Here is a 72,089-nt window from a genome sequence, read left to right on the forward strand (position 1 = left end):
TCAGCCCGCATGTACGGCGCTGGTCCTTAAGTGATGTACACTATCGCTGTACATGTAAGGTGGGGATACTTAAGGGGTTGATGAGTGAATTTCAACACTGCAATGGGTTGGCAATATGGAAAACAGTTTGCTGCTCACTGAGCAGACTCTCTGTGAGGTAGATGAAAGGAATGATGGTAGTATAGAACATCAGGAAAGTAAGGTAGCTAGCTGGGTAAGTTAGAAGGTAAGGTAGAGGGAAGAGTGCCAGGGAGGTGTCGAAATATTTATGTTGTCTCCGATTGACAGTCTATATTATTTATGTGAATAAATTAAAATCTGTAATGAAGGAGATTCTAATTTATTATCATAAATATCAAGCTAAAACAAGCTTGTGATCTGCGTTGAATTGAAGACAAAACCCAGTTATAGACAAAATATATATGTAATTTATTAATACAATTTTTAGTGCAAAATAATATAATATATATAAAAATTGGTGATAATTGAAATTCAATCAATGATATGCAAAATAGTGAGTCAAAAATAATTGAGAATATATATATATATATATACACACAATTATGCCTTCTTATAATGATACCCCTCAATTCTATTTAAAATCGATTTAATACTTAATTTCTCTCAGCCGACAAATGTCTGATTAAACCCAAATCTGGTTTATCTTTTATCTATACAGATATATATATATTTTCAACCATACTGGTCTAGAACTGAATTCAATTCCTTGGAGATAATACCGTATTGTCACCAGTATATTATCAGTCTCCCTGTATTGGATTAATTTTCAGAATGATACTGCAGGTACACCCCAATCTTATTCCAAAACAGATATTATGGTATGGTTAATTGAAGGTATGGTTAATTGAATATATATAGATATGTATGTATTATATTAATTATCCTATAAATATCCTATAAAAATATACCAAAATGTCAGCTAGCAGAAATCAGTTTCAATGGTTCTAAGATGGCTGCCTCCAATGACTGAAAAGGTGGTCAGGGCTGGATCTGGTCTTTTCCCTTGATGATCGTCCCTTCAGGATGGTCTTTTGAAAATGGAGAGAGAGCTAGAGAGCTCTAGAGATCGATCCCTTCTGTCAGCCCATACCATCTTTTTATCCTATCTTAGAAAGGGCTTGGCCAAGTTTTATCATTAACTAGTGACCTCAGTTTATAATTAATAGAACCTCCCTCTAGTATTTTCCCTGTAGGGGAAAATGCACCCTAGATCTTCATGTTACCCTAACACTAGATGGCACTAGTACTCCATACAAAAGTCGAAGCACTCACTTCTTTTATTTATTAATTCACTAGAAATACATTTTATCTAAGGTTTCAGACAAAACCTTGAGGAGATCTTGAATAGACCATGACTTTTGTATTTAGTCAAACAAGGTGTTTGACTAAATTAATCCTTAAATCTTTTGAACAGACCTTATTAAATCAAGATAGACATGACCATCCTTAAGTCATTGTTTTGTGGAAAAGACAGGGTTTGTTTATGATCACCTGTGTCCACATTTCTCCATTCAAGAAAACCTCAAGGAAATAAATAATTAACTTGTGTGTTACACTGAGAGAGATTCTAAAAATGACAGAGGAATTTGTACCTCGTTTCTAATCTTAAAACTGAATATAACTATAAGGACCATACTCTTATATATTCTATATATTCAGCACACATATTAAAATTGATGATATAAAATCAATCTACTCATACATTGATTAATATAAAAACCACAAAGAAAGATTAGAGTCTTTCTATTCACTGAAAATCATCAAAACTCAGCACATTTCTAATACATTGTCTTATCTATGCAATTACTTTTCATTAGACCTTGGGACATCTCCTTCTCGCAAAAACAGACTTGGGTAAACACTTTGGTACATATCGTAAACCTTATGTTATTAGTTCAGAGTTAAAACTCTGAACTCACCCTGCACTTTTAAAATAAGACAAAATGGTTGTCCCTTAGGCTCATGTCCATACATCTTATATAGGCCTTATACCTATGGACTTTATTCATACCCAATAGTTCTGACAAATCCCCCCCCCCCCCCCCCCCTTCTTCCCACGTTAGTCAAGGATTCCCTTAAGACCTAACTGGGAGAAGGTCGGAAGAATTTTCATGTTCATCAATATTTTATCCGAGTCTTTTGTCGCATCATAAAGTCAATCCTGGAAAAGTATATTATCACAGAGATCCTGTGTCCAATGGTTTTAGCATGTAAGAAAATGCAAAACTTGGCACCAATCATGCCATTATTGCTGTGATTTTGTTCCCATGCATAATGTACCAATTTGGTTCCTCTCCCAAGCTAAAATAGTGATATCCGGTATCTTCATCCAATGAATATCCTTGGATCCAATTTCGCAAAGATTCTTGAAGTACAATCTTCTTAGTTATTATTCACAATCCTGGGACATCTGAAACACGGCTGTAGATTCGGGTTGATGATTAGTTCCGTCTTCAATTGGACCTCTCGGATCAACACCATCTGCACGATATCTGTATCTTTGTTGTCATCATCATCGCCAGGAATCGCGGCTGGTTCCGCCCGTCCTTTTTCTATAAAAGAAAATTCAAGTATGAATACATATTCTTTCATCTTTTTTCAGATATACAGTTTCCCTAGCGTTGCTATGTAAAATGCTTTGCAAGTAAACGCCAAAATCTGAACATCTGTGAACTGAGAGAAATCAGATTAACACAATCCTTATTCATTCTCTTATTCAGCGTCATCATCTATGATTCTCATTTGTGATCTCGGATGACTTACTCGCAATTGATTTACATGGACCCATTTCTCGATGAAACCATCTTTGGTATAAATTTTTTAACCTTATAAACTACAGGTGATATTTTATCAATTACATCATACGGACCTTTCCATGATGGGAGGAATTTTCTTTCTTTTACCCGATCCCGGGCAAAGTTATAGAGATTCACTCTATCTCCTACCTCATATTCCTTTTTGGTAGTTTTCAAGTCATAATACGTTTTGTTACGGCGGCTTTCTCAAGATTCTTCTGCGCGAAAGCAAACGCGTGTTGAAGATACTTAAGAAGGTCCTCCACATACTGATGGATCGTGGCTGCATTGATCAGGTTATGATCTGATGTGCCATACAACAGATGTTGAGGAAGTACCATTCTTCTCCCCGTCATCAGCTGAAAAGGTGACATCTGGGTAGCCGTTCTTGGAGTAGCTCTAATGGCCATGAGTACTAATGGTAACCTTATATCCCAGTCTTTACCCGATTCCTTAACATATTTCTTAAGGATGTTGACAATAGACTGGTTATAGCGCTCAACGGATCCGCTAGATGCTGGACAATAAGCAATGTGTAATTTTCTTTTCACACCCAACATCTTCCACGTCTTTGCCATTACTTCACTTACAAAGTGTGATCCACGGTCTGAATCAATCCTTAATGGTAACCCAAATCTGGAAAATACATGGTGAATCAACAAAAATGCACAGGTCTCGGCTGTGTTATTTCGGGCCGGTAGACACTCTACCCATTTTGTAAACACACAAGTGACGGTTAACATGTATTTATTCCCTCGGGATGACCGGGTAACAGGACCAATAAAATCGATTTGGATGTCAGACCAGGGTAAAGAAAAACCTTTCTTCTGAAGTGGAGCACGATGTTTAGGACCTTGAGGTTGAAATTGCGCACATACCAAACAACCTTGACAAAAACTCTGGACATCCTTTAACATATGAGGCCAGTAGGCATAATCACGTAGTGACTCATATGTAATCTTTTCTCCACGATGACCAGCTGTATGTGCATCATGGACATGCTGTAACATTAAACCTCTAAATGTAGTAGGAACTACCCACTGCTGAATACCATTTTTAGAGGTTCTCATTAATAACCCATCCTGAATACTATAGTGGGATTTGGATTTCATAAGTAATCGGAGGTCTTCTTTTTGGGTATAATTATCCTTCAATATGGGATTATTATTAGGATCCTCAATATGTTTATAGAAGATTCCCAATATAAGATCTTCCTTCTGGCTTTTGATCAGATCCTCACTAGAAGATTCTTGGCTCCATTGAACTACACTATTTTTAGTTTGGGCCTCAGCCTGTTGTCTAGTGATAGCGTCAATGGGAATCATCTCTAGTAAATGATCTATATTCACATGATCACCATTTATGGCTCCTTGTTTGGCTAGTTTATCAGCTAGGTCATTACCCTCTTTATCTTTATTTGGGGTTTTGGAATGACCTTTAGTCTTTTTCCAATAAATGGTTAGATCATTATGTCGGACCAGCTCATCTATGGCACAAAACAACTTGGCGTGTTTCACTAATTAGTTTTTGGACCGTAACATGTGACTACTCTTCCATGTGGGCATATATTCTACAAAATGATCACCATTTATGGCTCCTTGTTTGGCTAGTTTATCAGCTAGGTCATTACCCTCTTTATCTTTATTTGGGGTTTTGGAATGACCTTTAGTCTTTTTCCAATAAATGGTTAGATCATTATGTCGGACCAGCTCATCTATGGCACAAAACAACTTGGCGTGTTTCACTAATTAGTTTTTGGACCGTAACATGTGACTCCTCTTCCATGTGGGCATATATTCTACAAAACTGTTCCGCACATAATTTGAATCAGTAACTCTGACGAATTCCTTTATATTGTGCTCTATAGCAATTTTAACGGTTTGGTAGACAGCTGCTAATTTCGGCTACCTGCCTACTCTTAGCACCAATACTGTAACCTATTGAAATACTCGGGCACTCATCTATCCACATAATACCAATTCCTGCCACTAGTTTTCTTTTGTCCCCTACAATGGTGTGGTAAGCACAACCATCTATGTATGCACAGGGGAGTAGAGAGCAATAGTCGTCTTCATACACTTTGTAAGGGGAAGATTTTTGTTCCTCTAGAAAATCATCTACCAGCTCTTCTGTATGAGAATGAGCGGCACATTCATGCAGTTCAGCAAGTCCTTGGGCTACTGGACACTTTTTATTTTGCTTATACTGAACTTCCAACGGCCATCCTTGTAAAGACAAGTTCCAAGCAGTGATCCTGCTGTTAAAGTTACCATCCCTAATTTTATCACTCTGTAGATATTGTAGGGGTTGATGGGCCATTTCAACAATGATTTTCTCACCCTGTACAAAACTTCTAAAGTTTTGAAGTGCCCAGACTGTGGCTAGTAAAGCTTTTTCACAGTCGCTAAACTTTATTTCTACTGGTGACAGGGATTTACTTGCATAAGCAATAACTTTATGCAATTTATCCTGTTTTTGGCATAGGACAGCACTAATACTAAGATTCGTAAAACCAGTTTCCAGATAAAAGGGTTTACCCCCCTCTGGATAAGCTAGACATGGGGCTTGGGTGAGTCTCTTTTTAAGCTCAGACATAGCTTGTTCCTGATCCTCCCCCCCATGTCCAGGGTACACCTTTCTTTAACAATGTCAGCAACGGTTTACTAATCTCAGCATAGTTATCAATGAATTTACGGGAGTAATTCATCATACCCAGAAATGATCTTAGTTCACTGATATTGGTGGGCGTTTTAGATTTCATAACAGCCTCCACCTTTTTCTTCTGGGGATTCAGGCCTTCACAGGTAACCTCATGTCCAAGGAAATTTACCTTAGTTCGACACCACTGGGCTTTCTGTAAAGAAATTTTCACACCTGCCTCTTTCAGCTGATTTAGTACATGCCTAATTTCTTGGATATGCTGGTCAAATGAAGTACTTTTTGTCAAAATGTCATCTACATAAGTTAAATTTCCCCTTTCTGTGGCATCAGGCATAGCCTTATATAAAAACACTGCAAATTCATGACCTGAATTTATGTACCCAAACGGTAGTCTAGTCCAGCCAAATTGTTCTTTACCAAAAGTAAAGGCCAATTTGTATTGGTCTTCAGGACTCGCTTCGATGGTCCCTGAGCGCAATCTAAGGTGGTAAAGATCCTAGCGCCTTGCATTTGTACCAAGCATTGGTCTATATATGGCACGGGCCAACCGGACATATATACTTGTTTATTTAACTGACGAAGATCAGCACATAAACGCCATTGACCATTCGGTTTAAGAATTCCAAGAATAGGATTATTATAAGAACTGTGCACTGGTCTTATAATACCTCTCTCTTTGAGATTACAAATTATTTCCGTTAGCGAGTCGTAACAAGCTAGTGGAAGACGATATTGCTTGATGTAAACGGGAGGTGCCTCAGGATCAGTCTGAATCCTGGCAATGTGTATGTCAGTCAGACCACAATCAAAGGAATCTTTAGCAAAGATATCCTTGAATTCTAAGAGAACTTCCTTTAGTTGTTGTCGCTCTGGGTCATTGGAGCATCCATCAGCTAATGAGATTTGTTGCTGGACCATTTCCATAAACCCTGGGAAAACTTCTGGTTGACCTATTTCATAGGTTTCCTCCAACCTGTCAGTGAGATCATGATTTGACTTACCTGCTTTTCAGCAAACTCATGATATTCCTGGGCTTCCTGCTCATTGATTGTATGATCAAAGGTAAGGGAGGATTCCTCTACCTTACAGGTACCTTCTTCAAGATTAAAAGGATATACTGAACTAATGGTGAACAATCCTTCAGGAGAAGAATAAAATGTTTGTTCAACCAATTGTTCTTCTGTTAGATACGATTCAGGTATTAGGCCAATAATTACATTCTGAAACCCAAAAGTATAATAATCTGAATCTAATTCCATACCAATGATAGTGTCTTTAGACAAATGGACTTCATTTGGCATACCATTATTCACAATTATTTGGGTTTTAAAGGTTTGTAAATTCACCATTAGGGGTATGATTTACTGAAATACCTAATTGTTGCATTCTGTTTGATAGGCATATCAATGCATCACAATTCTTTAATTTTTGGCCTTTTGACACCTGAATGGGTAACAGGAAATTACTAGTACCTGGAGGGATTATTATATCTCGTGGCACTAATACACTGACTGCATAAGGCAGTATCTGGGATGACTTGAGTGCTTCATGTTCATCCATAAAACCATCAGGATTCCCTTTTAATCTTGTCAACAGTGTGGAATTCACTATATCCACATGGATAACAAAACGATGTAAAATATCGTTGTCAATGTACATGGGATATCTGGGTTCATCAAGCACCAGGAATAAATGAGTGGCCGATTTTCCTGCAATAGAAATTAATATACATTTTGCAATTATATTATGATCATCAGAATCATTATCCAAGTCATGTATTCAATTATCCTGTGGATTTGGATATCGAATCACTTTAGAATTGGCCACTTGATTTAGTAGATCCCTACTAATATAACTATTTTCATGGCGCAAATCCAATTTAGCCCTCTTAGTTCTTCCTAAGTCATTCACCTGTACTGGGAAGAACATCTAATCATCCACCTTTTCCATTCCCACTAGGAATTATTCGTGACCATTAAACCCAATAGGGTCAGTAGTTTCTGGGTGTAGGTGTATTGTAAGAACATCCCCTTCCAAACAAACATCTTTTACTCGTTCAGGAGACACACATATGGTGTTATCTTCCTGTTCACCTATAGTGGAATTTGGAGTGATTTGCAGGAAAGAGACATCAGGGACTTGGCTGTTTCGGAAATGTACCTCAATGGAATCCGGCCTTTCCTCTATCACTTGGCAGTTACGCCTATTGTGATAGGATTGTGATTGTTCATAATTAATGGGCATCCTCACTTGAGACCATATCATCTTAATTACAAAATCAATAACTGGGCTTAATCTTTTCAGGAAATCGATGCCAATAATTAATCTATCAATGGGCATATCCACGATCAATGTAGGATGGCTAATTACTTTGTTTCCTACTTTAAAATCCAGCCAAGCTTTACCTAAAACCTTGAGGGCATTGCCTGAGACACTTACCAGGTTAACATTAAAACTTTTTAACTTATACCTGTTAGAAGATACATCCTGTAATTGTTGGAAGTACTTTTGGGATAATAAAGTTGCTTGACTACCTGTATCTATCAAGGCTATTATTGGTGGGAAATTATCAAATAATTCAACTTTCATATAATATCTATTTTCTATTTCCTGTATGGAACAAAGATATTTGGAATGATTATTGAAATTGTTTTCCTGCTTGGCAATTATACTTGTCCTCGCTTCCTCCTCCTTCCTTTTATTAGCAGGATTGTATGCCTTCTTCTGTGCAGCTGAAGACTTTGTGTGCTGTAAGACAGAACAAACAGGTTTCCCCTTGCCATGTGGCTTTGTAAGGGTTAAATTCCTTTTAAAGGGAAAGACAATTATATTCGATTGCTCCACTTTACATACATTTGTCATCAACCTCTGCAACATTTGACATACTTACCTGCTTCTCCCCCTTTATATTTGGGGAGGACTCTCTACAGGAGGGGTTACCCCTAAAAAAGGATTTTTAGGGTTAGCAGTGATGGTTTTAGACAATTCCTCCATCCGCTGCATCAACATACCAAACAGATTTTGGATTTGATCTATTTGATCATATAGGCTACTTCTCTTTCTCCCATAATCTTTAGGAGATTGATTTTGGGACCGATATGATTGTGACCTCCCAGAACCGTCTGACTCAGAGCCACTTTGAGCCCTTTCTGGCCTACGTTGATATCTCCTATAATAATTATTTTGATATCTTTGAAAAGGAGGGAACCGTCTATTTCTAAACTCCTTCTGGTGGTTTGGGTTCTTTTCAGCAACATTTGGACCCTTATTCCCCTCTGGCCTAGGCTGAATTTTATTTGGCTGGGAAGGTCTAGGAGTTTTCAACACTTCAGCATACAGGTCCTTCTCCAAAAATTAGCATATTGTGATAAAGTTCATTATTTTCTGTAATGTACTGATAAACATTAGACTTTCATATATTTTAGATTCATTACACACCAACTGAAGTAGTTCAAGCCTTCTATTGTTTTAATATTGATGATTTTGGCATACAGCTCATGAAAACCCAAATTTCCTATCTCAAAAAATTTGCATATTTCATCCGACCAATAGAAGAAAAGTGTTTTTAATACAAAAAAAAGCCAACCTTCAAATAATAATGTTCAGTTATGCACTCAATACTTGGTCGGGAATCCTTTTGCAGAAATGACTGCTTCAATGCGGCGTGGCATGGAGGCAATCAGCCTGTGGCACTGCTGAGGTGTTATGGAGGCCCAGGATGCTTCGATAGCGGCCTTAAGCTCATCCAGAGTGTTGGGTCTTGCGTCTCTCAACTTTCTCTTCCCAATATCCCACAGATTCTCTATGGGGTTCAGGTCAGGAGAGTTGGCAGCCCAATTGAGCACAGTAATACCATGGTCAGTAAACCATTTACCAGTGGTTTTGGCACTGTCAGCAGGTGCCAGGTCGTGCTGAAAAATGAAATCTTCATCTCCATAAAGCTTTTCAGCAGATGGAAGCATGAAGTGCTCCAAAATCTCCTGATAGCTAGCTGCATTGACCCTGCCCTTGATAAAACACAGTGGACCAACACCAGCAGCTGACATCACTGACTGTGGGTACTTGACACTGATTTCCCTCTCCCCAGTCTTCCTCCAGACTCTGGCACCTTGATTTCCGAATGACATGCAAAATTTGCTTTCATCCGAAAAAAGTACTTTGGACCACTGAGCAAAGGTCCAGTGCTGCTTCTCTGTAGCCCAGGTCAGGCGCTTCTGCCGCTGTTTCTGGTTCAAAAGTGTCTTGACCTGGGGAATGCGGCACCTGTAGCCCATTTCCTGCAAACGCCTGTACACGGTGGCTCTGGATGTTTCTACTCCAGACTCAGTCCACTGCTTCCGCAGGTCCCCCAAGGTCTGGAATCGGTCCTTCTCCACAATCTTCCTCAGGGTCCAGTCACCTCTTCTCGTTGTGCAGCGTTTTCTGCCACACTTTTTCCTTCCCACAGACTTCCCACTGAGGTGCCTTGATACAGCACTCTGGGAACAGCCTATTCGTTCTGAAATTTCTTTCTGTGTCTTACCCTCTTGCTTGAGGGTGTCAATGATGGCCTTCTGGACAGCAGTCAGGTCGACAGTCTTACCCATGATTGCGGTTTTCAGTAATGAACCAGGCTGGGAGTTTTTAAAAGCCTCAGGAATCTTTTGCAGGTGTTTAGAGTTAATTAGTTAATTCAGATGATTAGGTTAATAGCTCGTTTAGAGAACCTTTTCATGATATGCTAATTTTTTGAGATAGTAAATTGGGGTTTTCATGAGCTGTATGCCGAAATCATCAATATTGAACTACTTCAGTTGGTGTGTAATGAATCTAAAATATATGAAAGTCTAATGTTGATCAGTACATTACAGAAAATAATGAACTTTATCACAATATGCTAATTTTTTGAGAAGGACCTGTAACTCCTTTTTAGGGCTCTCAATTTTTCCCTGATCTCTTTTTATGTGAGTTTCTGCTATTTCCTCACTCGCTCTTTTAAATTTTGTATTGCAGCGTACAGAGTTGTACTCTCGATGAGTAACCAATCCAGAGTCTTTCTGGGATGGTAATCCCTGGGGCCAAAATAAATTTTATCTTTTCACTACTTTCAAAATTGGGATGTTTTTCGGATAAACTATAGGCATTTTTGAGGACTGACAGTAGTGTCTATCATGTAGTGTCTATCATGGGTTGGTAAAATCTCTGTACTGAACTTTTAGAGGACCTAGGAGGTGAAATCGGTTTTAATTTAGAAAGAGAATGTTCTCTCAGAGACATTAGCTCTTCTCCATTAAAGGGGTTGTCATATTTACTTTCTGCATCTGATTCCCCCCTGGAATATTTTACCTTCACTCTATTAGAATCCTTAGGCTGTCTGAATTGTAAAGGGTCAAGATCCCTGTTATCTAACTCTGTTTGTAAATTTCTATTGTCCTTATACAACTTTTTACATTCCTCATCTAGATCCACCATAGACAATTGACATTTAGATCATTAGTAGCCTGACTTAATTTCCATTCCAGAGTTCTTATTACCTCTTGCTGTTGATTGTCATTATATTCTGATAATTTAGCAGACCATTGTGCTAATTCACCAGAAACCATGGCCGCCTTAATTTCCATTTCAGATAGGTCTTTTTGAAATTTATCAATTTCATATGCCTGTTCAACATTTTTATATTTTGCTTTTTATAATTGCTTTGCTATTTCAACAACTAAATATACAATTTCAGGCCAAGTTTGAAGGATTAGGGAATCCTTATCTTTCTTATGTTTAGCTTGGGAAATGTAACAGAGATAATCAGCAAACCGGGATTTATCAGACCAGACATCATCTGCATATTCTACAGCTCTCTTTTCCAATTCAACCCTCCAATCCTTTAACTCTCTCTTAATGTCCAACCTGTCATGCATATGACACATCACAATATGTTCAATTAATTCTTGAGTCTTTCTATCATGCATATCAGTCTTTACCACTGCAGCAGCAGCCTCGCCATTGTTCTCAGACATATTTTTACTTGTTGCACTACAAGTACCACAATAACTATCAAATATATATTTTGCACCCCAAAATTTTGTTTCTATTACAAGCAGATCTCGGTGGGACCTCCAGATTAATGTCGAAATATTTATGCTGTCTCCGATTGACAGTCTGTCTATATTATTTATGTGAATAAATGAAAATCTGTAATGAAGGAGATTCTAATTTATTATCATAAATATCAAGCTAAAACAAGCTCATGATCTGCGTTGAATTGAAGACAAAACCCAGTTATAGACAAAATATATATGTAATTTATTAATACAATTTTTAGTGCAAAATAATATACCGGTATATAAAAATTGGTGATAATTGAAATTCAATCAATGATATTCAAAATAGTAAGAAAGTCAAAAAAAATTCTGTGTGTGTGTGTGTATATATATATATATATATATATATATATATATATACACAGATACATTTATGCCTTCTTATAATGATACCCCTCAATTATATTTAAAATCAATTTAATACTTGATTTCTCTCAGCCGACAAATGTCTGATTAAACCCAAATTTGGTTTATCTTTTATCTATACAGATATATATATATTTTCAACCATACTGGTCTAGAACTGAATTCAATTCCTTGGAGATAATACCGTATTGTCACCAGTATATTATCAGTCTCCCTGTATTGGATTAATTTTCAGAATGATACTGCAGGTACACCCCAATCTTATTCCAAAACAGATACTATACACAAGGTATGGTTAATTGAATATATATAGATATGTATTATATTAATTATCCTATAAAATTTAGGTAAGGTTATACTATACCAAAATGTCAGCTAGCAGAAATCAGTTTCAATGGTTCTAAGATGGCTGCCTCCAATGACTGAAAAGGTGGTCAGGGCTGGATCTGGTCTTTTCCCTTGATGATCGTCCCTTCAGGATGGTCTTTTGAAAATGGAGAGAGAGCTAGAGAGCTCTAGAGATCGATCCCTTCTGTCAGCCCATACCATCTTTTTATCCTATCTTAGAAAGGGCTTGGCCAAGTTTTATCATTAACTAGTGACCTCAGTTTATAATTAATAGAACCTCCCTCTAGTATTTTTCCTGTAGGGGAAAATACACCCTAGATCTTTATGTTACCCTAACACTAGATGGCACTAGTACTCCATACAAAAGTCGAAGCACTCACTTCTTTTATTTATTCATTCACTAGAAATACATTTTATCTAAGGTTTCAGACAAAACCTTGAGGAGATCTTGAATAGACAATGTCTTTTGTATTTACAGGGAGTGCAGAATTATTAGACAAGTTGTTTTTTTGAGGATTAATTTTATTATTGAACAACAACCATGTTCTCAATGAACCCAAAAAACTCATTAATATCAAAGCTGAATATTTTTGGAAGTAGTTTTTAGTTTGTTTTTAGTTTTAGCTATTTTAGGGGGATATCTGTGTGTGCAGGTGACTATTACTGTGCATAATTATTAGGCAACTTAACAAAAAACAAATATATACCCATTTCAATTATTTATTTTTAGCAGTGAAACCAATATAACATCTCAACATCCACAAATATAAATTTCTGACATTCAAAAAGACGTTTCAGCTTGTGTGTCTTGTTCAGTGGTGGTCGTCTTTCAGCCATTCTTACCTTGGCCATGTCTCTGAGTATTGCACACCTTGTGCTTTTGGGCACTCCAGTGATGTTGCAGCTCTGAAATATGGCCAAACTGGTGGCAAGTGGCATCTTGGCAGCTGCACGCTTGACTTTTCTCAGTTCATGGGCAGTTATTTTGCCCCTTGGTTTTTCCACACGCTTCTTGCGACCCTGTTGACTATTTTGAATGAAACGCTTGATTGTTCGATGATCACGCTTCAGAAGCTTTGCAATTTTAAGAGTGCTGCATCCCTCTGCAAGATATCTCACTATTTTTGACTTTTCTGAGCCTGTCAAGTCCTTCTTTTGACCCATTTTGCCAAAGGAAAGGAAGTTGCCTAATAATTATGCACACCTGATATAGGGTGTTGATGTCATTAGACCACACCCCTTCTCATTACTAATATGCTTAATTGGTAGTAGGCTTTCGAGCCTATACAGCTTGGAGTAAGACAACATGCATAAAGAGGATGATGTGGTCAAAATACTCATTTGCCTAATAATTCTGCACTCCCTGTAGTCAAACAAGGTGTTTGACTAAATTAATCCTTAAATCTTTTGAACAGACCTAATTAAATAAAGATACACATGACCATCCTTAAGTCATCTTTTTGTGGAAAAGACAGGGTTTGTTTATGATCACCTGTGTCCACATTTCTCCATTCAAGAAAACCTCAAGGAAATAAATAATTAACTTGTGTGTTACATTGAGAGAGATTCTAAAAATGACAGAGGAATTTGTACCTCGTTTCTAATCTTAAAACTGAATATAACTATAAGGACCATACTCTTATATATACTATATATTCAGCACACATATTAAAATTGATGATATAAAATCAATCTACTCATACATTGATTAATATAAAAACCACAAAGAAAGATTAGAGTCTTTCTATTCACTGAAAATCATCAAAACTCAGCACATTTCTAATACATTGTCTTATCTATGCAATTACTTTTCATTAGACCTTGGGACATCTCCTTCTCGCAAAAACAGACTTGGGTAAACACTTTGGTACATATCGTAAACCTTATGTTATTAGTTCAGAGTTAAAACTCTGAACTCACCCTGCACTTTTAAAATACGACAAAATGGTTGTCCCTTAGGCTCATGTCCATACATCTTATATAGGCCTTATACTTATCGACTTTATTCATACCCAATAGTTCTGACAGAGGCTAGCCCTGATTTGACACACCCCAACAGGTTTGCATAGTTGGCAGATGAGGGGGATGTTATCTCAGGGAGATCACTGTGCATTGCAAACAAATACACCATTTCAATTACAGATACTCTTTAACCCCTTCACGACTACCATATGGCTATATACGTGCTATTTGCACATACCCCGTGCAGCTAGCACATATATTAACGTCATGGCAGCTCTTTAATCTAAGTGCTTGTATTAAAGCTTCAGCCCCTGCACAGCGTACAGGCCAGTAATGCCGGCAAGGGACCATATATCGTGGTCCCTTGTCGGCGATCGGTCCAATTGGTTAGTCTATGCAGACTAATCAATTGGATCGCGGCAGTGTAGAAATGCCAGTTTCATGCTCTGATCTGCTCTCTACAGATCAGAGCCTGAAATCAGGCATCAGCTGATTTGTGCCCCCTGATGTGTCCTGCCGTGCCCCTTCTGTGCCGTCCGTGCCCCGTCTTCGCCGCCTCCATGTTTTCCTTAACCCCTCCTTTCCGGCCCTACCCCCATTTGTGCCCCTGATCCTGATGCGGTCCCCCTCCTATATTTGATAGCGGCGGCTCAGTCCCAGTCCATCAGCAGCCAGTGTCAGCTGTATGCTGACACTTTGCTGCAACCCCTTAGATGCCGCAGTCAGCGGCATCCTATGGGTAAACACAGGGAGGGTGCTCCCTCTATTAACCATCGGGCTGCTGCGATACCAGGCGCCTTGCAAAGGCATCAGTGTTGCCATCTATCAGTGTAAAACTGATAGTCTTATACTTTGCAATGTAAGAGCATTGCAAAGTATAGTAAGTATAGTACAGCCATCAGCCCCACTGGATCTTCAAGATCCAAATTGGACTTGATAAAGTGTGGGAAAAAAAAGCGAAAAAATAAAAATGTAACTAAAAAATTGCCTTTTCCTATATCCTCTCATTTATAAGCTGTAAAAAAAAAATTATATAATAATAAACAAAGTACACATATTAGGTATGTGGGCATCCGGTAGACGTCATACCGGTTGACCAAACATTTTTTCTGGCCAGGAATCTCCAATGATGTCTGACAGTATTGTTAAACTTGTGAAGTATGCCAACGGGTGGGCAAGAGAGGTGACCACCCTAGGGCCAAAATTATCCCCATGCCCATAATTGAAGAACCCTTTAGTTGGATAGCGGTGGATTTAATAGGGCCCCTGGCTCAACCTTGCTGCTCTGGTAAATGTTACATCTTGACCCTAGTGGATTACGCCACTAGGTACCACGAAGCAGATGCCCTGGTCAAGGTATTCTCAAGAGTAGGATTTCCATGAGAAATTCTATCTCACCAGGGTACCCAATTCACAGCGTCTAACACATCGGCTATGGAAGATCTGTGGGATAAAACCCCTGATGAGCTTCCTGTATCACCCCCAGACTAACGGTCTCTGTGAGCGATTTAATGGAACTCTGAAGCAAATGCTGAAGACATTCAAGGCCACTTACAGAGACTGGTTAAGGTTCCTGCCTCACCACCTCTTTGCTTATAGGGAGGTGCCGCAGGTATCGACGGGCTTCTCGCCCTTCGAGCTGCTCTACGGGAGGCAAGTGAGGGGACCCCTAGATCTAATTAAGGAGCATTGGGAGCGGTTCACAGAATTGACAGGGACCCCGGTGGTACCGTATGTGCTGGAATTGAGAGACCGTATGGAGGCATTGACGCAGATGGTACATGAGAACCTTCAGGCGGCCCAGCGGTTATGGTATGACCGGAAGGCCCGACATCGTAGTTTTTTTTTAACTGGGACAGAAGGTTATGGTACTTAAACCGGTCTAGCATGACAAACTACAGGCTGCCTGGCAGGGACCATACCAGATTATTGGGAAGATATGTGACACTACGTACACTGTCGCCAGCTGTGAGAACGAGGATGTGAAGCGCACATTTAAACATCAACATGCTCAAGGAGTACAAAGGAAGAGAGGAAGAAGTGGCTGCCGTATGTGCCCCAGCATCTGAGGATATGCATAACTTACCATTACCTGATCTGCTAGGGAGTGACCAGAAAGAAAGGGCCATAGAGTTGGTACACTTGGGGGAACAGCTGGGACCACAGGAGCGGACACAGGCAATCGCCCTTTTGAAAGCCAAACAGGCTACGTTCTCTCAGGAGCCCGGATACACTAGACTAGCGACCCACAGGGTAGAGACCCCAGGCCAGGCTCCGTTGAGGCAAACCCCCTACTGCATCCCCGAGGCGGTCCGGGAAGGAATGCGTAAGGAAATTAAGGAGAACAAGTACTCAATTCGGTCAGTGGACTGACTAAGTTCATTAATAAAGTTATTTAGTTTAGGACCCCTACAGGGATTTTAGTTTCGCATAGCAGTACCACATATGTAAACTACACCTGATCCTTAATGTAGTCTAGCTATCCTCAGTTCTGTGACGGGCTCTGCGACCATAAAATAACCAAATGGTCCATAAAGTGTGAGGTGGCACCAATTGCAAGTGAGGAACAGTCACCCCCCTCTCATTCCTGATAGTTTTAACCTATCCCTGTAGGTCTTTAGATTTTAGATATGTTCTAATAAAGTTATTTAGTTTAGGACCCCTACAGGGATTTTTGTTGGTCCACTTACCGAATTGAGTACTCTATTATCCTAAGGGCCCTACAATTGTGCATTTTTGTTTTTCAAAATTAAAGGGAGTCTGTCACCAAGCTGACCGGTTTTTAAACCAATCACATAGTTCAGTGGGACACAAAGACATGACACAGATGTTACCTTTTGTTTCGCTTTTCAGATCATCCAAATCGCCCAAAAAGTTGTTTTTATGATATACTAATGAGCCGTCGCAAGTGCCCAGGGGTAGAGCGTTTGCTGAAAGTGCCCAAGTTCCCTGGCCTTACTCGTGCCTAACTCCGCCCCTCAGTAAACTCCGGCCAGCCCTGTGGCTCTGTGACATCATTTATCCCAATAGGCCATTCACGCATTGCTGCCTGGCCCGGGCATGCGCAGTGTTCTGCCCACAGTGGGAAGAGGCACATATATATGCAGTGCGCATGCGCCAGTTACTGGCGTAAAATTGGCGCATGCGCACTGCATATCTCTTTGGGAGTCATTGAGCATTCGTAAAGCCCTTGGGCCTCACCGGTGGTACCAGTGCCAAAGCTGGACTGTACGACCCGCTTCTGTGTAGATTACCGTAGACTAAATTATAAGACAGTTACATGACGCCTACCCAATGCCCCGGGTAGATTAACTGCTGGACTGCATCGTTAGGGGGAAGTATCTGACTACTATCGACTTATGCAAGGGCTACTGGCACATTCCCCTAGCCTAGGATGCTGTTCCGAAATCCGCCTTCGTCTCCCCGTTTGGCCTTTATCAATTTACGGTCATGCCGTTCGGGATGAAGAATGCCCCAGCTACATTCCAAAGAATGGTAGATCGTCTCCTAGATGGGCTCCAGGACTTTGCATGTGCCTACATGGACGACATAGCCATTTTTAGCGATTCATGGGAAGCCCACTTAGTCCACATACGGACCGTATTGGACAGGATCAGAGCAGCTGGTTTGACTTTGAAACCTGAGAAGTGTCACATTGGTATGGCGGAAGTTCAATATCTGGGACACAGGGTAGGTTGTGGAAGACAACGACAGGAGCTGGCTAAAATTGAGGCTGTTGTCAATTGGTCCACTCCCCGTATCAAGACACAAGTTATGGCATTTTTAGGGACAGCCGTTTACTATATACGCTTTGTCCCTGACTATAGCGCCCTGGCTAAACCCTTGTCAGACCTGACGTAAAAAACCTCGCTCCGACAGCTCCCCCGGAGTGTGAGACAGCTTTCCAAACCCTGAAGCAAGCTCTTGTAAATGCACCTGTTCTCGCCGCCTTTGATCCTAATGAATGTTTTATCGTTCACACAGATGCTTTGATGTTTGGCCTGGGGCAGTGTTAATCCAGGTTGGCGAGGACGGAGGGGAGCACACAGTAGCCTATCTGAGCCAGAAACTATTGCCCAGGGAGGTCAGTTATGCAGCTATCAAAAAAGAGTGTCTAGCTCTCATCTGGGCACTGAAAAAACTGACACCTTATCTCTATGGCCGTGCATTCACCCTCCTCACCAATCAAAATCCCCTAGTCTGGCTCAACCGGGTTGCAGGGGATAATGCCAGTCTTCTCAGGTGGAGTCTAGCCTTACAACCATACGACTTCACTATACACTACCGGCCTGGCAAGTTGAACGGGAATGCTGATGGCCTGTCTAGGCAAACTGAGTTGGTAGCTTAAGTATCTCGGGGGCTACCCGAACAGCCCCAAGTCGACCCAAAAAGGGTCCATCTGTGTCTTCCGGACCTGTCAGCAAGGAGGGAGCAGTGTGAAGGAAAGCCCTTTATTATGTCCTCCATCATGAACACTGTTTGACTCTTGTTCACAGTTTTACCACAGCCAACTAAGGATGTGACACACAGGGAGGGGGTTGGCTTATGTTGTCACTCAATTATCTCCCAGGATACTGGGGGAGGAATTATGTGCACTGTATAAACTTGATGTGTGTGTCTCAATAAAGTTCAGCTCATGGTTTACCCAGCAATAGGCCTCAGCTGATGTGTGGGATGATTTCATGCCTGAGGGAGTACGCCTGAAAGGATTATTTATGATCCAGGCAGGAAAAGGTGGACCTGTGACGATGGGAGTTGACCAGACCGTCACATAAACGTTTTGTCCCCACACATTAGCGCAAAAAAATAACTAATATGCAGTTACGCTTTAAAAAGAATAAAATGGACAAATCACCGAGTCCAGAGGGCATATACTCCCATATTTTTAGAGAATTAAGTAATGTCATAGACAGACCCTTTTTTCTTATTTTAGGATTCTATAATGACAGGTAGTATTCAACAGAATTGTCGCTTACCAAATGTGGTACCAATATTCAAAAAGGGGTTAAAAACGGAGCCCGGAAACTATAGGCCAGTAAGTCTAACATCTGTCATGGGTAGAGTTGAGCGGACACCCGGATGTTCGGGTTCGACGAGTTTGGCCGAACTTGAAAAAAAAGTTCGGCTTCGGGACCCGAACATGACCCCGAACCCCATTGAAGTCAATGGGGACCCGAACTTTTGGGCACTAAAATGGCTCAATTATTACAACAGTATAGATAATCTAATAGAGACCACCTGAATCAATTGAAAATATACGGTAAGTGATCAGTTTAAAACTTAACATTTAATACACATAATATAGAAAATTTGGTCCCATGATGATTGGATACAATTATAGAAAAAAGGAGCAGCGCGGTGGTACACCTACGGAGAACAGGTGCAAACAACCAGAACCCAAAAACAAACTATGGTGCTCGGCGGCACTCAAATTAACCACTTCAGCCCCGCTAGGTGAAACCCCCTTCATGACCAGGCCACTTTTTACACTTCGGCACTACACTCCTTTCACCGTTTATCGCTCGGTCATGCAACTTACCACCCAAATGAATTTTACCTCCTTTTCTTCTCACTAATGGAGCTTTCATTTGGTGGTATTTTATCGCTGCTGACATTTTTACTTTTTTTGTTATTAATCAAAATGTAACGATTTTTTTGCAAAAAAATGACATTTTTCACTTTCAGCTGTGAAATTTTGCAAAAAAAACGACATCCATATATAAATTTTTCGCTAAATTTATAGTTCTACATGTCTTTGATAAAAAAAAATGTTTGGGCAAAAAAAAAATGGTTTGGGTAAAAGTTATAGCATTTACAAACTATGGTACAAAAATGTGAATTTCCGCTTTTTGAAACGGCTCTGATTTTCTGAGCACCTGTCATGATTCCTGAGGTTCTACAATGCCCAAACAGTAGAAAACCCCCACAAATGACCCCATTTCGGAAAGTAGACAGCCTAAGGTATTCGCTGATGGGCATAGTGAGTTCATAGAACTTTTTATTTTTTGTCACAAGTTAGTGGAAAATGATGATTTTTTTTAAATTTATTTTTTCTTACAAAGTCTCATATTCCACTAACTTGCGACAAAAAATATAAAATTCTAGGAACTCGCCATGCCCCTCACGGAATACCTTGGGGTGTCTTCTTTCCAAAATGGGGTCACTTGTGGCGTAGTTATACTGCCCTGGCAATTTAGGGGCCCATATGTGTGAGAAGTACTTTGCAATCAAAATCTGTAAAAAATGACCGGTGAAATCCGAAAGGTGCACTTTGGAATATGCGCCCCTTTGCCCACCTTGGCATCAAAAAAGTGTCACACATGTGGTATCGCCGTACTCAGGAGAAGTTGGGGAATGTGTTTTGGGGTGTCATTTTACATATACCCATGCTGGGTGAGAGAAATATCTTGGCAAACGACAACTTTTCCCATTTTTTTATACAAAGTTGGCATTTGACCAAGATATTTTTCTCACCCAGCATGGGTATATGTAAAATGACACGCCAAAACACATTCCCCAACTTCTCCTGAGTACGGCGATACCAGATGTGTCACACTTTTTTGCTGGCAAGGTGGGCAAAGGGGCACATATTCCAAAGTGCACCTTTCGGATTTTGCAGGCCATTTTTTACACATTTTGATTGCAAAGTTCTTCTCACACATATGGGCCCCTAAATTGCCAGGGCAGTATAACTACGCCACAAGTGACCCCATTTTGGAAAGAAGACACCCTAAGGTATTCCGTGAGGGGCACTGCGAGTTCCTAGAATTTTTTTTTTTGGTCACAAGTTAGCGGAAAATGATGATGATTTTATTATTTTTTTTTCTTTCTTACAAAGTCTCATATTCCACTAACTTGCGACAAAAAATAAAAAATTCTCGGAACTCACCATGCCCCTCACAGAATACCTTGGGGTGTCTTCTTTCTAAAATGGGGTCACTTGTGGGGTAGTTATACTGCCCTGGCAATTTAGGGGCCCATATGTGTGAGAAGTACTTTGCAATCAAAATGTGTAAAAAAAAAGGCCTGCAAAATCCGAAAGGTGCACTTTGGAATATGTGCCCCTTTGCCCACCTTGGCATCAAAAAAGTGTCACACATCTGGTATCGCCGTACTCAGGAGAAGTTGGGGAATGTGTTTTGGGGTGCCATTTTACATATACCCATGCTAGGTGAGAGAAATATGTTGGCAAAAGACAACTTTTCCCATTTTTTTATACAAAGTTGGCATTTGACCAAGATATTTATCTCACCCAGCATGGGTATATGTAAAATGACACCCCAAAACACATTCCCCAACTTCTTCTGAGTACGGCGATACCAGATGTGTCACACTTTTTTGCAGCCTAGATGTGCAAAGGTGCCCAAATTCCTTTTAGGAGGGCATTTTTAGACATTTGGATCCCAGACTTCTTCTCACGCTTTAGGGCCCCTAAAAAGCCAGGGCAGTATAAATACCCCACATGTGACCCCACTTTGGAAAGAAGACACCCCAAGGTATCCAATGAGGGGCCTGGCAAGTTCATAGAATTTTTTTTTTTTTTCGCATAAGTTAGCGGAAATTGATTTTTTTTTTTTTTTTTCTCACAAAGTCTCACTTTCCGCTAACTTAGGACAACAATTTCAATCTTTCATGGACTCAATATGCCCCTCAGCAAATACCTTGGGGTGTCTTCTTTCCAAAATGGGGTCAGTTGTGGGGTGTTTGTACTGCCCTGGCATTTGAGGGTCTCCGCAATCATTACATGTATGGCTGGAGTTTCTGCTATCCTCCTTATATTGAGCATACAGGTAATGAGATTTTTTTTTCCGTTCAGCCTCTGGGCTGAAAGAAAAAAATGAACGGCACAGATTTCTTCATTCGCATCGATCAATGTGGATGAAAAAATCTCTGCCAAAAAAAAAAAATGGAGGGGAAAGGCGTCTGCCAGGACATAGGAGCTCCGCCCTACATCCATACCCACTTAGCTCGTATGCCCTGGCAAACCAGATTTCTCCATTCGCATCAATCGATGTGGATGAATAAATCATTGCCGGGATGATTTTATATATATACACACACACACACACACACACACACAGTGCTTGCCATAGGAACGCCGCCTCCTCCTCAGCTCGCATGCCTCGGCAAACGTATCTGTCACTGCAGAGGAGAAAATCCCGTCTTGCAGCGCCGCATACACCGACTTGCGTGTAATCTGACAGCAGCGCAATGCTTCTGTCAGAATGCACATCGGTGCTGCAGCTAGTAGATCGGTTTGTCCACCTGGAAGGTAAAAAAAGAAAAAACCAGGCCACAACGCAATAATTTTATTAACTTTGGAACAGAACATGTAACTTTAACTTTTGAAACTAAACATTAACCTGTTTGCTTACCTGTTTTATTTTTTATTTTTTTACCTTTTATAGAACAAACCTCTCCTTCCCCATGGGTCAATGTGCAAAGCGCAAATCGCCCAAAGATGTGGCGAAGTGCGTTATGCACTTTGTCCCATGTGAAAGGAGACGTTTGCAGCAGCTGTGAGTGAATGGGCCCTAATAGCCCTGTGTGCCTATCCTGGTGAGATGATCCCTATGCTAGGTGTACCTGTGTGTGGTACTTTCGGAAACACTCCCCTAAGCATAGGGCAGGGTGGTCGGGACAGTCAGGACAGAAATAGCGGGTGTCACGCCTTATTCCACTCCTGCTACAGACACGACATTTTTTTCGGGGTGGCGGTCGGTTTGAGGTACCAGCAACGACACTGGGGAAGTGTCGCTCGTGTAGACGGCTAACTACACTGGTGGATGGGGCCACGGAACCTCCTGGATACAGGAGGTTCGCGATGATCTCTTCCTGAAATTTGAGGAAGGATCCAGTTCTCCCAGCCTTACTGTAGAGAACAAAACTATTGTACAGAGCCAATTGAATTAAATATACAGACACCTTCTTATACCAGCGTCTGGTGCGTCGGGAAACTAAATACGGAGCCAACATCTGGTCATTGAAGTCGACCCCTCCCATGTGGAGGTTATAGTCGTGGACTGAGAGGGGCTTTTCAATGACACGGGTTGCTCGCTCAATTTGTATTGTCGTGTCTGCGTGAATGGAGGAGAGCATGTAAACGTCACGCTTGTCTCTCCATTTCACCGCGAGCAGTTCTTCGTTACACAGTGCGGCCCTCTGCCCCCTTGCAAGACGGGTGCTAACGAGCCGTTGGGGGAAGCCCGCGCGACTAGTTCGCGCGGTACCACAGGCGCCAATCCGTTCTAGAAACAAATGCCTAAAGAGGGCCACACTTGTGTAGAAATTGTCCACATAAAGATGGTACCCCTTGCCGAATAAGGGTGACACCAAGTCCCAAACTGTCTTCCCACTGCTCCCCAGGTAGTCAGGGCAACCGACCGGCTCCAGGGTCTGATCTTTTCCCTCATAGACCCGAAATTTGTGGGTATAGCCTGTGGCCCTTTCACAGAGCTTATACAATTTGACCCCATACCGGGCGCGCTTGCTTGGGATGTATTGTTTGAAGCCAAGGCGCCCGGTAAAATGTATCAGGGACTCGTCTATGCAGATGTTTTGCTCAGGGGTATACAAATCTGCAAATTTCAGGTTGAAATGGTCTATGAGGGGCCGAATTTTGTGGAGCCGGTCAAAAGCAGGGTGGCCCCTGGGACGGGAGGCGGTGTTGTCACTAAAGTGCAGGAAACGCAGGATGACCTCAAATCGTGTCCTGGACATAGCAGCAGAGAACATGGGCATGTGATGAATCGGGTTCGTGGACCAATATGACCGCAATTCATGCTTTTTTGTCAGGCCCATGTTGAGGAGGAGGCCCAGAAAAGTTTTAAATTCGGAAACTTGGACTGGTTTCCACCGGAAAGGCTGGGCATAAAAGCTTCCCAGGGTTAGCGGTGATAAATTGTGTGGCATACCTGTTTGTCTCTGCCACGACTAAGTCTAAAAGCTCCGCAGTCAAGAACAGCTCAAAAAATCCCAGGGCCGAATCGATCTGAGCTGTCTCAACCCGAACTCCAGACTGGGCGGTGAAAGGGAAAACTACGGGTGCGGCTGAAGTTGGGGACTGCCAATCAGGGTTTGCCAGCACCTCTGGGATTCTAGGGGCTCTACGGGCACGTCTTTGCGGTGGCTGCGACGGGGTCACTACTGCACGTGCCACCGTACCAGCTTCAACTGCCCTTCTGGTGCTCGCTACTTCACCAGGTTGTACGGCAGTGCTGGTACTAGGTCCAGGAAGGGCTGGGCTGCTGGTGTATGCCTCACCACGTAATCCGACAGCACCAGCCCCACTCTGCTGCTCTTGAAGCGGATCCTGCGCAACCTGCGGTCTAGCGACACGGGGCCGGGTACGCCTGGTGCTATCAGGGACCTCAGCCTCCTCGTCCGAACTTTGGGTCAGAGAGCCACTGCTTTCTACAGGTTCGTATTCTGACCCGCTGGATTCATCAGATGAGGGTTCCCACTCCTCATCCGACTGGGTCAGAAGCCTGTAGGCCTCTTCAGAAGAATACCCCCTGTTAGACATGTGGGCAACTAAATTTCGGGGTATTCCCTGAGACTACCCAAGAAAAAAAAGCAAGCCTGTCTTACAAATGGGAGGCTAGCGAAGTACCGGAGGCTGCTGCGGTTGATAAAAAATATCAAAACTGATTTTTTTTATCGCCGCAGTGCGTGTAAAGTGAATGTGCAGCGATCAAAAAAAAATTATTTTTTTTGTCACTGCGGTGGGGCGGGCGTGGGTGTACGCACGTGTGGGCGACCGATCAGGCCTGATCGGGCAAACACTGCGTTTTGGGTGGAGGGAGAACTAAAGTGACACTAGTACTATTATAGATCTGACCGTGATCAGTTTTGATCACTTCCAGATACTATAAAAGTACAAATGCTGATTAGCGATACGCTAATCAGCGAATAACGGACTGCGGTGCGGTGGGCTGGGCGCTAACCGATCCCTAAACTACCTAACCAAGGGGCCTAAACTATACTGAAACCTAACGGTCAATACCAGTGAAAAAAAAAAGTGACAGTTTGCACTGATCACTTTTTTCCTTTCACTAGTGATTGACAGGGGCGATCAAAGGGTGATCAAAGGGTTAATTGGGGTGATCTGGGGGCTAAGTGTGGTGTAGTGGGTACTCACAGTGATGTGTGCTCCTCTGCTCCTCTGCTGGAACCAACCGACCAAAAGAAGGAGCAGAGGAGCACAGCAGCCATATAACCCCATCATATTTACTAATATGTGGGGTTAAATGGCTGCTGATTGGATTTTTTAAAAATCAGCAGCCTGCCAGCCAATGATCGTGGCCGGCAGGCTGCTGACGAAATACTTTGCTTCGAAATGCCGGCCCGCGATGCGCATGCGCGGGCCGGCTGTGACGTAATCTCGCGTCTCGCGAGAAGACGCGCCGATGCGTCGAGGAGGAACAAATCAACCACCTCCCGGACGCATCGGTGCGTACAGCGGTCGGGAGGTGGTTAAACCCGGTGGTCCTACCGCTTAGATCAGAAGCTCCTTGGATTCACGACCGCCCGTCCTGTGCTGATAGATATACACACCGTTTGGTGACGGCAGACGTGTGCATCAGGGTGTAGGAATGCTAGGATTGCTGGCCCTAATATCACCCTCGGGCCCTACAATGGCCTAAATGGCGTGACCACGGTTTCCCGCGATCAGCCAATGCAGGAACCTACCCCTGGAATTGGTGCGCCCTAATAAGCCCTCAGCTGCCTAGTCCCTACACGCATGTTTCGCAAACATAGAAGAGTGAATGACTCATCAGGGGAAACACTGAGCCTGGGCTGAGACTGTGCAGGGAGCGCTGACAAATGTCATCAGCGGACACTGCACAGAGGCAAAGTTCAGACCACAGTCCAGATAAAAGGAGAATGTGGCCAAACCTAATAACCAGTGAGAAGGACAAACTGATACTCGTCCTAGCCACTGCTAAACACTAATGGCGCATGGGCTGATGTAGCCTGGGGAAGCGCTCAAAACCGCCACCTTTTAAACCAGACCGAGCCTCAGAAAGAGGCTTGGTCAGGACACTCCCACCCATGATAGACTGTGCGATGCGCGCGCGCACAAACAGACGGATCGCACAGAGGAGGGAGGTCTCTTCAGCAGACGCATGTGAGCGTGGTTACGTCACCGCGCCCGATCCCGTTTGTTTATACGAGACCACACGGCAGTTGCCAGGCGACCGGGACGCTACTCCCTGACACCGCCGGAAAACGCAGCTACAGGTTAAGTAGCTGTGCAAACATGAATAAAGCATTTAGGCAAACATAATAATCAAAAGAATCCTGGCTGGGATGACAGTATACGAACACACAGAAACAGAAGGAGGGAAAATAAGGAAAAAACTATACAAATAAAAATAGGAGGACAGAGAGGAGGCAAATGGCATAACAATAAGTTAAATGAGGGATATATAGAGGCCATATAGATCAATGAGTCCAAAAATGGGGGGGACCAGTATAGATTGCCTAAATAAAACAGCTATAATTAAGCTGTTCATTTAGGCCGGTAGGTGAGACCGTGCCTAAAATATAGATCCAGCGGGATTCTCTCTGGAGTAAAACACGGTCCCAATCACCCCCACGAATTGGATGCGCCACCTTCTCGATTCCCATTGCTCTCAGACAGCCAGGGTTGCCCTGATGGCAATCATGGACATGTCTGGAGATAACGGTGTCCCTCTGATTGGCAATGTCGCCAAGGTGCTCGCCTAGGCGTCTGCGTAGTTCACGCCTCGTTTTGCCCACGTACTCCAAATTGCACTCGCAGGTAATTTTATAAATCACACCTTGCGTTTTGCAATTAATGAAGTCCTTGATCGGAAAGGACTTATTGAGGTTAGAGCTAAAGAAAGATTTCCATGTTTGGATAATTTTACACGCTACGCAGCCGCTGCACCTGAAGCAACCCACAGGCAAGCGGTCGAGCCAAGTACCCTGCCTGGATGGTGGAGTGAAATGGCTGTGTACCAGGAGATCCTTTAAATTGCTACCCCTTCGAAATGTTACTTGGGGGTAGTCGTGAATGATGTCCCTGATGTCCGGGTCCATCATTAAAATTGGCCAATGTTTGCCCAGGATCCCACGCATTCTATCGGCACAGCCATCAAAAGTGGCTAAAAGACGGATCTTCTGGTCACCGGCTGATTTAGCCTTAGGTACCAGGAGGTCCGACCTAGCCGCGTCGACCGCTCTATGATAGGCCTGCTGAAGCACATCGTCCGGGTAACCCCTGTTCAGAAAGCGTACCCTCAGGTCGTTCGCCTTTTTTCTGAAGTCTGGTCCCTCGGAGCAGTTCCGCCTAAGACGCAGATACTGGCCACATGGAATACCCCTTTTGAGGGGGGTTGGGTGGCTACTGCTCCAGTGTAGGACTGAATTAGTAGAGGTAGGCTTTCTGAAAATGGTTGTGCGATCCGTCTGTTCGCGCGCGCGCGCATCGCACAGTCTATCATGGGTGGGAGTGTCCTGACCAAGCCTCTTTCTGAGGCTCGGTCTGGTTTAAAAGGTGGCGGTTTTGAGTGCTTCCCCAGGCTACATCAGCCCATGCGCCATTAGTGTTTAGCAGTGGCTAGGACGAGTATCAGTTTGTCCTTCTCACTGGTTATTAGGTTTGGCCACATTCTCCTTTTATCTGGACTGTGGTCTGAACTTTGCCTCTGTGCAGTGTCCGCTGATGACATTTGTCAGCGCTCCCTGCACAGTCTCAGCCCAGGCTCCGTGTTTCCCCTGATGAGTCATTCACTCTTCTATGTTTGCGAAACATGCGTGTAGGGACTAGGCAGCTGAGGGCTTATTAGGGCGCACCAATTCCAGGGGTAGGTTCCTGCATTGGCTGATCGCGGGAAACCGTGGTCACGCCATTTAGGCCATTGTAGGGCCCGAGGGTGATATTAGGGCCAGCATTCCTACACCCTGATGCACACGTCTGCCGTCACCAAACGGTGTGTATATCTATCAGCACTGGACGGGCGGTCGTGAATCCAAGGAGCTTCTCATCTAAGCGGTAGGACCACCGGGTTTAATTTGAGTGCCGCCGAGCACCATAGTTTGTTTTTGGGTTCTGGTTCTTTGCACCTGTTCTCCGTAGGTGTACCACCGCGCTGCTCCTTTTTTCTATAATTGTATCCAATCATCATGGGACCAAATTTTCTATATTATGTGTATTAAATGTTAAGTTTTAAACTGATCACTTACCGTATATTTTTATTTGCACTAAAATGGCTCTAAAATAGTCCTGGAAAGTGCTAGAGGGCTGCAGAAGGCATAAAAATGTGCTTAAGAGCATGGCAACTGTTCTGCAAACAAATGTGGATAGGGAAATGACATAAAATTCAGAAAAATTCAAAATAACATTCTGGATCTAGGAGTAGGAGGTTGAGGAGGCGGTGGATGTGGTGGTGTAGGTTGACGTGTAGGTGAAGGAGGAATAGGTAGCCAACACTGATTTGTTATTTTTTATTTTTAAATTGGGGTATCCCCCAAAATATTGGGGCTTATAACAAAATAAAACAAATAATAAGTGCACTTGAGTACAAGAATGGATGGTTGAGGCTGGTATAAATGTCTATTCTGCACAAGGTACGGACAAGTCCTGTGGGATCCAAGCCTGGTTCATTTTAATAAACGTAAGCTTGTCCACATTGGCTGTGGCCTGTGATAATGCTCTCTGCCGTACTAAACGCACGTTCACACTATACACTGGCTGCAGGGCAGGTCAGCACCTCCAAGGCTGACAAAGCTTTTAACCACATTTTGGCCATGCTAACCCTGCCTTCTCAGGTGCTGACGGTGCCCCAGCTGCGTTGGCGACCTCTTCCTCCTCCTCCTCTGCCTTCGCCTTGTGCTTCCACTGTGCCCCTGCTGTCAGGTGGGAATGCATGCGCTTGTAGTTGCGATCTTCCGATCAGTAACAGATGTTTTCAATAAATTTAGTTCCCTGTCAGCAATGCAGAGCAGGGGTTCATTCACGGCAAAAGGGGGTTCGTGTCACCCAGCAATAGAACAGAGGATTTTGAGAGATTTAGGCCCCTGTCACCCAGGCACAGCAGGGGTTCATTAATGGCAAAAGGGGGTTCATGTCACCCAGCAGCAATAGTACAGAGGATTTCATGACCTTGATTCCATGTGGGGTCGAGGACCTCATTGTCCTCCATCATATTCCACCCTGTCTTCACCCCTGACTTCCTTGTCGGTCTGCACACTTTCGAAAGCCCCAGCAGTTGGCACCTGTGTTTCGTCATCATCCGAGACGTGCTGCGATGGTCCTCCCATGTACTCATCTTGAAAAATAAGTGGTTGGGCATCGGTGCAATCTCTTCCACTTCTGGGGCAGGGCTAGGTGGATGGCCCTGGGAAACCCTGCTAACATCAAAAAGCAGAAGAGACTGCTGCATGACTTGGGGCTCAGACTGCTTGGCTGATTTGCAAGGGGGTGAGGTGAAAGACTGATGGACATCGGCTGCAGGTGCCAACTGTGGTCTTTCAGCATGAGACTGGGTGGGAGACAATGTGAAGGAACTGGATCCACGGTCGGCAACCCAATCTACTATCGCCTATACTTGTTCAGGCCTCACCATTCGTAGAGCAGCATTAGGCCCGACCAAATACCGCTGCAGGTTTTGTCGCCTACTCGCACCCGAGGGTTTCACTTGTGCGTGTAGCTGGCACAGATCGACCACGTCCTCTCCCTGCAACAGGAGCTCCACCAGCAGCATTACGACCTGGGTCACGTCCCTTATTTGACGCTCTCCTCATATTGGGTGTGTAATAGTAGAATAGAACGACAGTATGTAAAGGGTGTATCTCACACGGCCTGAACCAGGCCTCAATAAAAGATTTTTTTTGCCCAAAATGGCTGTATTTCAAATGCCTAATTCAAACCCCTATATGTAGAGCTAGTATCTGAGGGCCTGAACCTCTGTAGGCCTGCAGTAAATATATCTTTGCACAAAAAGGCTTTATTTTAAATGGCTGTATTTCAAATGCCTAATTCAAACCCCTGTATGTATAGGAGGGATCACACACGCCCTGAACCAGCCTGAAGTAAATATATCTTTGCACAAAAAGGCTGTATTTCAAATGCCTAATTTAAACCCCTGTATGTATAAGGGGGATCACACACGCCCAGAACCAGTGTAGGCCTGCAATAAATATCTTTGCACAAAATGGCTGTATTTCAAATGGCTGTATTTCAAATGCCTAATTCAAACCCATGTATGTATAGGGGGGATCACACACGCCCGGAACCAGTGTAGGCCTGAAGTAAATATATCTTTGCACAAAATGGCTGTATTTCAAATGCCTAATTCAAACCCCTGTATGTATAGGAGGGATCACACACGCCCTGAACCTGCCTGAAGTAAATATATCTTTGCACAAAAAAGGCTGTATTTTAAATGCCAAATTCAAACCCCTGTATGTATAGGGGGGATCACACACGCCCTAGTGTAGGCCTGAAATAAATATATCTTTGCACAAAATGGCTGTATTTCAAAAGCCTAATTCAAACCCCTGTATGTATAGGGGGGATCACACAGGCCCTGAACCAGTGTAGGCCTGAAGTAAGTATATCTTTGCACCAAATGGCGGTATTTCAAATCACTTAATGTAACCCAAATGTATTAAGGGTGTATCTCACAGTGACATCTGCATCAAAGGCTGCCAACTAAATTTTTTGTGCCCAAATGAGTTTGTTTAAAAACTGAATTTGACAGCAGTATAAAAGCCTGTATTTCACATGTGCTGATGCTGCAAGGCCTGAAAATAGTGTTTTTTGTCAAGAGTGTGTTTTTCAAACTCCAGAAAATGATGGGTGTATTTGTGCTGTTCCAGCCTTTATTCTTATATTCTACAATTTGTGTTTGCATTGTATTATCATTACCATGTTGTGTAACGCTGCCACCCTGTGGTTATTCTTATAATTCATTTATGTGTGTTATGTAAATTCCCATTACAATGCTCTCCTCCCTCTTTTGTGACATCACATCCTCTGAAAGGTCCTTCATACTTCCTCTTTGTCGGAGACCTTCATGATGGTGAGAGCTATTCTTTTTGACCTCTAATATCCTCTAGATTACCCTCATTTCCCTGCATTTGTTTTCAAGACAAATCAATAAATGATCAAAGCTTCACCATTGTATTCTCCTCACTGGATCATCACATGCAACTGGTGCCTATACCTGGAGATATTAGTGAGTTCAGCTATCTACCATTGCTTGTACAGGGGCTATCACTCACAACCAATCAGGGGATAATCTCTAACGTACATCTGTGGCAGAATAGTCAAAAAGAAGCTTAAATCTACAGTCTTGCATGTCTACAGACAGTCTGCCTGCGAGCTTAGAGCTGTCCGCCATCTTATACGCACGTGGCTTCATAAGCACAGTGCACAAGCTGGAATACCCTCTTAAAGAGACAGTACCGCTTAAATAGTATTAACATGTCCACAAGAAGCTTAGTGGATCTCTCAGTAACTGAACATACAGAAAGTAACCCTGCTCCCAAAAACTTAAATATGCAGGAAGCAGAGTCCATGTTAACTGAAGAACAAGCAGTACGATCTAAACGTGTTATCAAGCCAACACAAAAGATCAGAGAGAACTTTGAGGCGACCAAAGAAGAGTTCAGTGACAATTTAAACAATTTATGGCAGAGAACTGAACACTATATAGCAGCTCTTTTACGATATAACAACGACCTAACAAAGTTAACCATGACGTTGAATCGCTTGACTAACTCCTATGTCCGCTATCAGCGACTCTCTGCTAAGTACATCACTTTCCTGAGCGACTCTGATTTTGACGAAGCCTCTGACGAGCTGAGTGAGAGAGAGAATCTCCTTGAAGAGAAGGATGCCATAGTACAAGATGCTAAGAGCAAGGCAGAACTCCGCATCGCACACTTACAGGAGGCGAGATCCCATCGATCAACTTCAAGTAAACATACAAAATATACCCTTTCATCTTCCAAAACCTCTCGTTCCGGAAGGTCAGCATTGCATGACAAGCTTATAGAAGTCCGGGCAGAAGCAGAGGAAGCTAGCGTAAGAAGTTCCTTTGCTAAGAAGGAGGCGGAGATTACGAAGAAGAAAGCAGAAATGGAGGCTAAGAAAGCAGAAATGGAGGCTAAAATGGAGGCTAAGAAAGCAGAAATGGAGGCTAAGAAAGCAGAAATGGAGGCTGAGACAGAAGCCCAGCTAAAGATCCTCCAGACAGAAAGGGAAGAAGCAGCTACCTTAGCTAAACTAAAGGTCCTCGAGCAAGCATTAGGCCAAGGTACCGACCCAGACTGTTTCGTCCCAGGAGAGGAGGAAGACCCAGCCGACCGCACTGCCAGGTATGTGCTAAGGCAACCATCGCCTACTCCTCCTACTCGCATGCACCAACGCCACTTCTAACTCACCAACTGGGCGAACCCCCAGAGTACCAGAAATCATCACAGCCCAGTAATAAGGTAATATCTAGCACCAAGCAGGCTGATCATCCAGAGACTAAACTGCAGCTTAATCCTTATGCCACATCATTCCATCCTGATCAATCTCAACCTTATCTGCCAGAGCCCCCACATGCTCTAGAGACACCACAACACAATACAGCAATATGGAGTGGGAGATCAGACATGTCAGACTTTGCCAGATACATGATGCGCAGGGAGCTGATTAACGTTAGTCTCTCAAGGTTTGATGACCGTGCAGAAAACTACAGGGCCTGGAAATCGACCTTTAAAGCAGTAATCGGTGACCTAAACCTCACTGCCATGGAGGAACTTGACTTGCTCATCAAATGGTTAGGCCCAGAATCTGCAGAACGCATAAAGACATTAAGAGTGGTTCATGCAGGCCACTCAGAGCAAGGTCTCGCTGCAGCATGGGAGAGACTTGAACAGACCTATGGCAGTCCAGAAGCTATAGAAAGTGCCCTATTCAGGAGACTTCAAGCCTTCCCAAGGTTAACTGGCAAAGACAATCGCAAACTCCAGGATCTAAGCGACCTACTAAAAGAACTTGAATTGGCAAAAATGGACCCACGTCTGCCAGGACTGAGTTACCTTGATACCGCCCATGGCGTCAATCCAATAGTGTCAAAACTACCACATGGCATGCAAGAGAAATGGGCAGACCAGGGCTCCAGATACAAGAGAGAACACAATGTGTCTTTTCCCTCTTTCTCTTATTTTACCAGATTTATCAGTGACCAAGCTGGAAAGAAGAATGACCCCAGCTTTGACTTCACTGAATCCACTCTACCTGCTTCATCCTCATGTTCAAGGTATGACAACACCACAAATAAACGTAGAGACTTAAGGGGGACAGTATCCGTTAGGAAAACCAATGTTCCACTCATTTCAACCTGCACTACTAGGAAGGAATACCCTGTCCTCAAAGAAAAGGACCCTAACCGCATGTGCCCCATCCATAAAAGACCTCATCCTTTAAAGGAGTGTCGTGGGCTCAGGGCAAAGACCTTGCAAGAACGCAGAGAGATACTCAAAGAGCTTGGAGTGTGTTACAAGTGCCTTATCTAATCATATGGCGAAAGACTGTAAGGTTATTATCAAGTGTGCAGAATGCAGCAGTGACAAGCACGTTACAGCAATGCATCCTACCTTGCCTTCAGACAACGCACCATCTCAAGCTGCGACCAATGCCGTCGCACTTCATGGCGGCACCGGCTCAAGAATTAGCTACAACTACTATTTCCTCTTCCTGTATGGCGATATGTGGCAAGGAGGCTGATTCTAAGTGCTGTGCAAAGGTGTGTTTGGTCAACGTCTACCCAGAAGGGCAATCTGAAAGAGCCATCAGAATGTACGCAATTATTGATTAACAAAGCAATAGGTCTCTGGCAAAACCTAAATTCTTTGAGATTTTCGGTATAGCAGGAGAAGCAACACCATATACCCTCAACACTTGTTCTGGTCGTGTAGACACTTATGGCAGAAGAGCCACTGTATACCGTATCTCCTCCATAAAAGGGAACGTTCATATACCCTTGCCAACGTTAATTGAATGCGACCAAATACCAGATGCAAGAGATGAAATTCCTACTCCAGAAGCTGCATATCATCATTCCCACATCTAGCTAGTGAGATCCCCCCTATGGACATGAATGCTGACATCCTACTTCTGCTCGGGAGAGACATTCTGAGGGTCCACAAGGTGCGTCAACAATGCAACGGTCCTGATAATGCCCCATATGCACAGAGACTCGATTTAGGCTGGGTAATCGTGGGCGATGTATGTATAAATAAGAGCCACAAACCATCTCAAGTGAACTCCTTCAAAACCTTTGTGCTCAACAATGGTCGCACATCTCATTTTAAGCCATCTGTTCATCATTATGAGGTGAAGGAAAGGCTTTCTAACCTCTTAAAGACACCAGACATCATTCCTACCAGTTATGACAACTTGGGAAAAACTTTGTTTTGTACAACACCTGACGACGACAAACTGGCCTTGTCCATGGATGACAAAGAGTTTATTAAAATAATGGACGATGAATTCTTCAAAGATGCATCTAACCACTGGGTTGCACCTTTACCTTTCCGTGCTGTAAGAGCCAGACTTCCTGACAACCGGGAACAAGCACTCTCCAGATTCATCTCCTTGCAACGTACGTTAAAAAGCAAACCAGAAATGAAAAGTCATTTTGTGGCCTTCATGGAAAAAATATTTCGCAATGATCATGCAGAACTGGCTCCACCCTTACAAGAGCATGAAGAATGCTGGTACCTTCCATCCTTTGGGGTATATCACCCACGGAAGCCAAACCAAATAAGAGTGGTATTCGATTCAAGTGCCAAACATAATGGTGTATCTCTGAACGACGCCCTTCTCACTGGTCCGAACCCGACCAATAATCTGGTGGGAGTGCTCATGAGATTCAGAAAGGAGCCAGTAGCCATTACTGCTGACATTGAACAAATGTTCCATTGCTTTATCGTGCGGCAAGATCATAGAAACTACCTCAGGTTTCTTTGGCATAGAGACAATGACACCAGCAAAGAAATGGTTGAATGCCGCATGAAGGTGCACGTGTTTGGTAACAGTCCTTCACCTGTGGTTGCTACATATGGCCTACGGAGGGCTGCCTTAGATGGTGAGTCAGAATTTGGGGAACATGCCAGAAACTTTGTCGTGAGAGACTTCTATGTGGACGACGCACTCAAATCCTTCCCTACAGCGGAGGAGGCCATAGATCTGCTCAAAAGGACACAAGGTATGCTTTCAAGGTCTCGTCTAAGGTTACATAAGATAGCCTCTAACTGCGCTGCCGTAATGAAAGCCTTCCAGCCCAGCGATCATGCCACAGAATTCAGAGATTTGAATCTAGGGATAGACAATCCATCAGTACAGAGAAGTCTGGGCCTGAGGTGGGACTTAGCAAATGACTCCCTTGGATTTCAAGTTAACTGTGCAGATAAACCATTTACTAAACTGGGAGTTCTCTCAGTGGCGAACAGCCTATATGATTCCCTGGGATTTGTGGCACCTTTGACTGTACAAGGCAAATTCCTGTTAAGACAGTTCTCAGAGTCTGTATCTGACTGGGATGCTCCACTGCCCTCTGACAAACAACAAAAGTGGGAGTTGTGGAAGGAATGCTTGCATGCATTAGATAGTATTCATATACCAAGGTGTTACACTCCAACATCCCTTACAGCCACTCGGAGGAGAGAAATCCACATTTTCTCAGATGCGTCTACTGAAGCCATCGCAGCTGTTGCTTATTTAAAGGTAATAGACTATTCCAATCAAGCACATGTTGGATTTCTGTTTGGAAAGGCAAAATTAGCTCCAAAACCTGAGCACACCATTCCTAGACTCGAACTTTGTGGGACTGTGCTAGCCGTAGAGATTGCGGACTTTATACAACGTGAGCTGGATATTCAGGTGGATGACATTCAATTTTACACAGACAGTAAGGTTGTCCTGGGTTACATCTACAACCAGTCAAAACGCTTCTACGTTTGTCAGTAACCGCATCGAAAGGGTTAGAAGATCTTCTAAACCTGAACAGTGGCACTATGTTCCATCTCATCTCAATCCTGCAGATTGCGCCACCAGACCGGCATCTGGAAGAGTCTCTGCAACTTCTTCTTGGTTGACAGGTCCAGAGTTTCTGCTGAACCAGAATGAAGAAACTTCTATCCAAGACGTCTTCAGTCTCCAGGACCCTCATGAAGATCCAGAGATTCTGCCTGAAGTTAGTACCTTCGTCACCAAGTCTGAAAGGAGCGCTGGCTTGGGCTGTCATCGCTTTGAACGCTTCTCTAGATGGTCAAGACTCATTCACATCATTGCAAGGTTAGTCCACATTGTTCATTGTTTTCATGCTGAGAAGCATAACACTGACTGTCGCAGTTGGCACCTGTGCCATAAACCTCTAACGGCAGAAGACATTATTCTAAGTGAATTGCTTGTGATACGTAACGTACAGCAGAGTGCCTTTAAAATGGAACTGAAATGTATACATGACAAGCAAGATATACCAAAAGGCAGCCCCATTGTCAACTTGAAACCAGTAATTGATGATCGTGGCATGCTGAGAGTTGGTGGTCGCCTAAACAAGGCTAAGCTAGAGATTGCAGAAATAAATCCCCTTATTATTCCTGCCAAACACCACGTTACTACACTGTTGATACGGCATTATCATGAGAGTCCAGCATCAAGGCCGACATTTCACTGAGGGCGCTTTAAGAGCCGCAGGTCTTTGGATAGTGGGAGCAAAAAGACAGGTTGCTCATATTATTCACCATTGCATTAACTGTCGCAAGGCGAGAGGAAAATTACAACATCAACAAATGTCTGATTTGCCAGTTGATAGGACAAGCACCGAACCACCGTTCACTTATGTTGGTCTGGACGTCTTTGGGCCATGGACAGTCACTGCACGTAAGACCAGAGGTGGTCATGCAGAAAGCAAACGATGGGCAGTGTTGTTTACATGCTTAAGTGTACGTGCTATACACATTGAAGCAATAGAATCCATGGACGCTTCTAGCTTCATCAATGCTTTAAGACGATTCCTCGCCATCAGAGGACCAGTAAAGCAAATAAGATCTGACTGTGGAACCAACTTCATAGGAGCCTGTCGAGAGTTGCAAATTGACTCTAAACCAGTTCAAGACTACTTAGCCAATAATGGTTGTACATGGATCTTTAACTCCCCGCATGCTTCTCATATGGGCGGTTCATGGGAAAGAATGATAGGCATCACCCGCAAAATATTGGACTGTATGCTTATGAACTCAAACTTCTCAAGGCTCACCCATGATACTTTGACTACTTTACTGGCTGAGGTATCTGCTATTGTCAACTCAAGACCTCTTGTACCTGTATCTATGGATCCAGAATCTCCTGCCATTCTTACTCCAGCAACTCTTCTCACTCAGAAGTTTGGATCTGTTCCTAATCCACCTGAAGAGTCTTCTTCTAGTAACATATATCTGAAGCAGTGGAAGCACGTTCAACATCTGGCCGACTGTTTCTGGAGCAGGTGGAAAAAGGAGTATTTAAAGGGACTCTGTCACCAGTTTCTAACCCCCCCTTTTATAACTATGGTTCTCTCCATGGTCCCCTTCTCATTACAAAGCTGTTGTTATAAGTTAAATCCGCCCTGTAGTTTTCATAAAAATCGCTTTTATCTAACCTGTCAATCTTCAGGATAAGGTGCCCAGGGCGTTTCTGATGGTCTGAATCTGCCGCTCTTCGCCGCCGCCGTTGGTGCCCAGCTCCTCCCATGATCCTTTCAGCGCCACCTCGATGTAATGCAATCCGCCTCCGGCTCTCCTCAGTGCCCCCTCCTCCTTTGCAAAGATCTCGCGCGTGCGCACAGGCCTGTGCCTGATGCGCCCGTGCGGACGTTTAGATTCTGCCTCGTGGAGCGAAGTGCGCATTCGCGCATGTTCGCGCGCGTTCGCGCATGTTCGCGCGTGCGCGCGCATGCGCACTTCGCTCAACGAGGCAGAATCTAAACGTCCGCACGGGCGCATCAGGCACAGGCCTGTGCGCACGCGCGAGATCTTTGCAAAGGAGGAGGGGGCACTGAGGAGAGCCGGAGGCGGATTGCATTACATCGAGGTGGCGCTGAAAGGATCATGGGAGGAGCTGGGCACCAACGGCGGCGCCGAAGAGCGGCAGATTCAGACCATCAGAAACGCCCTGGGCACCTTATCCTGAAGATTGACAGGTTAGATAAAAGCGATTTTTATGAAAACTACAGGGCGGATTTAACTTATAACAACAGCTTTGTAATGAGAAGGGGACCATGGAGAGAACCATAGTTATAAAAGGGGGGGTTAGAAACTGGTGACAGAGTCCCTTTAACGCTTCTGCAAGCACGTAGAAAGTGGCAACAGGTCAAGCCAAACTTACAGATAGGAGATCTCGTACTCATGAAAGACCAGAACGTGGAAAGAAACTCCTGGCCCATGGGACTCATCTCAAAAGTCTTCACCAGTGAAGATGGCAAAGTTCGCAAGGTGGAAGTGACCATCGCAAAACAAGGCCATCCCAAACCCTTTATCAGGCCTGCATCTGAGATTGTTCTCCTCTTACCCGTGGAGGAATGATTCTTTACTTAAGGAACTTTATTCCTGGGAACCAGAAGATTCAAGGCGTTGGACTTTTCCAGTTCACCAGTTCCAGTATGTTCTTTTTGTTTGTTTTTTTGTCTTTCAGGTTCCAACATTTCATGGACATTTCTGTAGTTGTATATATAGTGAAATCCAAGGATTTCAGACGGGGAGTGTGCTGTTCCAGCCTTTAGTCTTATATTCTACAATTTGTGTTTGCATTGTATTATCATTACCATGTTGTGTAACGCTGCCACCCTGTGGTTATTCTTATAATTCATTTATGTGTGTTATGTAAATTCCCATTACAATGCTCTCCTCCCTCTTTTGTGACATCACATCCTCTGAAAGGTCCTTCATACTTCCTCTTTGTCGCAGACCTTCATGATGGTGAGAGCTATTCTTTTTGACCTCTAATATCCTCTAGATTACCCTCATTTCCCTGCATTTGTTTTCAAGACAAATCAATAAATGATCAAAGCTTCACCATTGTATTCTCCTCGCTGGATCATCACATGCAACTGGTGCCTATACCTGGAGATATTAGTGAGTTCAGCTATCTACCATTGCTTGTACAGGGGCTATCACTCACAACCAATCAGGGGATAATCTCTAACGTACATCTGTGGCAGAATAGTATTTCTACCTTAAATTGCACACTGACTAATACAGATGTTGTAGTTTGCCCCCAAAAAATTGTGATTTGCAATGTCCCAAAAGCTCAGATGCAGTGCTGGTGCACTGAGCATGCATAAAATGGCCGCTGCCACCCACCTAACTAAGAAAATCCTAAAAGTTTGTATTTTTTGGTCAATGAGCTCAGGGCAGGGTAAAACGATAGTGCCCTGCACCCACACAACTATTTGTCTGTAGATCGCTGAGTTAGATTCTCTCCTATGCTCTCCCTGAAATCACAAGTCCAGCAGCATCCTCTCCATACACTTGTAACAGCAGCGTGGCGGGCGGTGCTACGTGACTCAAGCTAATATAGAGCCTGGGTCACATGCTGCTCTGGCCAGTCACAGCCAAGCCATTAGTATGCATGGCTGTGATGGCCTGTTGGGGCAAGTAGTATGACGCTTGTTGATTGGCTGCTGTGCAGCCTTTCAAAAAGCGCCAAGAAAGTGGCTAACACCGAACCAAAACTTTTACGGAAATGTTCGGGTTTGGGGTCCCAAAATCCTAAAGTTCGGGTTTGCTCAACCCTAGTCATGGGTAAACTGTGTAAATTATGAGTTTAATAATTTTTTAAAGCATTAAAATTCTAATTTTTTACACAAAGAGAAAAGAAAAATCATATGCTAAAAAGCATATTAGACAATATTGGAATTACATCATTCCATTCCTGTAACAAATACATATAAATTAACATATCAAAGTATACACAGGTATAGGTCATTTGAACAAATAATTTGAAGAACAAATTAAATATATCATGAAAGGGATGGATGGTAGGGGAGAAAAGGGAGGGAAGGGTAGGTGAACACTAGCAGATCAAAGTGGTTGTCCATATTCTGCACAATGAGTAATAAAGTCCCCATACATTATAGAAGAGGGTAAATGACGTCATTCTCTATTGCTTGTAGCCATTTCTTCCAGATCTTGTAGAATTTTTCTGGGTTATGATCCGGGAACCATCTTTTCTTTTCGAAATCGCAAATCTTACTGAACTCAGTATACCATTCACTTAAAGTAGGTGGGTTTTTCTGGAGCCACCTTCTCGGGATCAATATTTTTGCAGCGTTCAAAATAAACGAGCATAAGTCAGATTTCACACATTGCTGCTGAGAATTGTATATATTGAAAAGGACCATGTTTGTGGACAATTTGACCTCAGAGATAAAAATTTTGTTAATAATTTTGCTAATACCCTCCCAGAATGAGGAAAGCAATGTACAAGAAAACCAGAGATGCTCCTAATTCCCAACACCTTGTCCGCATCTCCAGCACGTATCAGGTATCTCTTGATTGTACCAATTAGGGCTGCACGATATGGGAATTTTGTGCGATTGCGATTAGGGCCCTAAAAATTGCGATAACGGTATGCAATGTGATATTTTAAGGGAATTGTGCTAGAGGTCTATTTGCTTGTATTTTCCCATATGAGCCGCTGACACGGCTGGGTATGACATAGTTATGGGGATCTGTGGATGGCGCTGTGTTGTGGGGGATCTGTGGAGGGGGCTGTGTTGTGGGGGATCTGTGGAGGGGGCTGTGTTGTGGGGGATCTGTGGAGGGCGCTGTGTTGTGGGGGATCTGTGGATGGCGCTGTTATAGGGGATGTCTTCTATGACACATAGGGCCATGAGGGGGGCCAGCATAAGACATATAGCATCTTATGCTGGTCCCCCTCATGGCCCTATGTGTCCTAAACTGCGCACATAGCTGCCTTTGCGTGTAAAGTATTTTACTAGTGTGTGTGAAACAATCTCTCTCCTATTGATAACAGGTCCGGCCTCTGTACTCACTGTCACAATGAATGCAATGCACTGCAGCGAGCTGGCCGGCCGGCGCGTGACTGACGTCACTTAGTAACACTCCTCCCACCTCAGGAAGCAGGAGCGTTACTAAGTGACGTCAGTCACGCACCGGCTGGCCAGCTCGCTACCGCTCGCTGCAGTGCATTGCATTCATAGTGACAGTGAGTATAGAGGCCGGACCTGTTATCAATAGGAGAGAGATTGTTTCACACACACACAAACACACACACACACACTAGTAAAATACTTTACACGCAAAGGCAGTTATGTGCGCGGGGCCCCTTTATATATAATCGCAATATATTATTGCGATTCGATTATTTTTTCGATTTATCGTGCAGCCCTAGTACCTATGGAGTAATACCGGAGTCTTGTACCATCGTGTTGTGATTTTGTATTGTAATTCCTGATAATTGTATGCCGGAGAGTTGGAAAAGGCGTTTTGGATTCTGTGACTCTATTAGTTTATATTATAGTTCTTTGCTCCATTTAGAGCAGAACCCTGGTTCCTGTAATGAGGAGTTTATCATTTTATAGCATTTTGCCAAAATATGTGTCGTCAGAGTTTTTAGCTGAATTAATTTGTACCACCATTCATTCTCGCAAGTTGGTATGATGGGGGTTTCAAAGTTTTTAAGCAAATTGGCCAGTTTGTTATATTCTATGTCGGGTATGTGCGGTGTAGCAATTCGATTACTAAGGTCATTCCTGTTGATGGGCCTACCTATGTGCCAAAAACCTTTTTCTAAGCTGTTCTATCCAAAATTGCCAATCCTCAGGAATTATGCATATAATTGGGGATTCTCTAATGTTCTCTGGGAGAAAATGTAGAGATGCGTTCAAAGCATGCCATTTTCTTATTGTATCTTTAGTTAGTGGGTTTTTAATTATTTTAAGTCTATTTTGACAGGAGGTGGATTTCCATAGAAGGGCTGTTAAGCTAGAGTCAGCTAGATCTTTTTCAGCAATGACCCATTTCTTTCTGATTGGCTGAATAAACCATTCAAAGGCTCTGGTCATGTATGATGCCTTGTAGTATTTTTTTTATGTCTGTGGAAGGTTAACACCTCCACAATCCTTGGGGCGGGTTAGGAGATCATATGAGAGCCTGCTCTGTTTGCCCTTCCATATGAATTTCAAAATGATCTTCCTGTATTTATTAAAAAAAGGCTTTGGGAATATTTATAGGTATTTTTTGAATCAAGTATAGGATTTTAGGCACAATATACATTTTTACTAGGTTGATTCTCCCAAACCAGGAGATCCAGAAGTCCTCCCACTCCTTAAGTTGTTCTTCAATTGTTTTTAAAATACTAGGGAAGTTGGATTTGTATAACTCTGATGAATTGCAACACATATTTACCCCTAAATATTTGAAACAATTTTTTGCGGGTTTCAAGGAACTAATAGATACAACCTTCTTCCAAGACCTATTGTTCACGTTAATATTGTATATTTCGGATTTGGTGAGGTTAATTTTGAAGTCAGAGACAGCATTGAATTTGTCAAATTCCTCTAACAGGTGTGTAAGTGAGGATTCTGGCTTTAGTAACATAGTAACAGTACATAAGGCCGAAAAAAGACATTTGTCCATCCAGTTCGGCCTGTCATCCTGCAAGTTGATCTAGAGGAAGGCTTTGTAATTATAAACAGAGCACCATCCGCATATGCCGCTATTTTATGGACCTCTGTGCCTGTGATCAACCCACTGATGTTGTTATTAGCCCTAATTTTAGCAAAAAAGGGTTCGAGAGATAAAATGAATAGCAACGGAGAAAGAAGACAACCCTGTCTAGTTCCATTTTTTTTATGCAAAATGCCTCTGAGAGTGTGCTATTCACTTTTACTTTGGCGCTTGGAACTGTATATAAGGCCATCATTTTATTAATGAATTCTTCTGTGAACTGCAATTTCTGCAATACCTCTCTTAAGTAAAACCAATTCAAGCGGTCAAAGGCTTTTTCCGCGTCGGAGGTGACCAGTACTGTCGGCACCCTCTTAATTTTGGCGCACTTCATTAGATGTATGACTTGGATTGTGTTATCTTTGGCCTCGCGGCCTGGGACAAAGCCGACCTGGTCACCCCCGACTAAAGAGCCTACTAAGGGACTAATTCTGTTCGCCAAGAGAGCTGCATATAACTTCAGGTCCACATTTATTAATGAAATGGGTCTATAATTGGAGCAGTCTGTTACGTCTTTCCCCTCTTTAGGCAGCACTGCAATGTGCGCGAGAAGAGATTCCTCCCTTAGGCTATCCATTCTACCTATCGAATTAAAGTACTCTACTAAATTTGGAATCAGAGTATCTTTAAACTTTTTGTAATAGCTGCCTGTTAACCCATCCGGGCCTGGACTTTTGCCAATTTTGAGGTTATTTATGGCTTTAGAGACTTCATCAGATGAAAAGGGGTTTTTTAAATTTTCTCTTTGTAACAATGACAATTTTGGTATCTGGACCTCCTCTAGATATTCTTTAATTTTGTTTAGAGTGGATTGTATTGAATCTTGCGAGTCTGTAGCGTGTATATTGTATAGCTTCCTATAAAATTCCTTAAATATGTCAGCGATTACTTTCGGATCCTGCACCATTTTATTTGCATTATTTTTTATTTTAGTTATATTATTTTTAACCTGTTCTATTTGCACACAACGGGCCAATTCCTTTCCACACTTGTTAGCAAATAGATATTGTCTATATTTAGACATATAAATATATTTTTGATAAGAATGGTCCAGTATATTCCTCACCTTAACTCTTAGGTCCCTAATTTATGTTTCTAATTTGGAGTCTGGTGAATTTTTGTGGGTTTTTCTAAATTCTTTATTCTGTCTAATAACATCTCTACTTCTTTACTTCTTTCTCTCTTTTCTTTAGCACCAATCTGAATTAGAAGGCCTCTGACCACTGCCTTATGAGTTTCCCAGATTAAAGAACTGGGAGTGTCTTCTATTTTATTATCCCTGAAGAAGAAATCTAGTTCAGAGGTAATAAATTTCACATTCTTATTATTGTTTAATAAGCTCTCATTTAGAACCCAGTTACTGATTTTGTGCTCTGACTGGTCAGTTTTAAGGCGAAGAATAACCGGAGCATGATAAGAAAGTAATCGTACATCATATTCAATTTTAAGGACCGAGCTAATATCTCTTTGGCCTAGTGAGAAAAAGTCTATTCTCGTATGGGTTTTGAAGGTGTGAGAGTAAAATGAAAAATCTTTGGAGTCGGGGTGTAATACTCTCCAAACGTCTACCAGCAGATGTTTCTTCAGAATTTCTTCAAATCTTCTGAGTTTTTGTTTGGTAAATCTAGATTTCCCTGAAGTAAAATCCAACTTAGGATCTGGAGCAATATTAAAATCTCCTCCTATGATTAATTGGCCTTCAGAGAATGAACTTAATAACTCAAGGACATTCTTCAGAAACATCACCTGTTTTTGGTTCGGGGCATAAATATTAGCAAATGTGTAAAGATAGTTACCAATATGTCCCTTCAAGAAAACATTTTTCTGTAATGTTTACACTTCGTAATGGGGGTGTATGATTTTTTTTAAAATGGGTTTCTTGAAGAAACAGCACGTCAATGTGCTTTTTCTTAAAGAAGTGAAGTACTTGACTCCTTTTACCTGGGATGTTTAAACCATTTGCGTTAAATGTAGTGCATTTCATTTCAGACATCATTGTTCATGTGACAAAACAGAGGAGACCAATCTGGTCTGCTAGGGGAGGTAATGTAAGGTAGGATAGTAAGCTAAAGTCTTAGGAGTGGTTAGATACCTGTGTATGATAACACGATAACAAAAAGGGGGTACTCCTCCAAATTTCAGAGGAATAGTACCAATAGTGTAACAGCAGCAGTGTCAGTCCTTCTTTAAAAGAAAGACTGAGTTTTTACCACACAATAGTGTGGAACCGCCACCTATTGGGGTGGAGAAATGTAACTATAAAATCTTTCTTTTTAAAACATAAAAAAAAAATATTATATATATATATATATATATATATATATATACTACAATATAATAGATTCTGGGGGGGAGCTCCCAGAGACAAGTAAGGTAATTGTAGTTAATAACATATTAACTAACTAGAAATTGAATACGGTTAACATTTTCAAGTTAAAACCTTAAGCCATTATCAATAGAATACATGTTAGAGGTTTAGATGCTCAGTGTGAACAAGTATCTAGAGCAACATAATAACATAGCCCTACAATACATGTATTCATGTACGGCTATATCTGATTTCTCAGAAAACTGTACAGCCATACATATATGAGAGAGAATAAATAGAGGAAAAAAACAAAAAAAAAGGATATGTAAAGATGACTTCAACCCGGTGAGTGTTGGCGTGAAGGAGTGTATCCTTTGGCCTGCTTTCTGGGAGCTCTTGGGCGTTAAAAGTCCTCTTCCTCTCTTCTCCTTGATTGCGGTGTCGAGATCTGGTCCAGCTTGGCAATTGACGGGAGGTTTGGCGGTGGTGGCGTTTCTTCCTCCGGTAACCATTCAGAGTTATTCAGATGAGAAAGATACAGTTTTTCCAGAGAGAAGGCTAAGTCTTCTGGAGTGCGAATGGTCAATTGTCTTCCGTTGTTGTTGACCAGAAGACCAAAGGGGTAAAGCCACCTGTATTTTATATTTTTATCTCTCAGGGATCTTGTAAGAGGAATCAACTGTCTACGTTTTTCCCAACGTGAGCCTTGATAAGTCTTGAAATATAGTAATTACACCACCTTCGTACTCTAACTTTTTAGCATACCTTGCTTTCTTTGAGTATTTCTTCTTTTATTGAAAAGCTGAGTACATAGCAAAGTATGTTCCTTGGAGCATCAGCTGGTGCGGATTTGGGGCGGTAGACTCTGTGCGCCCTTTCTAGGCCGAGATTATAGCCTTCCTCTTTCCCTAATAGCTCAAGGAATATTTGAGTGAGAGCAAAGGAAATGTCTTTATCTTCCACAGATTCTGGCATGCCTTTAATGCGTAAGTTGTTCCTCCTTGAAAGGTTTTCCAAATCGTCAAGGTGCATCTTCAGGCTATGCATCTCATTCTGTTGTCTTCAGAATTTTCTCCTCCATGTATACTGCATGTATAGACAGCTTCGCATTAGTGTCCTCAACAGTATCAATTCTATCATTTAACTGTTTAAGGCCACTCTTTATGGAAGTGAACATCTCATTAAACAAGCCTTTCATATTTTCCATAGTGGGAAGGCTTTTGATGTGTTTTTTAAGATCGTCCTGCTCCTGATTAGAGTCTTCTTCTGATTCAGAAGCATAGTTGGTTTCATGTTGATATATCTCTGATGTCTTAGAAGACCTCCCTTGAACAAATTCCGGAGCATCCGGACAGCGTTTCTCAGCTCTAGGAGTGCTCAAAGATCTTTTTGGGGTTCTATTGGCTTTGCCCCCTTCCCGTAGGTTTCTGGGCTTGCCCATTGTTCCTGAGGAATAGTATGCTATAACCGGGATGGGCTATTAGTGGCTGAGAATGCGTTGCTAGTTGTATCTCTGACACTTTGGCAGCAACTTTGTGTGTTAACCGTTTTAATAGGAGATTTCTTAAGTAAGCGGTTCTCTGGGAGAGATCCCCCACATATGGATCTCTTAAAACATGTTGAATAGACCTGTTATAATAATTTGAGTGATTGCTTAGACCTGTGTTGCTAGTAGTTAATCTCGAAAATTAAGGACTGCAAAGTTTCCGGGATATTTCTGAGTAGTATAGGATGTAGAGTGACTTGTAAATTTAGTCTCAGAAAATAGGATACTTCCCCTTTAAATTTCCCCAAAATATGCTGATGCAGAGCACTGCACTGGTAAAGGTTCACTGCCGGCTGTTCTAACACTATTCAGCGGTCTGGGTACCGGGCTAGGCCCCTGCACCCACCGCCTCTTTTAAATCTGATTCTTTGAGCACTTAGAAAGGGTTATGTGCCCTGTCAATGTTGTGCTGCTGTGCCTTTATATTATTTCACTGACCAGGAGTCCTTATATCAATAGCGCTTCACAGCAAAGACATACAGTAATTGATGTTCATCTAAGTGACAACACTATCAGTTTCTTCTGATGCACTTTGATTAGATATAGCTCAGCTGAGTCCTCGCTATGAGTACAAGCAATGCAGTAAGATTTGAACTCAGCGCCTATTTCTGGGCTGGCGGATTGATCTATTTGTTAATGTGGCTGCCAGGTCCCGTCTGCCCAATGCTGGTGGCATTTAATGGAGCAAACAATAGTCCCACTGAGACCTTTTATTTAGCTGCCAATTTCAGAGATAACAGCCCAGGGCACTTACCGCTCCTATGACAGCATGGAGAGTGGTATCAGAAGTGGAATATTGCAGGTCGATTTCTTTCAGACCAGCCGCGATTCACGTCCGGATCTACTTTCGCCGGACTTTAGCGCAGCTGAACCCGCAGTCGGCGTCGCTGTTAGTTTGCAGGTTTTCCAGCTTGATGTCTTCACTCCTTCAGATAATCCAAGAGTGTATTGAGGATCTCTGTTGGAATCGGCGGCAGATGGCACAAAAGCCGCGGGGCACGGCTCCTGCGACCCGGATGGGCGGTGCTTACCAGGGTGCCGCAGGCCGCAACTTCTCGCCGTCTCAATTTAAAGAAATAAAGTTATCCTGGTGTTCCAGGCAGTGTCCTGAGTCGTGGTCTGTGATTTTCGGAGTGATTAAATCCGTTTTTACCGAGTTATGTCGGTTTATAGTCACTCTTTCTCCAGAGCTCTCATAAGCTGCATCTGACCAGCTCTGCAGGTAGCTCCGCCCCCCGTCATGGGTAATCTGTTTGAAGATTTTCTAAGTTATGCTATCCCAGAGTACCTCAATGAAAATAAGTGTATAATACCGTATCGGCATGGCTTAATGAGGTATCAGTCGTATCAAACTAATTGAATTAGCTTTAATGGGGAGAAGTTCTAGACTTGACCATCATGAGTCTATAAATGTCATATGACTACTCCAAAGCATTTTATACTGTGCCAAACAAAAGGTTGGTATATAAAATGAGAATAGTTGGGACTGAGGGAAAATGTGTGTATGTGGGTAAGTAACTGGCTTAGTGATAGAAAACAGAGGGTGGTTATTTATGCTACATTCTCAGATTGGGTCACTGTCAGAGGGGTCAGGATTAGGCCCTATCCTTGTCAAATTATTAATGATCTTGTACAAGGGTTGCACAGTAAAACAACCTTTTTTGCAGACAATTGTGTAAAGTAATTAACTCAAGAGGACAGGATACTGCTACAGATGGATTTGGATAGATTGGAGACTTGGGCAGAGAAGTGGCAAATGAGGTTTAGCACTGATAAATCTAAGGTTACGCACATGGGAAGGAAAAATAAAAGGAACACTGATATGGAAAAAAAAAACTAGGATTTTTTTAGTGGCCAGCAAACTTAAAGGGGTTATCCAACCCCTATAATGACCCCCCCCCCCCCCCCCCCAAAAAAAAATGCCTGGGTCCCTCATATAGATTAAACTTACCTGGTCCCTGGCACCCGTGTCGCTCCTGTTGTCCGCACGGCCATCGCTGCATCTCCCCGTTGTGCAGATCAAAACATCCGGCGACTGGATGGGGGATCAGCCAATAGCTGGCCAGGACAGGGATGATCCTCCGTAGTGTCACCTGCGATTGGGGGTGGTTCGGCATTGGGGGGGTCATTATAGGGGTTGGATAACTCCTTTTAATTGTAGAAACCAGTGTCAGGCAGCACACATTCCAAAGAGCACCTTTAGGTGCCACACATTTTGATTTCAAACTACTTCTCACGCATTAGGGCCCCCACAAGTGACCCTATTTTGGAAAGAAGACACCCCAAGGTATTTCGTGATGGGCATAAGTGAGTTCATGGAAGTTTTAATTTTTTGTCACAAGTTAGTGGAATATGAGACTTTGTAAGGAAAAAAAAAAAAATCATCATTTTCTGCTAACTTGTGACAAAAAATAAAAAGTTCTATGAACTCACTATGCCCATCAGCGAATAGCTTAGGGTGTCTACTTTCCAAAATGGGGTCATTTGTGGGGTTTTTCTACTGTCTGGGCATTGTAGAACCTCAGGAAACATGACAGGTGCCCAGAAAGTCAGAGCTGCTTCAAAAAGCGGAAATTCACATTTTTGTACCATAGTTTGTAAACGCTATAACTTTTACCCAAACCATTTTTTTTTTTACCCAAACATTTTCTTTTAATCAAAGACATGTAGAACAATAAATTTAGAGTAAAATGTATATAGAAATGTTAAACTGTATGTGAAATGTGTAAACTGAAAGTAAAAAATGTCATTTTTTTGCAAAAAATTTCAGTAAATTTCGATTAATAACAAAAAAAAGTGAAAATGTCAGCAGCAATGAAATACCACCAAATGAAAGCTCTATTAGTGAGAAGAAAAGGAGGCAAAATTAATTTGGGTGGTAAGTTGCATGACTGAGCAATAAACCGTTGGGGAGTGCCGATTTGTAAAAATGGGCCTGGTCACTAGGGGTATAAACCTGTGGTCCTTAAGTGGTTAAACACCTATCCAGCTTCATCATTGTATGTATGCAAGTATGTTATTGCATGGCAAAATATACTTATACACTGCCAAGCGAAGTGTATCAGCAGCTATTACAGTGACAATTAAGCTACTATTATTCACATCTGCAGTTGACTACTTTCCATTACACTAAGAGCAATAGAGGAACTTGGTCCAATCTTCTCCCATTCGTAGGACCGTATCCTGTATGTAAAGATTATTATATCTGGGAGAAGTACTACCAATCATCAGCTTCTCACCCTGCGTACCTGGTTTGTATTGTACTACATACTTTTTTTTTTTGCATAGTTTAGGAATAAGCTAAAACAAAAACAAAAAAAATCAGCATTATATAATATATACACATACAACCTGCAGTGTTCCCCGAAATCCAGCTCCGCCCAAACTTTTTACTTTTACAAAGACTGCATGATGGCTGACAAACTTATTGTCACAGTCATTATTCAACGCATACAGGCTGAGTCCGTGATGGCAGGATGGTCAGTCCCAGCAGGCACACTTTCAGTAGGTCCATCCTGCTTGGCTTCAGGATTCAGAATCCTCTCTCAATGGCTAGCTTGTGTCCAAATGTCCATGCCCTTGAGCCTCACAGAAGTGGGAGTGATCAACTGGACCTGAGCTGGTTCACTGTATTTCGGCTCCAAGGTCCTCTGGATTTGTTTGTCACTATCCAGTCTCCTGGTTTCTTATTGTGTGTTTCCTATATGCAAATTGGATCTGGAATGGAAGAAAGAACATCTTTCAATTTGTTAGATAGTTATGTAGTCCCTGTACATATTGAGAGAGTGACCCATGAACAGCTTGCTGCTGCTAGGGAAAGTATAGTCCTGTACTGCCAAAAAGCAGTAGGTGGACACTAAACCCAGGGAAACTGTGTTTCTTCCATACACTTCTGAATTTCCTCCGTACACATGGAAGGCCTGTTCTATCTCTAGGGTTGCCATGATCTCTTTCCTGAAGTTCACTGGTGCAGTGTATGCCCCTATCACTTTCCATAGTCTCTGGGATCCTATTATACAGAGAAATTGATTTATAAACTTTTTGACTGTTTTAGCAATTGTCTTGCCCACTGGTCAGGCTTTAGGTTATCCTGAGAACAAGTCTACACATACCAGGATATGCACACTGACTGGGACAGGGCAGCCATCATGGTAAACAAACAATGGGGTAGGCAGACCTTAGTGTGTATAAAGTTATGTGCAGTGTGTTTAAAAAAAAAAAAAAAAAAAAAACAGAGAAAAAGCTCATTCCTCATAATATCATTTCCATATACCCGAAATATAAAGACTTTGGATCTAAGTTTTAAAATGTTTTTTTTTTTTTCCTGTTTAAAAATTAAATACCAAAGTTATTCAAAGACGTCTTGGGAACAACTCACTTTGCTTTGTCAGAGGCTGTAAATTTTAAACCTGTACGGAGACAGATCTCCGTACAAGATTAAACCTAAGTTTTGAGCGAAGCGACTTCGGATCGAGGATCTGAAGCTCGATTCACTCATCCCTAGTTCCTGTCATGCTATAAATGGGCCCGACTCATAGTATGAGAAACATTCCCAAACAATTATGCTTGCAAGTTTTACAGTCTTCACAGTGCACTGTGGCTTGAAGTCTGTGTTTATGGGTTGTCTCACAAACTGCGGCCTTTAATCCCAATGAGAACAATTTTGCTCTAATCTGTCCATATAATGTTGCGCCACTTCTCTTTAGGGCCAGTCATTGTGTTCTTTGGCAAACTATAACCTTTTCAACACGTCTTTTTCTTAGCAATGGTACTGTACGAGGTTTTTTTTGCAAATAGTTAGGCTTCATGTAGGTGTTTTCTGATTGTTGCAGTACTCACAGGTAACTGAAGATCTTTGATTTCCCTGGAGTGGATTATTGGATGTTTCTTTTCCATTTTTGTTGATCTGTGATCTATGTAGATGGTAGTATTCCTTTTCCAACCATGTGTTTTGGGTTTTATTTGCCATTTTAAAGCATTGCAGATAATTTTTGCTGAGCAGCCAATTATTTTCTGCACTTCTTTGTTTTCCTCCCTCCAGTTAAGGCTTCTTTCACATCTGCACTTTCCCTTTCCACTATTGAGATCCATCATAGGATCTCAATAGCGGGAGAAAACACTTTAGTTTTTTTTCCATTCGTTGTCCATGGTTGTCATTGGACCCAAAAGGACCTTTGGTGACATCACTGCGCTCATAACATGGTCCATCACCGTGATGAGCGCAGTGATGTCACGAAAGGTCCTTTTCTCTCAGGTCTTCAAAGAAGAAAGAAGACGAGCCGGGCTGCGCGAACAAGTGGATGAAGTGAGTTAATTTTTGAAAAAAATTTTTTAACCCCTTCATCACTAATTTACTTAGCATTCTGTAATAAGAATATTATTTTCCCTTATAACTATGGTAAAAGGGAAAATAATAAAGATTGGGTCCCCATCCCGATCGTCACCTAGCAACCATGCCTGAAAATCGCACCGCATCTGCACTTGCTTGCGGATGCTTGCGATTTTCACGCAGTCCCATTCACTTGTATTTTTCACGTGAAAAACGCACAATATAGAGCTTGCTGCGATATTCATGAAACGCACAGAAGGGATGCATGAAAATCATCGCTCATGTGCACAGCCATATTGAAGTGAATGGGTCCGGATTCAGTGCGGGTGCAATGCGTTCAGCTCACGCATTGCACCCGCGCGGATTTCTCGCCCGTGTGAAAAGGGCCTAAGTTTGACCAACTCTTTAACTACTGAACTCTGTTATTGAGACACACCTCAGTCTCCCCACGCACACGGCATTCACTTAACTGTGTCATCCATTTTCTTCAACATACTTTCTCTTTCATTCAATCTGTCTGGAATGTTCCAGTCCACCCATCAGATCCCCCATAATCGAGTAAATCCCACAGTTTCTAGGACTCCCTCTCGGGCACTTCAACACCCTAAGAACTTGAACACATTTGTTTGCCGGCAAGCACTTTTTGAGCTCCTTAGATAGGTTTGGTTCATGGGGCACTTTAACATCCTATCCTTCTGGTACATATAGTGTTTGGGTGGACTGGGACAGAACACCTCCCTCCTCAAGGGAGTCAGCACTGGCCTTTGTGCTGCTCCCATCAGATCTTCAAACCAGACAAATAAGGGTACTTTTTCACACTTGTGGCAGGACGGATCCATCAGACTGTTCACCCTGTCGGATCCGTCATTTCGCCGTGCTGCCGGACCGGCGCTCCGTCCCCATTGACTATAATGGGGACGGGGCGGAACTCCGTCGCGATGAGAGGCCGCCGGACTGAAAAGTCGGACATGCAGGACTTTTAGTCTGGCGGCCTTTCGCCATTCACTGCCGTCCTGCGCCGGAGCTCCTCCCCCATCCCCATTATAGTCAATGGAGACGGAGCAGCGGCACGGCGAAATAGCGGAAGGACGGATCCGACAGGGTGAACAGCCTGTCGAATCCGTCCTGCCGCAAGTGTGAAAGTAGCCTAAACTGAAACCGATTGCACAACCGGCTATAGCAAACACTTTTTTACAGTGTTTTCTAAGATTTTATTTACTAGCCATCCACTACATTCTCTCCTAAATTGTTTCTACCTTTCAGGATCCAGACATTAATCGTTGCACATGTCAGGTTTTTTTTTGTTTTTGTTTTTTTAAAACAGTTTATCTGTCTGGACTTGAACCCAGGGGCTTCTGTGTCCCAGGCCGCAGCTCTTCCCACTGAGCTCTTCCGCTTTCTGGACAGCTCCTGTGCTGAACTGAAGCCTCGTTCCCCGTGCCTCTAGTTTCACTTCCACCTCCCTCGTTTGTTCCACCCTGTTCCCTGATTGAACTTTCTATTTAAGCCCAGCCTTGCACTTCCTGCCTTAAACCAAAGTTTTGAGCGAAGCGCCTTCGGATCTAGGATCCAAAGCTCTATTCACTAATCCCTAGTGCCCCCAGTCTGTAATCAAGCTAGTCTCTCCTGTTCCATTTTGTGCATCGACCACTGGCTTCCTCCTGACTATGATATTGGCCTTACAATTACTCTGCACCAGACCCTATTATATTATCACATCCTTACAGAGCATCCTTTCCAGCTCTCTCTGTCACTGTTTATCTGGCAGATTTTCTCTTTTTGATCCCCAGACTTAATCTGTGAGGTCCCCATAGTCTGCCTCATTACAATCACAGGACTTGTGTCTGGCTCACAAAGCACTTTACACTCCAAGTCCTAATAAGTACTTACACAACTGGCCAACTAGGCTTCCTCTAGGCCAGTGATGGTGAACCTTTTAGATACAGAGTGCCCAAACTTCAGCCCAAAACCCACTTATGTATTGCAAAGTGCCAACACAGTAATTAAACCTAAATACCAATATAATATATCTTCCATGTACTTTATCTATTTATAATAGCCTGCCTACATTCAGTGTGCTGCCTGTGCCGTTCATAGTGTGCCCTACACTGATTAATGGCAGGAAAATACTTTTTCCAGGGTGCGGGTGCCCACAGAGAGGGCTCTGAGTGCCGCCTCTGGCACCCGTGCCATAGGTTCGCCACCACTGCTCTAGGCCCTCATACCTCAGACAACATTCCTTTTGGTACACCTATTCAGGACTTTTCCACATTCCATCCTGACTGTACGGCAACCTGAACACATCATCTATTTTTACCAAGGACTGTGACGAGGACATCCTCTGTGTCTATATAGTTAATACGGTTGAAAAAAGACATAAGTCCATCAAGCTCAACAAATCTAGAGGAAAGAATGTTTCAACACAAACATAGAAGAGGATTCTTTACTGTAAGAGCAGTGAAACTATGGAATTCTCTGCCACAGGGTGGTGATGGTGAACTCAGGAAAAGCGTTCAAGGGGTGTGCATGTTTTTGGGACAGTAATAATAATACAGGTTATAATTGAGATTGCTGGAGAAGGGTCATTGTAGTTTTGCAACATCTGGAGGGCCATGAGTTTGACATCCATGATGTACAGTGATCCCTCAAGTGACAATGGTCTCAGGATTCAATATTTTCAACATACAATGGTCTTTTCTGACCCATCGTGAGTTGAAACCAGACTCCACATACAATGTCTAAGACCCAGATCCAACCAATAAAGGTCACTTCTCTGGTAAACTAGCTGGATTAGTTGCTAGTTAGCAGCTATTCCTGACTGTTATATGTAATGACTTGTTTTATCTCTGTTAGTTATCTGCTTATTTTTCTTAAATCTTCATTTTGTCTTAAATTGGATGACATTTTGGGGCTTTGGAACGGATTACTCAACTTACAATGGTTTTAACATACCGTAGTCATCCTGGAACCATTTAATATTGTAACTTGAGGGACCCCTGTATATCTTTTTTATTTTAGCCTTACAAACTGTTACTATAAATACAGATACTGTAGGATCTCACTCAAAAAGTACAAACTCCTAGATATACTCTACAACAAGACCCCGGTACTCCTAGCCAATAAAAGTAGTAAATGACAACTGCAAAAATATTTCACAATCTGGCAATATTTATGAGAAATATAAAAATTATCGTATTAAAATACTGCCGACCAATGGTAGATCCAAAAAACACTTGAAATAAAACATCTAAGAAATTATATAAGGCACATACAGTTGCAAGAAAAAGTATGTGAACCCTTTGGAATGATATGGATTTCTGCACAAATTGGTCATAAAATGTGATCTGATCTTCATCTAAGTCACAACAATAGACAATCACAGTCTGCTTAAACTAATAACACACAAATAATTAAATGTTACCATGTTTTTATTGAACACACCATGTAAACACGTATGTGAACCTCTAGACTAATGACATCTCCAAGAGCTAATTGGAGTGAAGTGTCAGCCAACGAGTCCAATCAATGAGATGAGATTGGAGGTGTTGGTTACAGCTGCCCTGCTCTATAAAAAAACACACACTAGTTCTGGGTTTGCTTTTCACAAGAAGCATTGCCTGATGTGAATGATGCCTCACTACAAAAGAGCTCTCAGAAGACCTACGATTAAGAATTGTTGACTTGCTGTTCGTCTGTCCACGGTAAGACAAATTGTCTATAAATGGAGAAAGTTCAGCACTGCTGCTACTCTCCCTAGGAGTGTCCATCCTGTAAAGATGACTGCAAGAGCACAGCACAGACTGCTCAATGAGGTGAAGAAGAATCCTAGAGTGTCAGCTAAAGACTTACAAAAGTCTCTGGCATATGCTAACATCCCTGCTAGCGAATCTACGATATGTGAAACACTAAACAAGAATGGATTTAATGGGAGGATACCACAGAGGAAGCCACTGCTGTCCAAAAACACATTGCTGTACGTTTACAGCTTGCACAAGAGCACCTGGATGTTCCACAGCAGTATTGGCAAAATATTCTGTGGACAGATAAAACCAAAGTTGAGTTGTTTGGAAGACACACACAACACTATGTGTGGAAAAAAAGAGCCACAGCACACCAACATCAAAACTTCATCCCAACTGTGAAGTTGTGGGGGAATCATGGTTTGGGGCTGCTTTGCTGTGTCAGGGCCAGGACTGATTGCTATCATCAAAGGAAAAATAAATTCCCAAGTTTATCAAGACATTTTGCAGGAGAACTTAAGGCCATCTGTCCACCAGCTGAAGCTCAACAGAAGATGGGTGTTGCAAGAGGACAACGACCCAAAGCATAGAAGTAAATCAACAATAGAATGGCTTAAACAGAAGAAAATACACCTTCTGGAGTGGCCCAGTTGGAGTCTTGACTTCAACCCGATTGAGATGCTGTGGCATGACCTCAAGAAAGCGATTCACACCAGACATCCCAAGAATATTGCTGAACTGAAACTGTTCTGTAAAGAGGAATGGTCAAGAATTACTCCTGACCGTTGTGCACGTCTGATCTGCAACTACAGGAAACGTTTGGTTGAAGTTATTGCTGCCAAAGGAGGTTCAACCAGTTATTAAATCCAAGGGTTCACATACTTTTTCCACCTGCACTGTGAATGTTTACATTGTGTGTTCAATAAAAACATGGTAACATTTAATTATTTGTGTGTTATTAGTTTAAGCAGACTGTGATTGTCTATTGTTGTGACTTAGATGACGATCAGATCACATTTTATGACCAATTTGTGCATAAATCCATATCATTTCAAAGGGTTCACATGCTTTTTTTTTTTTTTAAACTGTAGATGTAATCTAAAATATGAATGCGGTTTCAATATACTGTCGCAATCGACTCCTATATATACCATAGTACTGTTCACTATAATTAACCATTTCATTACTGGAGGTTTTACCTATCCCCCTTCCTTTCATTTCTAGCAATAGGCATATCTAACTGCAAATAACTATTGTATTTTTCTGATTTTAAGAGGAGGAAATTAAGAAAAAAATGTTAACATCAGTCCTTGGATCAGACCTGAAATCCTCATCAGACTCCCAAATCAGACCTTCATTCTTTATCAGACCTCAAAATAGGCTCTCATCAGACCCCCTAGCTCCATCAGCCTCAGATCGGACCCCCATCAGACCTCAGCTCAGATACTAAAAAAAAAAGAACTTGCCTCCCTTGGCCCAGATGGCCCTACCACTCTGCAGATCCAGGACTTGCTTCTCCCTGGCCAGCGGGGGGCGCTCTCACGCCAAGAAGAGTGCTGCTCTGCTATCTTTTACATTTTGCAATGAAGTGGAACGTCTCTCTGATGCCACTCAGAGAGACTACTTCTGCTGGCCTCAGGCATACTTAATATGACCCCAGCTGTCTGACAGCTTAGTGACAGCAATGTGCAGTGCCACAGTGCATCGGCAACTTGCAATGTAACCCAATGCTTTTATATGTAGGGTTACTGTGAAAGAAATATGTCACCAACATTTTTATCTGCCAGTTAAAACCAGATAGTAACACATCTCCTTTTTTCTAATCCATTTTTTCTGATTGTAGATTTCTTTATTTTATTTTCTGAACATTATTCTTGCCTGTGCTGTTAACAGCATTTGCTAAGCATTTAAAAAAATTGCTTTACGGCAGACCCATGAGTCATAGACTCAATGGTCAGAGGGGACCCTATTGACTTCTATGGGAAAGTCCTTTTAGGCATGCTCTGTGACCTGTGCCGAGGTCATTGTACAAGGTAAGAATAGATAAGATTTGGCAATCAGCTAGTGTGAATAGTGGATACTGCTTATCTGCAGTCTACACAGAGGTGATATAATTACTAGAGATGAGCGAATTTTTCTAAGATTAGCGGTTTGCCAAATTTTTGGGGTAAAATTTGCTTCGATCCAATGTAATTTGCGGGTTGCAGAGAGCCTTTATAGTGGTGTAGAACACAGTGCCTTGCAGTAACACGCATAGTAGTTACTGCAAGGTGGTAGAGAAATAATACTGTGATTCAGTATGACATGCGGTTTAAAAGGGTCTCTCTTAGAATCACTGCATACTTCACTTATTTGGGCGCTCACGGGGCTAAAACTGACCAAATAACTGAAGTACAGGTATCAACTCAGCCTTACAGGTCAATGTTAGCATCAAGAAGAAGCGCAGTTCTTTTACACCCTCGTCAGCTGATTCCACATAGATTTCTACAGAACCTGTTCTATTAAACGCTTTATACCAGTAGAGCCCCCCTGACAGAGTGGATAGGGTGTCAGCAGTAAGTTTGTGTTAACATCACTGATTAATTTGCCCTTCGTCTGATCCCTCAGAACAATAACCCACAAAAAACGGATCCTGTCTGTGAAGCATACGCCTTCACTCGGTCAACATTTGCTTAACCAGCTCAGGACCACCACACACAGGATTGCATCCTGGCGGCGGCCCTGTTGTTCCTCCTGGACGCATCGGGGCGTCGTCTTGCGAGACGCGAGATTTCGATCGGAGCCGGCCCGGGAATCGTTACATCAGAAGTTCGGCACCAGCCTGCCAGCCAATGATCAGATCACCCCAATTAACCCCTTGATCACCCCTGTCAATCACTAGTGAAAGGGAAAAAAGTTATCAGTGTAAACTGTCCCTTTTTTTCCCCACTAGTATTGAAGGTTAGGTTTTAGGTTAGTTTAGGCCCCTTTGTTAGGTAGTTGGCGTCAGTTGGTGCCCAGCCCACCGCACCGCAGTCGCTGATTCGCATATCGCTAATCCGCATTGGTACTTTTACAGTATCTGTAAGTGATCAGAACTGATCACAGTCAGATCTATAATAGTATTAGTGTCACCTTAGCTCGCCCTCCTCCCAAAACGCAGTGTTTGCCCGATCAGGCCTGATCGGTCGCCCACACGTGCGTTCACCCACGCCGCAGTGACAACATTTTTTATTTTTTTTTATCACTGCACAATCACTTCACAAGCGCTGCGGCGATAAAAAAAATAAGTTTTGATATTTTTTATCAATCGCAGCGGCTTCTGCATTTGTAAGACAGACTTGCTTTTTTTCTTGGGTAGTCTCAGGGAATACCCCCTAAATTTAGTTAACTAAATGGCAAGTAAGGGGTATTCTTCTGAAGAGGCCTGCAGGCTTCTGACCCAGTCGGATGAGGAATGGGAACCCTCATCTGACGAATCCAGCGGGTCAGAATACGAACCTGTAGAAAGCAGTGGCAGTCTGACCCAAAGTTCGGACAATGAGGTTGAGGTCCCTAATACCACCAGGCCCCGTGTTGCTAGACCACAGGTTGCGCAGGATCCGCTTCAAGGTGCAGCAGAGTGGGGCTGGCGCTGTCGGATTACGTGGTGAGGCATACACCAGCAGCCCATCCTGGACCTAGTACCAGCACTGCCGTAGAACATGGTGAAGTGCCGAGCACCAGAAGGGCAGTTGAAGCTGGTAAGGTGGCACTTGCATTAGTTCCCCCGTCGCAGCCACCGCACAGACAGGCCCGTAGAGACCCTAGAGTCCCTGAGGTGCTGGCAAACCCTGATTGGCAGCCCCCAACTTCAGCCGCACCAGTAGTTCCCCATTTCACCGCCTAGTCTGGAGTTCGGGTTGAGACAGATCGGATCGGCACTAGGGTTTTTTGAGCTGTTCTTGACTGCGGAGCTCTTGGACTTAGTCGTGGCAGAAACAAACCGGTATGCCACTCAATTTATAGCCGCCAACCCGGGAAGCTTTTATGCCCAGTCTTTCCGGTGGAAACCCGTCCAAATTTCAGAATTTAAAACTTTTCTGGGCCTTCTCCTCAATATGGGCCTGACAAAAAAGCATGAATTGTGGTCATATTGGTCCACGAACCCAATACATCACATGCCCATGTTCTCTGCTGCCATGTCCAGGACACAATTTATGACCATCCTGTGTTTCCTGCACTTTAGTGACAACAGCACCTCTCGTCCCAGAGGCCACCCAGCTTTTGACCGGCTCCACAAAATTCGGCCTCTCATAGACCACTGTAACACCAAATTAGCAGATTTGTTTACCCCTGAGTAAAACATCTGCATAGACTAGTCCCTTATACATTTTACCAGGCACCTTGGCTTCAAACAATACATCCCAATCAAGCGCGCCCGGTATGGGGTTAAATTGTATAAGCTCTGTGAAAGGGCCACAGGCTATACGCACATATTTCGAGTCTATGAGGGTAAAGATCAGACCCTGGAGCCGGTCGGTTGCCCTGACTACCTGGGGAGCAGTGGGCAGACAGTCTGGCACTTGGTGTCACCCTTATTTGGCAAGGGGTACCATCTTTATGTGGACAATTTTTACACAAGTGTGCCCCTCTTCAGGCATTTGTTTTTAGAACAGATTGGCTGCTGTGGCACTGCGCGACCTAGTCGCCGGGGCTTCCCCCAACAGCTCGTCACCACCCGTCTTGCAAAGGGGGAGAGGGCTGCCTTGTGTAACGAAGAACTGCTCGCGGTGAAATGGAGAGACAAGCGTGACTTTTTTTTTTACTCGATTTATTGAACGAATCATTAGAAAAAGTACAGGTGACATATATATGTTCATAAAAGTCAATGAGACATACAGATGTGGAGCAAAGCAAGTACATCACCTTATACATATTAGCAACAATTACAACAAAGCTACAATTCACATATGTAAAGCATGTGCAAAACAATCATGGCGGGCAGAACATGTGGTCACGGCATGAGCATAAGCAAATCACATTAACACTGCATTAAGGTTGTCTGAAAATCTAGGAGCTGAATACATTGTATGCATGGATGAACACCAAGACCCCCACACTTTATTGAACTTCTGGGGGCAACCCCTATTCTTAAATACAACATTCTCATAGGACACCACACTATTCACTAGCACTTTCCATTGATTAATAGAAGGTCGTCTATCACCCATCCAGCGAATCGCAATAGCCTTACGTGCCAGGAATAGTGTTTCCCTCAGGAACATTCTATAATGATGAGGGTAAACTTCTTCATCCAGTATACCGAACAGGCATACCTGTGGAGTCAGTGCCACCGCAGGCTGCGTGAGTGTATTGATGAAGTTTACAATTGCAGACCAGAAGGTTTGTATGTATGAGCATTCCCATATAAGGTGCCAGAAATTTGCCCCTTCTGTATCACATCTATGACACCTGGAGTGTGTCAACTTGACTATCGTATGGAGCCGCATGGGTGATAGATAACTCTGGTGCACAATACATAGCTGAATAAATCTATTATTAATAGATGGAGAAACCTGCAAAGGGGATTCCAATATATCATTAATATCATCATTAGTAATACCTGGCATCAGTGTTTCCCATTTAGATAAAACCAAGAGGGAAGCACTATGCATTTTAGTACTCAGTAAGTTGGTATAAAGTGCAGAGATAAATCCCTTGGGGCCTTGGGAGCGTATGACGCCTATCAGTGGGTAGTCCGAAATTGATACTACAGTGTTTCCAAAGTGAAGGTATTTGAAGAAGGCTGTTCTAGGGAGACCATGACGATCCCTCAACTGCTCAAAAGAGCTGAATACATTGCTGGTATATAAATCTCCCAAAATGCCGATCCCATGATTATCCCAGAACCGCTCATCCATCCCTGTACGGAGAGAGGGAAACTTAGGGTTGTCCCATAAAGGTACCTCAGGTAGCAGCCCTGTGTGAGAATGTAGTTTCTTGCCAGCCTCCCAAACTTGTACAGCTAACTTATTTACAGGTAGAAGCATTCAACCAAACAATTTAGGTTGTTCCAGCACTGGCCATAATGATGTAATGTCCAAAAACACCGCTAAATGTTTTTCGGATCTAGCTAGAGTGCCATCCGAGGAGATCCATGACCTTAAGTGCCTCAACTGTCCTGACAGGTAATACAAATAGAGATCAGGCAGGGACATGCCACCCTCTCCCCTGGGCCTGCATAGCGTGTCAATGGACAACTTACATCTATTATTACCCCATATGAATGGAGATAGAAGAGATCTAAAATGCTGAAATATCTTTTTAGGCACTAAGAAGGGAGCGTGTTCTAAAACATATAACCATTTAGGTAAAATTATCATTTTGATCAAATTAATTCGCCCAGGGACCGACAAGGGGAGCCCACTCCAGACCCTGAATTTGTCTGCACTATAATTCAAGAGAGGCTGTATGTTGTGGGAGTGGAAGGATGCTGCATCCTTAGTAATGTGAATTCCCAGATACTTGAACTCATTCACCACAGGCAATTCCGTGTCCAAAGAGGATGAGGGTAGGGAATACAATGGGAACAGAACAGATTTAGTCCAGTTAATCTTGAGACCAGAAAACTGGCTAAATGTTTCAATGAGGTGAGTGGCTCGAGGCAGCGTAGTCTCCACCTCTGACATAAACAGTATCATGTCGTCCGCTTATAGTCCCACTCTGTCCTCCTGCTCTCCTATATATATTCCCCGGTATAGCTCATCAGACCTGATTCAAATAGCTAGGGGCTCAATTGCCAGGGCAAATAACAAAGGCGACAGCGGGCATCCCTGTCTAGTCCCACGACTCAAATTAAAGTTCGCGGTCACATACCATTCACCAGAATACCAGCAGATGGTTGTTTATACAATACTGAAATCCACTTAATAAATGCGGGGCCTATCCCAAAACATTCCAGGGATGCTAATAAGTAGGGCCATTCCACTGAGTCAAAGGCTTTAGCTGTGTCTAAAGAAGCCAGAGCCCACCGCTTTTTCCATTGAAGGCCAATCTGCGTTTTAACCTGTACCCTGCAGATATTGTCTGTCGTAGACCTGCCAAGCAAGAAACCGGACTGATCGGGATGTATAAGATTCCCTATAACACCGTTCAACCTCTGCGCCAAAATCTTAGCCAAGATTTTGTAGTCTAAATTCAGTAATGATATGATCCACACTCAGTCGGGTACTTGCCTGGCTTAAGCAGTATCACAACAGTAGCCTCATACAATGAAGGCGGTAGGACGCCCTTTGAGAAAGAATCGTGGTACATCTGCAGTAGGGGGTTCACCAACTGCTCAGCATATCTAGAGTAAATTTCTATTGGCAATCCGTCTGGGCCAGGGGATTGCCCTCTCGCTAAGGATTTAATGGCGTCCACCATCTCTTGTTCCAATATTGGACCTTCTAAGGAGTGAGCTAACTCCTGTGAAAGCTTGGGAAAGTCTAGCTCCTGCAGGTAGGCATTAACCGATTCTGTGGTATAATCAGCACGGGCCTCGTACAGATCTTGATAGAATTCCCTAAAGCGCTGCGCAATAGCCTCTGGTTCCACAACCACAGTGCCCACCCCATCTCTGATACGCAGAATAGCAGGAGACGCTTGATTCTGGTGAACGATATGTGCCAGCAACTTACTAGATTGATTGCCCAGTTCAAAAAAGGATTGTTTAGTGAAAAACATTTTGCGCTGAGCCTTTTCCTGCAGCAACGTGAGGTAACGCCTCCCAACTTGTAGCCACTCCTCCCTGTTCTGAGACGTAGGATCCGCAACATACAGCCTCTCTTTCTCCGCGCAGTCCTCGGCCAATTCTTTCTCCTGCTTAGCGGAGTTTTGTTTAATAAGCGAGATAGAAGATCTCAGACACCCCCTCAAATAGGCCTTCAGCGTCTCCCATAATACTTACTTATCTATATAGGCGGCATGGTCGAACAAAAACATAGACAATTGGTCTGGGATACGATCCGAGGGTGGAAAAAGTGAAAGCCAGAAGGGATGCACCCTCATGGAGCAACCCACACCCCTAGCGGACATCTGTAGGGACAGCAGTATGGGGCTATGGTCTGATACTCCTCTAGTACCATACTCCACCTGAAAGGAGAGTGAACCCACAGTGGAGCTACCAAAGACATAGTCGATTCGGGACAGGGAATGATGACTCGCCGACTGGCACGAATATGCCCTAACATCTGGGTGTTTAAGGCGCCACAAATCAACCCACCCCACTTCTGCCATCAGTCTAGACAAGGGTGACTCCGTCTGTGATGTGTCCTGTGCTAGTCCCGCCTCTTGAAATCTGTCTAACTGGGGGTGCAGGGTCATGTTAACCACTTCAACCCCCCTAGCTGAAACCCCCTTAATGACCAGGCCACTTTTTACACTTCTGCACTACACTAATTTCACCGTTTATTGCTCGGTCATGCAACTTACCACCCAAATGAATTTTACCTTCTTTTCTTCTCACTAATAGAGCTTTTATTTGGTGGTATTTCATTGCTGCTGACATTTTTACTTTTTTTGTTATTAATCGAAATGTTACGATTTTTTTTTGCCAAAAAATGAAATTTTTCACTTTCAGTTGTAAAATTTTGCAAAAAAAAACGACATCCATATATAAATTTTTCGCTAAATTTATTGTTCTACATGTCTTTGATAAAAAAAAAATGTTTGGGTAAAAAAAAAAAAATGGTTTGGGTAAAAGTTATAGCGTTTACAAACTATGGTACAAAAATGTGAATTTCCACTTTTTAAAGCAGCTCAGACTTTCTGAGCACCTGTCATGTTTCCTGAAGTTCTACAATGCCCAGACAGTACAAACACCCCACAAATGACCCCATTTTGGAAAGTAGACACCCTAAGGTATTCACTGATGGGCATAGTGAGTTCATAGAACTTTTTTTTATTTTTTGTCACAAGTTAGCAGAAAATGATGACTTTTATTTTTTTTTCTTACAAAGTCTCATATTCCATTAACTTGTGACAAAAAATAAAAACTTCCATGAACTCCCTATGCCCATCACAAAATACCTTGGGGTTTCTTCTTTCCAAAATGGGGTCACTTGTTGGGTAGTTATACTGCCCTGGCATTTTAGGGGCCCAAATGCGTGAGAAGAAGTTTGAAATCAAAATCTGTAAATAAAAACCGGTGAAATCCTAAAGCTGCTCTTTGGAATGTTTGCCCCTTTGCCCACCTAGGCGGCAAAAAAGTGTCACACTTGGTATCGCCGTACTCAGGAGAAGTTGGGGAATGTGTTTTGGGGTGTCATTTTACATATACCTATGCTGGGTGAGAGAAATATCTTGGCAAAAGACAACTTTTCCCATTTTTTTTTTATACAAAGTTGGCATTTGACCAAGATATTTCTCTCACCCAGCATGGGTATATGTAAAATGACACCCCAAAACACATTCGCCAACTTCTCCTGAGTACGGCGATACCACATGTGTGACACTTTTTTGCAGCCTAGATGCGCAAAGCGGCCCAAATTCCTTTTAGGAGGGCATTTTTAGACATTTGGATCCCAGACTTCTTCTCACGCTTTCGGGCCACATGTGACCCCACATGTGACCCCATTTTGGAAAGACACCCTAAGGTATTCAATGAGGGGCATGGCGAGTTCATAGAATTTTTTTTTTTTGGGCACAAGTTAGCAGAAATTGATTTTTTTTTTTTTTTTTGAGTATTCTCACAAAGTCTCCCTTTCCGCTAACTTGGGACAAAAATAAAAACTTCCATGAACTCAATATGCCCCTCACGGAATACCTTGGGGTTTCTTCTTTCCGAAATGGGGTCACATGTGGGGTATTTATACTGCCCTGGCATTTTAGGGGCCCTAAAGCGTGAGAAGAAGTCTGGAATATAAATGTCTAAAACATTTTACGCATTTGGATTCCGTGAGGGGTATGGTGAGTTCATGTGAGATTAAATTTTTTGACCCAAATTAGTGGAATATGAGACTTTGTAAAAAAAAAAAAAAAAAAAAAAAAAAAAAAATTCCACTCACTTGGCCCAAAAAAATGTCTGAATGGAGCCTTACAGGGGGGTGATCACCCATATAGACTCCCTGATCACCCCCCTGTAAGGCTCCATTCAGACATCCGTATGTGTTTTGCGGATCCGATCCATATATCAGTGGATCTGTAAAAATCATACGGACGTCTGAATGGAGCATTACAGGGGGGTGATCAATGACACGGGGGTGATCAGGGAGTCTATATGGGTGATCACCCCCGTCATTGATCACCCCCCCTGTAAGGCTCCATTCAGACGTCCGTATGCGTTTTGCGGATCCGATCCGTGGATCCGTAAAAATCATACGGACGTCTGAATGGAGCCTTACAGGGGGGTGATCAATGACACGGGGGTGATCAGGGAGTCTATATGGGTGATCACCCCCGTCATTGATCACCCCCCCTGTAAGGCTCCATTCAGACATCCGTATGTGTTTTGCGGATCCGATCCATATATCAGTGGATCTGTAAAAATCATACGGACGTCTGAATGGAGCATTACAGGGGGGTGATCAATGACACGGGGGTGATCAGGGAGTCTATATGGGTGATCACCCCCGTCATTGATCACCCCCCTGTAAGGCTCCATTCAGACGTCCGTATGTGTTTTGCGGATCCGATCCATGTATCTGTGGATCCGTAAAAATCATACGGACGTCTGAATGGAGCCTTACGGGGGGGGGGGGGGTGATCAATGACAGGGGGGTGATCAGGGAGTCTATATGGGTGATCATCCCCGTCATTGATCTCCCCCTGTAAGGCTCCATTCAGACGTCCGTATGCGTTTTGCGGATCCGATCCATGTATCCGTGGATCCGTAAATATCATACGGACGTCTGAATGGAGCCTTACAGGGGGGTGATCAGGGAGTCTATATGGGTGATCACCCCCCTGTCATTGATCACCCCCCTGTAAGGCTTCATTCAGACGTCCATATGCGTTTCACGGATCCGATCCATGTATCCGTGGATCCGTAAAAATCATACGGACGTCTGAATGGAGCCTTACAGGGGGGTGATCAATGACAGGGGGGTGATCAGGGAGTCTATATGTGTGATCACCTCCCTGTCATTGATCACCACCCTGTAAGGCTCCATTCAGACGTCCGTATGCGTTTTGCGGATCCGATCCATGGATCCGTAAAAATCATACGGACGTCTGAATGGAGCCTTACAGGGGGGTGATCAGGGAGTCTATATGGGTGATCACCCCCCTGTAAGGCTCCATTCAGACGTCTGTATGTGTTTTGCGGATCCGATCCATTTATCAGTGGATCCGTAAAAATCATACAGACGTCTGAATGGAGCCTTACGGGGGGGGGTGATCAATGACAGGGGGGTGATCAGGGAGTCTATATGGGTGATCACCCCCCTGTCATTGATCACCCCCCTGTAAGGCTCCGTTCAGACGTCCGTATGCGTTTTGCGGATCCGATCCATGTATCAGTGGATCCGTAAAAATCATACGGACGTCTGAATGGAGCCTGACAGGGGGGTGATCAGGGAGTCTATATGGTGTGATCAGGGAGTCTATATGGTGTGATCAGGGGTTCATAAGGGGTTAATAAGTGACGGGGGGAGTTGTAGTGTAGTGGTGTTTGGTGCTACTTTACTGAGCTACCTGTGTCCTCTGGTGGTCGATCCAAACAAAAGGGACCACCAGAGGACCAGGTAGCAGGTATATTAGACACTGTTATCAAAACAGCATCTAATATGCCTGTTAGGGGTTAAAAAAATCGCATCTCCAGCCAGCCAGCGAACGATCACCACTGGCAGGCTGGAGATCCACTCGCTTACCTTCCGTTCCTGTGAACTCGCGCGCCTGTGGCTATCGCGAGATGACCCACGGATGCTTCCAGGAGGAATGAATCAACCACCTTCCGGACGCATCCGTGCGTTAGGCGGCCCGGAGGTGGTTAAGGTCCCCCATGCAAATCACCCTTGCAGTGCGGAATGTGGCGGCAAAACATATTGCTTGATGCAGCACTTGCAGGGAGGAGGGGGGAGACACATAAATTCCCAGTATAACATATAATATACAATTAATATATGCTGCTACAAAAATGAACCGACCTGCCTTATCTACTTGTAGTTTCTCAACTTCCCATCTTAGAGACTTATGAACCATAATAGACACTCCTCTGGCTAAATTGGAGTAACATGAGTGACTAGAACATTGAAACCACGGCCTACACAATCTCCTGGTCTTATCATGAAGTAGATGGGTCTCTTGTAAGCATAGAATATGAGGATTAAACCTCCCAATCGCAGAGAACGCCATAGTTCGCCTCCTAACACTCCCAAGGCCCCTGACATTCCAAGACATCAGCCGTATCTCTGCCATCGTAACACATTGAAGTAAAAGGATCCCCGCCCACCCACAACCACATGCTGCCTATTCCTGCCATATCTCAGCAGATCATCCACATAGCATATTGGTACATAGAAGAATATGTGAAAGTAGCTACAAACAAGTAAAAAACTGATGGTAAACGTCAGTTCCATTAAGAACATTCTAGAATTGGATCTAGCTCCGAACATCCAGGGCATCGCCAGTATGCATCGAGATGTTCGGCGGTAAATCCTGTGGCACAACAATATACGGGGTGTGCTACTGGTTAACCTAACCTTTTGCACTGTAGTGTACTAAAGAAAGAAAAGAGCTTGCGCCCTGACTTTGCATTGCCTAAATATAGCTATACCTTTGTATCAGCAATCAAACCATTCCACCTCCTTAGCAAATGAGCTGTACATCAAATGGCATAGAACATTAACAGGTATAGCAACATACTATAGAACGGGAAAGGTACATTAGCGTTATATAGAAAAAACCTGTATAAGCGATAGCACCGAGAAAGGAACATATAACGTTCATCTCTGTGGTCCTGCTGGGCGCGGCCGTCCGTCCTACCAGGCCACAGCTTCAGCAGGATTGTTGAAAAATTTTATAGATTCCCCGTCCACTACCCGTAGTCTGGCCGGGTAGGCCATAGAGTACGGAAGATTTTGATCACAAAGACGCCTCTTGATCATCGTGAACGTTGCTCTGCGCTTCTGGAGCTCTGCGTAGAAGTCCGAAAAGAGCATGATCGTTGCTTTCTCAAAGCGCAGCTCTTGCTTGCGACGAGCCAATTGAAGAATGTGGTCACGGTCCGCTGATGTCAGGAGACGCGCCAGCAATGGTCGCGATGGTGCTCCGGGTGGTAGAGGCCTGGCAGGCACTCTGTGCGCCCTCTTGATAATAAAGGCAGCGGAGAAGACAGCATCAGGGAAAGTGTCTCGCAGCCATGTTGCCACAAAATCGCAAGGGTTATTCCCCTCTGCACGTTCAGAGAGTCCCACTATGCGCAGATTGTTGCGACGCGAATAGTCCACCTTTTTCTCCAATTCAGTCAAGCGGCCCGGCAACGGGTTCAGCTGGTCTTCAACCGTGGACACACGGTTTTCCATCTCTGCAATGCGATCACGCATGTTCTGCATGTCATGTCTCAAGAGGCCAATATCGATCTTCACCTCCTCGATCTTCCCTGACAAAGAGGAACGACGGGTAGCTATCGCCTGGAGCAGCTGTTCGGTCACCTGCTTAAGTGAAGGCTCGGCGTCTGGTATGTCGTCCTCACTAGGAGCAGGAGACGCACTCCGGGTGGAAGCCGCTTGTGCACGCGGTCCGGGACTGGCGCCATCTTGGCGGTCAGACCTGGCAAACTCTCTGAGCCTTTCGGTCGCCGTCTGCACCTTGTTTCGTGCCATCCCTGTTTTACGGGAGCGTCCCGATCTCCTCTCCTCCGTGGGTGATATGATTGCGGTCGGTAGGTTCAGGATAATAGCAAAGTCAGGGCTTCAGAGACGGAGCTCAGCTAAACACGTCCGTCCATGCTTCGCTCAGGCCACGCACCCCACAAGCGTGACGTTTACATGCTCTCCTCCATTCATGCAGACACGACAATCGAAATTGAACGAGCAACTTCAGTCATTGAAAAGCCCCTCTGTGTCCACAACTATAATTCGCTCATGGGAGGGGTGGACTTCAATGACCAGATGTTGGCTCCTTATTTACTTTCCCGCAGAACCAGACGCTGGTATAAGAAGGTGTCTGTATATTTATTTCAATTGGCACTGTACAATAGTTTTGTTCTCTACAGTAAGGCTGGGAGAACAAGATCCTTCCTCAAATTTCAGGAAGAGATCATCGAGAAACTCCTGTATCCAAGAGGTTCCGTGGCCCCAACCACCAGTGTAGTGAGCCGTCTACACGAGCGACATTTCCCCAATGTCGTTGCTGGTACCTCAAACCAAGCGCCACCCCGAAAAAAATGTTGTCTGTTGCAGGAGAGGAATAAGGCCTAACACCTGCTATTTCTCTCCTGACTGCCCTGACCACCCTGCCCTATGCTTAGGGGAGTGTTTCTGGAAGTACCACACACAGGTACACTATTAGTATAGGGATTGCATCACACTGGACAGGCACACAGGGCCCTTTCACTCACAGCTGCTGCAAACCGCTCCTTTCACATGGGACAAAGTGCATAATGTGCAGTACAGACCAAAAGTTTGGACACACCTTCTCATTCAAAGAGTTTTCTTTATTTTCATGACTATGAAAATTGTAGATTCACACTGAAGGCATCAAAACTATGAATTAACACATGTGGAATTATATACATAACAAAAAAGTGTGAAACAACTGAAAATATGTCATATTCTAGTTTCTTCAAAGTAGCCTCTTTTTGCTTTGATTAGTGCTTTGCACACTCTTGGCATTCTCTTGATGAGCTTCAAGAGGTAGTCACCTGAAATGGTCTTCCACCAGTCTTGAAGGAGTTCCCAGAGATGCTTAGCACTTGTTGGCCCTTTTGCCTTCACTCTGCGGTCCAGCTCACCCCAAACCATCTCGATTGCGTTCAGGTCCGGTGACTTGGGAGGCCAGGTCATTTGGCGCAGCACCCCATCAGTCTCCTTCATGGTCAAATAGCCCTTACACAGCCTGGAGGTGTGTTTGGGGTCATTGTCCTGTTGAAAAATAAATGATGGTCCAACTAAACGCAAACCGGATGGAATAGCTGCTGCAAGATGCTGTGGTAGCCATGCTGGTTCAGTATGCCTTCAATTTTGAATAAATCCCCAACTGTGTCACCAGCAAAGCACCCCCACACCATCACACCTCCATGTTTCACAGTGGGAACCAGGCATATAGAGTCCATCCGTTCACCTTTTCTGCGTCGCACAAAGACCCGGTGGTTGGAAACAAAGATCTCAAATTTCGACTCATCAGACCAAAGCACAGATTTCCACTGGTCTAATGTCCATTCCTTGTGTTCTTTAGCCCAAACAAGTCTCTTCTGCTTGTTGACTGTCCTTGGCAGTGGTTTCCTAGCAGATATTCTACCATGAAGGCCTGATTCACACAGTCTCCTCTTAACAGTTGTTCTAAAGATGTGTCTGCTGCTAGAACTCTGTGTGGCATTGACCTGGTCTCTAATCTGAGCTGCTGTTAACCTGCGATTTCTGAGGCTGGAGACTCGGATGAATTTATCCTCTGCAGCAGAGGAGACTCTTGGTCTTCCTTTCCTGGGGCGGTCCGCATGTGAGCCAGTTTCTTTGTAGCGCTTGATGGTTCTTGTGACTGCACTTGAGGACACTTTCAAAGTTTTCCCAATTTTTTAGACTGACTGACCTTCATTTCTTAAAGTAATGATGGCCACTAGTTTTTCTTTACTTAGCTGCTTTTTTCTTGCCATAATACAAATTCTCACAGTCTATTCAGTGGGACTATCAGCTGTGTATCCTCCTGACTTCTCCACAACGCAACTGATGGTCCCAACCCCATTTATAAGGCAAGAAATCCCACTTATTAAACCTGACAGGGCACACCTGTGAAGTGAAAACCATTTCAAGTGACTACTTCTTGAAGCTCATCAAGAGAATGCCAAGAGTGTGCAAAGCAGTAATCAAAGCAAAAAGGTGGCTACTTTGAAGAACCTAGAATATGACATATTTTCAGTTGTTTCACACTTTTTTGTTATGTATATAATTCCACATGTGTTAATTCATAGTTTTGATGCCTTTAGTGTGAATCTACAATTTTCATAGTCATGAAAATAAAGAAAACTCTTTGAATGAGAAGGTGTGTCTTTTGGTCTGTTCTGTACTTCGCCACATCTGTGGGCG

This window comes from Bufo gargarizans, chromosome 1, assembly GCF_014858855.1.
Source record: "Bufo gargarizans isolate SCDJY-AF-19 chromosome 1, ASM1485885v1, whole genome shotgun sequence".
NCBI lineage: Eukaryota > Metazoa > Chordata > Amphibia > Anura > Bufonidae > Bufo > Bufo gargarizans.